General features: G+C 38.5%; 2 protein-coding genes across 3 annotated transcripts; both read right to left on the bottom strand.

The window, feature by feature from the left end:
• Nucleotides 1–16,939: 16,939 nt before the first annotated feature.
• Nucleotides 16,940–53,456, bottom strand: LOC148874196 (uncharacterized). 2 transcript variants are annotated; one of them, XM_088964554.1, is made up of 4 exons: nt 37,679–53,456; nt 35,749–35,965; nt 20,300–20,416; nt 16,940–17,506 (listed from the first exon to the last, which is right to left on the bottom strand). In XM_088964554.1, exon 1 carries the CDS (start codon nt 50,989–50,991, stop codon nt 49,867–49,869), a length of 1,125 nt encoding a protein of 374 aa, XP_088820680.1. In that variant the 5' UTR covers nt 50,992–53,456; the 3' UTR covers nt 16,940–17,506; nt 20,300–20,416; nt 35,749–35,965; nt 37,679–49,866. The 2 variants fall into 2 exon arrangements, with proteins under 2 accessions (XP_088820680.1, XP_088820678.1); XM_088964552.1 differs by having other exon boundaries at nt 16,940–17,433.
• Nucleotides 53,457–55,340: 1,884 nt separating this feature from the next.
• On the bottom strand, nt 55,341–57,424 carry LOC148874195 (DGCR14-like protein). The gene has a single exon (XM_088964551.1). The coding sequence runs from the start codon at nt 57,251–57,253 to the stop codon at nt 55,727–55,729; it is 1,527 nt and encodes a 508-aa protein (XP_088820677.1). The 5' UTR covers nt 57,254–57,424; the 3' UTR covers nt 55,341–55,726.
• Nucleotides 57,425–72,089: the final 14,665 nt, after the last annotated feature.

The following is a 72,089-nucleotide window of genomic DNA, read 5'->3' as shown; positions in this document are numbered from 1 at the left end:
AAAATCTATATTAACTTTATAGACCTCAACCAAGCCTATCCCAAAGATAGCTTTCCTTTGTCGAGAATCGACCACCTAGTTGACGCCACCACAGTGTACGAGTTGTTGAGCTTCATGGGTGCCTTCTTTGGATACAATTAAATTAGAATGCACGCTGAGGACGAGGAGAAGACCTCATTCATCATTGAGCATGGCACCTACTATTACAAGGTCATGCCCTTCAGCTTGAAGAATGCTGGTGCCACCTACAAACAACTTGTGAACAAGTTTTTCAAGAACCAGATGGGAAGAAAACGTTGAAGCCTATGTGAATGACATGGTTGCAAAGAACATGAAGGTCATCTCCAACACACCTCGGACCTAGCCGAGACCTTTGCTACGCTAAGGAAATACAACATGAAACTTAATTCCATCAAGTGTGCTTTTACATCACCTTGAACAAATTCTTTGGCTTCGTCGTCACTCAAAGGGGTATATAGGCCAACCCAGAAAAGATTCAAGCCATACTTGACATGAAGGCACCTCGGTCCATCAAGGAGACACAAAGACTCATAGGTCGAGTGGCTGCCCCCATCCAATTCATGTCAAAGAGTTAAAGAGACTTCGATGAGACATCAAAAAGCTAAAGGTCTTCTAGTGGACTGAAGAATGTCAAAGAGCCTTCGACGAGCTAAAATCTTACCCCGCCGTGCCCCCTCTACTCACACGGCCCCTTCCAGGAGAAACACTATTACTATGCCACTCAATCGGGGACAAGGCTATTAGTTTTGTTCTAGTGTGGGAGAATGAAGGAGGAGGGAAACGATCAATTTATTATGTTAGCAAGGCCCTCTGTGACGTCAAAACCTGCTACCCCAAGGTGGAGAAGTTAGCTTTCGCCCAATTAGTCTTAACCAGGAAACTTAGACCCTACTTTCAAGCCCACAACATCGCAGTGTTGACCATTGAGCCCCTCAAGTTTGTACTTTCCAAGCCGGAGACCTTGGGTCGGTTGACCAAATGGGCCATTGAATTGTTTGAGTTTGACCTACAGTACCAACCAAGGCCTGCAATAAAAGCGCAAGCCCTGGCTGATTTCTTGGTGGAGTGCAACTTTAGCAAAGCCCTCAGCCAGGATCCCGTAGAAGATGAGGGACCTCGATCGACTTGGAAGTTGTTTGTAAATGGGTATTCTAGTGCCAAAGGAAGTGGAGCAGGCCTCATACTCCTCACCCCGAATGACAACAAGGTGGAGTATGCACAATGATTTAGCTTCCTGACCTCCAACAACGAAACCGAGTACGAGGCCCTACTCACCGGATTGCGGATTGCCAAAGATCTCGTTGCCTAGTACATCGAAGTCTTTAGTGACTGTCAACTGCTAGTGAATCAAGTGAACGGTGAGTACAAGGATAGAGAACCAAACATAGCTAAGTACTTAGCCAAAGTATGGGAACTACCACACCACTTTCAAGACCTTGCCTTGTAGTAGGTCCCATGGGCTGAGAACATGAGGGCCGAAGCCCTATCTAAGTTGGCAAGCACCTTGGGTTCAAACCTCGGCCACAGTGTCCATATCGACAAACTTGTACGATCTAGCATTAAAGAAGTACAGGTGCTCCCAATGCAAGCCGAGCCCTGCTAGATAGACCCCATCCTCACCTATCTGCAGCATGAGCAACTCCCCTCTGACAAGAATGAAGCGAGGTGAGTCCAACATCAGGCAACTTACTATGCCTTGCTTGAAGGGATGCTCTATAGAAGGTATTTCACCTTACCTTACCTCTAATGCCTTCGTCAGGAGGAGGATAAGTATGTGCTCCGAGAGATCCATAAAGACATCTACGAAAACCACCTCTGAGGAAGAGCCTTGGCACAAAAAGCACTAAGGCAATGGTACTTTTGGCCGACCATACAGAAGGATGCAGCCAAGCTAATGCAGAATTGTGATCGATGCCAAAGACACCCTAACATCTCCCATCGGTTTGTTACAACTCTCTCGGCCCTCAACAATCCATGGCCCTTCTCCAAATGGGGAATGGATCTCCTCGGTCCCTTCCCTTAAGCCACTAGGAACAGGAAATACCTCATCATCGCAATTGATTACTTTACCAAGTGGGTCAAAGTCGAGCCCTTGGCAACATTCACGACCAAGATGATTCAAAACTTCTTTTAGAAGAACATCATTTGTCACTTTGGCATCCCCCACAAGCTCGTTGCTGACAACAAAAAGCAATTCAACGATGCTAGGTTTAGAGAATGGTGTGATAGGCTTGACATCAAGCAGTAGTACACCTCAGTAGGCTACCTCTAAACCAATGGCCTAGCCGAGGTCACCAACAGAACTTTCTTGGATGGGTTGAAGACAAGATTAGACAAAGCCAAAGGCCTTTGGGCCGATGAGTTATACAGTGTCTTATGGGCTTATTGGACGACACCTTGGACAGCCACAGGTGAGACCCTATTCAACTTGATCTATGGTACCAAGGTTGTCATTCCAACACAGCTCGGCCAGCCAACGCTTTGGACCGAGGTGTACAATGAGGCCAAGAATGATGAACTTAGAAATAATTTGGACCTGTTGGAAGGCATCAAAGAGCAGGCTCAATCAGGGTTGTGGCCTATCAGCAAAGGTTCGCCCGCTACTATAACTCTCGAGTGAAGGTGCAACACTTCAAAGAAGGTGACATCGTCTTCAGCAAGGTCATGGTGACTGAGCCTGGTGTTGGAAAGCTTGGCCCCAACTGGGAAGGTCCCTAGATAATCAAAAAGGTCATCGGCCTTGGAACCTTTCGGCTAAAATACTTGAGTGGAAGGCCGGTTCCTCGTACTTAGAACTTTGAAGACCTCTAGATGTACTATCAATGATGTAATCCATGTACAAAAGCTTTTCAATGAAAAGTGCAAAGCTCCTGCTCCTCCCCTCTTAGCTTTGGCTTTAGTGTAAACGTTTTGACTGCGCTCAACTGCCAGGACCCCTCGGCTGTGTGACTAGCCGGAGCACACAACCTTCACCAAGGTTATATGCTCGGACTGGATGATGGTCTAGGCACATGATTCTTAGTGAGTCATACGCCTACTTGCCTTTTTTTCTAAAGCAGAGATCCTCGGGGACCTTGGCTACAGTATCGGCTAAAGACTTTGGCCCATTACCTAGTGAACAAATACACTAAAACAGACAAATTACTTCTTAAAAACAAGCACTTTGTGATCTTGTCCGGGCATGTCCCAATGGCCTTGGTTGCCTATGGGCTCACACCCCAAGACACCAAGGAAGGATAAGCCAAGCAAACTAAGGCATGTGCCTCACCCCAAACCCTCGGTGGCACAACTTGAGCTTGGCCTAGCTACCTTAGCAGGGATGGAGAACAAGTCAGGAGAGCAAAGGCATTCGCATCCCTTTCCTCTTTGCTAAGGAAAGGGACCTTGAGACTTCGGCGAGGTAGCTCGACCTCGGCCCAACTCCCTTAATTATGTTTTCTAAGCAAGTGTTTAAGCAACAGCCACTATATTTTTCACTACTTGTGACTTCTCGGAAGGGGGCATTGGCCCCTAGAATGCCAAAAAATAAAAGATAAGAAACACGAGCATAAAAAGGCACAAGTTAGACAAAATGTTTGTTCATTGATATATTCATTCAGCTGTACAAAAAGTGGCCTTAGAAGGAGGAGGCCAAGCCCCTTACAAAATTTTGGACAAGAAAGATAAAAGGGAAGGATGGACCAAGGATGACACTTTAAGCTTCAGTCTTCCTCTTGGCCACTTCAGTTTGTGTAGGCTGCTCTCCACCAGTCCGGCCCTCAGACGGTTGCACCTCGTCAACTGGTAGGAACCCCTCGACCATTAAATTAGGCTAGAGCCCCAACTAGCTAACATCAAAACTGGGCATCAGGGCTAGCACCAGGGCCTTGGTATCTTCGATGCCCTCCAGATATGAGGAGGCACCGTAGGTAGACAACTCCTGGTAGTCTGAGGCCTCCTTCCATGCCTTTACGGCCTCCTCAGGCCTTTTCTTAGTGGCCTCACACCTCTCCTCCACCAAGAGTAGCCTCTCCACGATAGCTTTGATCTTTTCCTCAACCGACTTTAGAGAAGCCTTAATGGACCTCAACAACTCTCTCTCGGCCATGACCTTGGCCTCCAGGTCCTTCCTCCAATCGCACTCCTCCCACATTGCTTTGGCGATCGCCTCTTGACCACTCTCCACCTCAGCCACCCGGAGCTCTAATTGCTCCCTCTTCTCCTAAGAGGTCCTCAATTGTTGCAAGAGGACCTCAACTTTGTCACATAGGCCAACTACAGTAGAAGACACCCACAAAAGAAATAACAACTTACGTCGGCCAACCAATCCAAGAGGGTGTCCCGGACACCCTACACACCCATTTGAGTCCAGGCATGCCTATTGATAACTCTGCATTTTGATGCCTTAAGGGCATCATTTCAAGGGTATTTTTGGCCTTAGAATAGTCAAAGTATGCCCTCTTCCTAGTTAAATTCATTGTTGTGACCACTGAGGGTCTCTAAACAAATTCTGGAGAAAACTGGAAAGTTTTCATGGCTGAAATGCAGATTTTAGGAAGCTGGTGTGAAGTCCAGCTGAGAGAGTGGGTGTTTTTGTGAAAATCTAAAAAGCAGGAGGGCGCCTCCAAGCTGCTAAACCCAGTTTGGCGCCCCTCCAACTATATTAGCATGCTCCCCACGGCTTAGCAAACCCTAGGGCGCCTTTTGACCTATTATTTTCACTATTAACAAACCCTAGCCACCCCTAAATGCTAAATCCTCACTTTCCATCCCTTCTAACCTCCACCATCCATTCTAAGGCACTCTCTTTTTAGCATTCTAACCCTAGGAGCCACCTAACTTCTAATCTTCACCATTTAGCCTTTAGCCATTAAATCTCAGCCTTTCATAATATTGGGTGCTTTCTCCATTTCTTCTCAGCCTTAGGATCACCCTAGAACCATCCTATCCCTTCATTATAAACCCTAGGGCACCCATATTTTTGCTAAAACCCAACTGCCACCCCCCTCTTTCTCTCTTTTCCTAGTTGTGTACACCCTTCTCTATAAAAAAGGACCCCAAGGGCCCTGTAGAAGGGGTTGGTCAATTCACCCAGTTACAAGGCTAAGGTTTCTTGAGGATTTCAAGGGTTGTAGAAGGGGATGATGCCCAGTTCTTGTTAAGAGGGGTTCCTACAAGCTGTTCAACCAATCTGCAACTACCGCCACTGGTTCTGATCAACCACTCTTTTATTTTCTTCATTTTCTTTTCTGTTATTTTTATTTCTGCATTCCTTTGGATTTAATTCTTGTTCGTTTCTCAATTTTGCACATCTGATTTCGTCAGCTTCAAGGCTAAGGTGTCTCGAGGGGTTCGAGGGTTGTAGAAAGGAAGGACACCCGGTTCTTGTCCGGAGGGGTTCCTGCAAATTGTCCGGCCAATCTGCAGCTACTGCCACTAGATCCGACTTCTGGATCAACTTTGTTTATGTCTTTTATTTCTTTTGTTGATTTCCGCACTTTGTTAAATAGTGAAATCTAGTTATTGTTTTGTTTAATTATGAATCATTTAATTTCAGCAATAATAGATTTTCTTTTCTTATTTTCTACAATTCTCGATTATATTCTCTTGTCTGGATCTAAGTACATATTAATTTTTTCCCTCGCTTTCCTATGGATACGATCCGTTCTCATCCCTTCACTACGTTAGTAGTTGTTTGAGAATCGGTAAAAATTATAAATGTTTAAACTGGTGTTCCGAGGTGTTTAATGACGCGCTTCCGAACACAGCAAGTTTTTGGAGCCATTGCCGAGGAAGCACGGAGAAAAAATTTTATTTGCTTTATCTGGATCTGTTCCATTATTTTTTCTTTTTCGTTTTATTACTTGATCTGTTATCTCAGTTTAATTCTTGTTTCTCTTTGATTCTACAGGACGGAATAGCAAAAGGTGGGGTATTAGAGCGTTGCGGGACTACGGGATGGAAGAGAAGAGAAGAGAAATTGGATTGCGTTTCAGGTGTACTCGTTCCATTTTACTTTTGATTTTTTTTATTTTTATTTTTGAACTCTTTTTTTTGGTTGAAAAGTGATTTTTGAATTTTTAATTAATTTTTTTAGATCCTATTTATTTATTTTTAGTATTATTTCTCTTTCGTTTTGTTTCTAGATCTATCTTTCTTTCTTTATTTTAATTTCTTGTTCCAATTTTTGTCTTATTAGGTTTGTGTTTTTCTTTTATTTCAAAAAAAAATTGTTTATTTTATTTTATTTTATTTATTGCCGCATAATTTACTTTTGTTTATTTTAATTTTGGTTTAATGTTTAGAATAGCAATTTTCTTGTTAGAATTTATTTTGGTAGTTGTTAGTCTTTTTAGCATAATTAATTCTTTTATTTTCTATTTGTTATAATTATTTGTCGCCATATTTAATTTTTTAGTTATTTAATTGAATAATTAATCGTTAAATAGGAAATTGTGTAATTTTTTGAATTTGAGTTTAAATTTTGAATTTGAATTTAAATTTAACTTTTAATTCGAATCTGAATTTGAATTTGAATTTGAATTTTAAATTTCGAAATTTAAATTTAAAATTTTGAATTTAAAAAAAATAAATCAATCAATCAATCAAAAAAATTAATAAAAAATTAATTAATATTTTAGCACTTTTGCATTTGCATTCCAACATCTAGGATTTGATATGTTTTAGAGGATGCATCATATAGGATTATTTAATTGCTGAAATTATTTTGTTAGTTATGAATGTGGTAGGTATCTTTTTATTTTAATTGCTTCTTGTGCTTAGTTTATTTTATTCTTTTATGTTATATTGATGAATTGTATTTTAGAAATAATTGTGCATGCATTGTAATTAGTTGCATTTGTTTTATTTATTTTGTTTCTTTCCGTTAATCCATTCTAAGGGCATACAACTTAAATAAGATAAGGTGGGGATTTCATCACCCTTCCTTGGCCCAAAAATCACCACCCTTCACGTGTAGTTTATCCTGAACTCTAATTTAAAATTTGGATAACAAGATCCTTTAGGAAAGCCTCACACTTGGTTCAAAGGTGTGCTGAATTTTAGGAAAGCTTGTAATTACTTTCCATAACCGGCGGTTGGTGTTTAAGGAAAGAGGTTAAACAGCTGCGCCAAAGCGGGTTTTGTGGTTACTTAATTAAGTCATTGCGGGAGCAAGGGGAGCCTCCCACATCCCCACCTCTTACCTGGCTAACCAAAGGAAGTGGTTTAATTCCATGTGAGCCTAAGAGGATTCACATTGGTTGAACCACTAGTTTAGGAAACCCTAGGTCAGCCCCTAGGTCGTGTGGTTGATTTGCTTACATTTTTAAAAAATTTAAAAATTCAAATTTGAATTTAAATTTCAAAATCTAAATTTGAATTTAAATTTCAAACTTCAAATAAAAAACTAAAAAAAAAAAGAAGAAAAAAACTAAAAAATAAAAATTCAAATTTAAGTTTAAATTGCAGAATTTAAATTTGAAATTAAAATTCAAAATTTAAATTTCAAATTTCAAAAAAAAGGGGGGGGAGGGTTAAAACAAAATGAATTCAAAAGTCGGAGTTTCTGAAATGAAAAACTACTTCCAACCTGAGCCACAGATAGATTGGAACCATGTGTTTCGACAACTAGATAGGATTAATGGGATGACCCACAAAATTGACGAAGTCCTTGCATATCGTCAACAAAGTGGCCCATACCCAACCTTGTTAGCCTATCCATCATGTTCCATCTGTGCAAGCCAGGCCCATGTCAACCAGTTATTCCAAACCAAGTACATGCGGCCAATAGATTTTTCCAACCCAATGCTAACCCATTCTCTAGTCCATATAACCTTGGGTGGGAAAATCAGCCCAACTTCAATTATAGAGCCCAAGTCCAAGAAAACCCCCTGCCAGATATGCACTCTCAATAGTCTAAAAAGCCCAGACTCGTTGGGAGTATAATGATTACCTTGGGACTCAAACGGCTCAACCATGTCAAACCTATACACAGTCCCAACAGCAATACCACCCATCTAACTCAATGGCCCCAAATTTTCAAAGGACACAAGTACAGAGTTCATTCCAGCAGGTGTACCCTAGGAACCAACCGGTTCATCCGTATCAGCCTTACCCACAACCTCATCAAACTCATACCATCGGTGACCAATTCATGAAGCTTCAGCATCTAATCCTAAATCAATAGCAATCCATCGATAGATTAGAAAGCCGAATGGGACAGCTAGCCGAAGCCAAGAAGAGGAGAGGAGTAGGGCAATTACCAAGTCAACTGGTTGGGAGTCCTAGAAATCACCCACCAGGTCTTCCTCCACAACAAGTTCAACCACCTCCTAAGAACCTTCATTTTGAAAATACCAAAGCTATTACAACCTTAAGGAGTGAGAGGATTTTAGAGGACCTGTGTGAGAAAATGAAAATTGAAGAAGAAGAAAATGAGCAGGAAGACCCTAAGTTGGGGGGAGAAGAAGAAGGAAAGGAAACTTTAGAAGAATAACCTTTAGTGAACCAACCCGTAGTTTCCTTTCCAACTACACTCACAGTCGGGTCGGTGCGAAAGAAGAAAGAGACCCACAACGAGGAGAGTCGGGAAGTCCATATTAACTTCCCTCTCCTCGACGCGGTCCAACATATCCTGGCCTATGCCAAGTTCTTGAAAGTGATATGTACTCAAATGATGGAGCCAAGATCAGCCCCACAAAAAATGATGCTCTCGGAAGATGTTATTGTAGCTCTCCAAAATCGACTCCCTTAGAAAATGAAAGACCTTAGTACTCCTCTCATAAACTATATCATCTCTGGAATCACCTTCGGTCGGCCCTATTGGATCTTGGGGCCAGTATAAATCTACTTCTGTCCATTTATGAAAGGTTCAGGATTGGCAAGTTAAAACCTAGCCCGGTAATTCTACAACTCGCTGATTGGTTAATCAAGACTCATCGATTTGTTATTGAGGATGTCATGGTCAGGGTAAAGGGTTGTCACTTCCCATTGGATTTTATCCTAGACATGACCCCAATTGAGAAACTGAACCATATCCCGATAATTTTAAGATGTTCGTTTCTAGCAACAGCCAATACAGACATCAACTGTAAATCGGGAAAAATGGACATTTCATGTTTGGAGCATAAAGTCAAATTAAATGTTTTCAGTGCCTCTAAGTATCTAAATCTAGGGGAAAATGAGTGCAAGATAGATGTAGTTGATGATCTTTTAGATGCCCTGTTTGCCCCTTCGTTAGTCCAATCTGAGCCCTGCTTGTATGAAGATGAAAGTGAGTCGGAGAGTGTAGATGGAAGAAGTGCGTAAATGTGTCCGACTAAAGACGTTAAACTTAGAGCTGGTTGGAAGGCAACCCAACATAATTTTCAGTTACTTTTAGGATTAAAGTTTTTCTTTTCTTGATTCGAGACCAGGTGGCAGACCTTGAACCCCCCAGGAAAACCTATTAATTGTTCCCTTTGGCCCAAACCCTTTTTACATCAATCTAGTTGTCATTGAGGACAATGGCATTTAAGTTGGGGGAGAGAAAAGAGAGAGAAAAATTATATATATATATATATATATATATATATATATATATATATTGAAAAAAATTTGAAAAGCTAAGCCTTTAAATATGTAGAATTAAAATTTCACTGAAAATTTAAAAAAAAAATCCATTAAAAGAGATTCCCAAACAGAAAAAGTTGAGGAAACTAATAAAAGAATATTGAATTTTGTAGAAATTGGTAGCAAGTGATAGGAGTCAAAAATTAGTCTTATTTGAATATTGTCAAAACTGTTTAGAAATTTGAAAATACTCTCAAGTTTGCCCCTGCCAAGATAAGAAGAGAGAGATTGAGAAATTAGACAAAAAAAATTCAAAATTGTTAGAGATAGTGGACTACCCTGAACTGTGCTTCTGAAAAGATAAAGAGAGAGAGAGAGAGAGAGAGAGAGAGAGAGAGAGAATAAAAGGTTAATGGACATCCAAGACTTAGTAAATGGGTCTCTTCACCTAAGTCAAGTGTCGAGATTCGCATAAAATTGTGGAATATAACAAAGATAAGTATGCATATCAAGTTCAGGGGTAGAAATCTGCTGTCATAAATGATAAGAAGAATACATGTCCGATTTTAAAAATCAATCTCAGCATATCAAGACAGTCTGCAAATGGAGGGGTAAATAAGATTTTTAAGCCAAGTTTCTGTAAAATTTAAAGTAAGACAGTTTTACCCCTTAAGACCACTATAGAGAGTTTGAGAATGCTAGAATCAGGATGCTTGACTAATTCTTTAAGGGAGGATCTTGAAATGGAAAAAATCTCTATGATCAGTGTAATTTTAAGGCTGCATTACTAAGGGACTAGCAATGGTTAAGTTGGAGGGTGTGATAACTCTACATTTTGCATATCAAGACAGTCTGCAAATGGAGGGGTAAATAAGATTTTTAAGCCAAGTTTCTGTAAAATTTAAAGTAAGACAGTTTTACCCCTTAAGCCCACTATAGAGAGTTTGAGAATGCTAGAATCAGGATGCTTGACTAATTCTTTAAGGGAGGATCTTGAAATGGGAAAAATCTCTATGATCAGTGTAATTTTAAGGCTGCATTGCTAAGGGACTAGCAATGGTTAAGTTGGAGGGTGTGATAACTCTGCATTTTGATGCCTTAATGGCATCATTTCATGGGTATTTCCGGCCTTAGAATAGTCAAAGTACGCCTTTTTCCCAGTTAAATTCATTGTTGTGACCTCTGAGGGTCTTTGTACAAATTTTGAGGATAACTGGGAAATTTTCATGGCTGAAATGTAGATTTTGGGAAGCTAGTGTGAAGTCCAGCTGGGAGAGTGGGTGTTTTTGTGAAAACCTGAAAGCAGGAGGGTGCCTCCTAGCTGCTAAACCCAGTTTGGCGCCCCTCCCACTGTATTAGCATGCTCCGCACGCCTTAACAAACCCTATGGTGCCTTTTAGCCCATTCTTTTCACTCTTAGCAGACCCTACCGCCCCTAACTACTAAATCCTCACCTTCCATCTCTTCTAATCTCCACCATCCATTCTAAGGCACTCTCTTTTTAGCATTCTAACCCTAGGAGCCACCTAACTTCTAATCTTCACCATTTAGCCTTTAGCCATTAAATCTCAGCCTTAATAATATTGGGTGCTTTCTCCTTTTCTTCTCAGCCTTACATAATATTGGGTGCTTTCTCCTTTTCTTCTCAGCCTTAGGATTACCCTAGAACCATCCTAACCCTTCATTTTAAACCCTAGGGCACCCATATTTTTGCTAAAATCCAGCTCCCGCCCCCTCTTTCTCTCTATTCCCAGTTGTGTCCACCCTTCTCTATAAAAAGGACCCCAGGGGCCTTGTAAAAGGGGTTGGCAATTCACCCAGTTACAAGGCTAAGGTTTCTTAAGGAGTTCAAGGGTTGTAGAAGGGGAGGACGCCCAGTTCTTATCAGGAGGGGTTCCTGCAAGCTGTTCAACCGATCTGCAACTACCACCACTAGATTTAATTCTTGTTCGTTTCTCTATTTTGCAGATCTGATTTCGTCCAGTTCAAGGATAAGGTGTCTTGAGGGATTCGAGGATTGTAGAAAGGAAAGATGCCCAGTTCTTTTCAAGAGGGGTTCCTGCAAGCTATCCGGTCAATCTACAGCTACCACCACTGGATCCGAATTCTGGATCAACTTTGTTTATGTCTTTTATTTCTTTTGTTGATTTTCGCACTTTGTTAAATTCTGAATTTTAGTTATTGTTTTATTTAATTATGAATCATTTAATTTCAGCAATAATAGATTTTATTTTCTTATTTTCTACAAATTTTGATTATAATCTCTTGTCCGGATCTAAGTACATATTAATTTTTTCCCTCGCTTCCCAATGGATGCAACCCATTCTCATCCCTTTACTGCGTTAGTAGTTGTTTGAGAATCGAAAAAATTTTATAAATATTAAACTGGTGTTCCGAAGTGGTTAGCGACATACTTCCACCAACACCACCTATCCATAGATGGTAGCATCCTAGTAAGCAGGGCCCAACTGACCCTTGGGGTGCTCAAGGAATCCCCCTCTCGGACTCCCCAACCGGGGCGGAAGGTTCGCCGCATCGTCAACGGCATGTCATCGCATAGCTCGAATGAGGTATGGGGCCCTGAGTGGCGGGACCCCCCAACAACTCCCTCGGTCAGGCGCCCCCTCGGCATACACAAACCTCCATCTCCATCAGTAGGATGATCCTTCATTGCCAACCTGTTGCCCCTTGGAGGCAAGAGGGGCTCAGCTGGCCTCTTTGTGGCTGGCTCCTTGTGCTAGTCAGCCTCGACGAGCCCTTTCCCCTTCTCGGCTCTAGCACCAGTAGGCACCTTCGGCCTTGGGGTCTTCTTCGCTGGTGCCCCTCCCTTTGGCGAGTGTTTCCTTGATAGGCCCTTGCCTGGAGTCTTCTTCAAAGACTTGGCTGCCTACAACAACATCTCATTGGTGTTCCCCTATATCTCTGCAAAAGCACCACAAGGGTATTAATACGATGCAAAAAAAAAAACAAGCCAACAGTAGGAGTTCCCCTACCGAGGTGGGTGGGGCTGAGGCCAAGCCACACCATAGATTCCTCCGACACCAAGGGCTTGGCTCGAATGGTCCTTGACACTCGAATGCAGGTTACCACATTGGCCTCCTCGTCCTTGTGCTAGGGTGTTATCCTCTTAGAGGCTGACGTCTCTGCGCTTCTAAGGAGACTCCCTTTCCAAGCAAGTCAAGGCCCTCGCTTAGCTCGCCATCCAGCACCTCCTAGCGGTAATGTTGCACTCTCTTCGGCCAAAGCCGAAGTCTCCACCTAGCTCTCCATCGGACCTCGTCTTTCACGGCCTCGAGAGTGGGGGGCAAATAATATAGGTGCATGTGGCAAGGCCCAAATCGTGCCACATGGTAGGGCCAAGAAGCAATCCTAGCCGTCCTCTACTAACTAAGTCCAGCTCACCCTTGGCAAGCTCAAGTATAAATAAGTGGCATCACTCCCTAGGTAAGCTATCATGGCTTCTACTACTCTCCAGCTCCCTAGCTCCTGGGTGATCTCGTCTGAGTACTCTCTGTTAGACAATTGTATGCCCTTAGCTCCAATCAGAATGATGTACATTATGACATTTATTGTAAATGAATAAAGTACATATTTGATTCATGTTCTTGTGGTGTGTTTCTGTGTAATACCCTTAAACTGGACATTTATGAGATTCATGTTAGTTTAGAATGTTCACAGCCGTTGGATAAGTCTAGGGAGATTTATCCTGCCAAGGCTGGCACTAATGTGCCGCCAAATGTTGGGGTGACTTGTCTCAGCTGCCAGGGTGAGACTCGAGGTACATGCAGTGTAGGTTTGCTTGAAACCCTGAACCGGACCAGAATTCCAGTATTGCCCTGGACCTTGCAAATAGATGGGCAAAACTGGAATGTTACACCTAGGTTTTTATAAGACCATTGAGGGTAATACTTGATGGGCTAATCTTGCATCTGCCCACAGTCCCTGGGTTTTTATAAGGTGGCTTGGCCCAGGGACCACTTAGTGTAAGTGTTGGGCCCATTAGCAGCCCATGTGATGGGCTCAGGGGGTTCACTGTCCATAACAGTGTATTCAGCCAAGCCTTGTAACAAAGGATGGGCTGAACTCATGTGGCTGATGTGTAGATCAATGCTTGGGTCCCACGCCATACAAAGAAGCCCAAGTGGGCAGCAGTTTGGAAGCCTACTGAGCACATAGACTTATTGGGCCTAAAGCCCATTTCGAATTGGTTTAGTTAGACTAATTAAAGAAGGGCGGATATGGGATTTGATCAGTAGATAGGATAGGGTCTTACCCTATCCACTCAGAGAGTCTAGATCCAAATAAGATTTGGATCTATAAACCTCCTAATGAGATTAGGAGAGAGATTATCTAATCTGCAGATAAGATAAGGGTCTACCCTTATCACTTAAAGAGAGTCCAGATTCAAATAAGGATTTGAATCAGGAAACTCCTAATGGGATTAGGAGTTGATCTCTTTAAGTCTATAAAAGGAGGAAGGAGCAAACCATTCAGTTCATCCTCAACATCTCAAATCATCCAGCCTCAGAGATCATATCTCAGAACAACCAGAGAGAAGACAGCACCAGTGTGACTGCGCCATCTTCTCCCTGTGTTTTCCTCCTGTTGCCGCCAACTGCCAGTTCGATCTCCATACAAGAAGGAGCGATCAATAACAGTTCTTGATATCAGCCTTTGGAGAAAGGCTGATCTGAAATCGTGCTCACAGCCTCCATCGAATTCTTGTGAAGGGTTCGGTTCTTGGGAAGAACACTGTTGATTCTGCTCCACCCTACACTGTGTCATCTTCAGTGGGAGCAGTCTTTGGAGATTTTCTTTGGGTGTGAAAACCTCCATTAGGAGATACTATTTCTTCGTATCGGGTATATCCCTCTCCTACCTCTGGTTTCAAATCTAGTTCGATTTAGGGTTCAAGATTGATCCTTGAAAATGCAGATTTTCTAAAACAGGGAATGTGATTCCCAGATGAGGGGAGAGAAAATTTTTGAAATTTCGCCCAACCTTCCTGTAGGGTTCGGCCATCCATATGATGAATCTCTCATTCCTTCACTCTCTCCTTAGGCCTCATCCGACCCCTTTGTTACGTACTTACTAACTTGACCGTCAGAGACTCCACCCTTGGGATAACACCCGAGGCCTCTGATGTGCTTCCTCCTTCTCAGGTCAGACTTACAGACCCTCAATTTCATCAACCTTCGAACACATGAGCTCTTGACTAAGGAAGTAAAAGTACCTTATTGCCCTTGACCCATCCTGGCTGAAACACCATGCACAGGACATTCTAAACTCCTTGCTTTTCTCATCTACCAACAAATGTATAAAGATCCCATTCTTGAGCACACAAAAATCAATGGACCATCTCTTGGACAATTTGTGGCAAAAATTCACATTGAGTGAGATATTTTAAGTTGTTACTATCCAATTGGCCACTGTTCTTTTTGGAAAGGATATATACATCCTTGAGCTTTATGGTTTGGAATTCAAGAATGCAAAATAAGGGGCAGCTCCCAGAGATTGTTTTCACCATTAATTTTCGCTTCCTTAAGGAATCCTATAGACCTATAGTAAGATATCTACTCTTTATTCACTTCATAAGAAATAATCTGGTCTTTGTAGTAGGATAAATTTCCGAGAATATAATTATGAGACAACACAAGACTTTGATTGTTCTTTCTAAAATACTTGTCTATCGTATGTTAGAGGCATCTAAGCCTCAGAATTGTCAAGTATACATATTAGGGCATTGAGATACATATGCATACACTGATACATAAATATTTTAAAACATTTAAAACTGGATTTATGAAATCCATTCCTAAAATACTTATAGAATAAAAAATAAAATATCAATCATAATACGCACCGATACCCAATTTCAGTTCTTCTCTGTCTGCTTCGTATGAATTAAAAGCCCTGCTTTTTTTTCTGATGCTTTAATCTACTCATGTAAACCAACAGAAACAAAACAATGGATGGCTCGCATAACAGACATGGTGGGTTCCAGTTTCATGGTGAGATGTACCCATACAGATCATCAGCAAATCCCAGCTCACATAATCTAGGAAGAATAAGCCAAACCAGATATATTTAATCACATGGTAGTAGAGGAAAAAATGTGTTCAATAGATTCATCCTCTACTTCATAGAGAGGGCAAAGATTATCAATTGACATATGATGAGCATTCAAAATAGACCTGGTTGGTAGAGCCCCATGTATAGCCAACCACAAAATCACTTTCACTTTAGGAGGCAATGTTTTTGAACCATCAATGTAAATTTTTCATTGATTTTCAATGTAAATATTGGCGAGAATGGACTTTTACATCGATTCATGAGGCAATATTAACACCTCTACCAAACACCTGTAAAATCGAACTGGGTATAAAGTTTACCCCGGTTCGATTTTCCACCTCAAACAAACGTGACCTTGAGAAAAAACTCAAAATGAATTCAAAGAGAACAAGAAATCTGTTCAAGATTGACAAATTTTCAGGTGTGGTGTGAATGTTGAAAATCTCAAAAGGGACCAAGAGATCCGTCCCTTGCAACAAGAAATGAAAAGAGCTCAAAATTGAATGATAACTTCAACCCTTTTCCAGCCAAACCTCAAGAAATGAAAATACTACAGTGATGGCAAAAGATAAGATGAGGAAGCCCAATCCAAATTTAATCAATAAATGAAGTTAGAGATGGCCAAACTCATCATAACGCTGAATAGGACTTGGGTTTATCATTTCGATTAGAGAAAATGTTAGTGTTTTAAATATCTCTTCCAAAGCTTCTCTTCTTTCTTTCTCTCATTACATGCAGATCGCATTTTTATAATTGCTTTGTGTAAGATAGCCTTGTTCCTATTCTAATGAATATGGTTCTTTTTTTTACCATGTAAGTATTATAATCTTCTAGTTTTTGTTCTTGAGTTTGTTTCGTCACGAGTTCAAGTGTTCTATTGGAAATTTTATTTGTTTCTTTGTATTCTCCATTTTGGTTTTGGGTAGATATGGAAACCAATTGATATGAGCTGTGAAAAAAAGTGGTGACTTAAGACTTGTTAGGGGCATTTTTGGAATTAAAATGTATTTTAAGAGGTCACATGACTTGTTAGACGAAAATTTAAGCGGTCATTGACAGAAGTTGATTTAAGTAAACAGGTGAAACTATAAGGTGTGTCTTAGCAAATGACCATTTGATTTATTTTAAAGATGAAAGCAGACTCGGATTAACCCAAATCCGATCCCAGTCCAATGGGATCCAAATCAGAGCTAAGACACATGTATTCAATTGAATTGGATTCAAGGTTTTCAATACTTGGATTGGATTTGCATCCAATTCAAACCTTATTATAGTAGGGGTGTAAACAGTATTCAAAAATCCGAATTCGAATTAAACATAATTAAATCAAATCAAATAAAGTAGATTCAATTCGTTAAATATCCAATCAACCAATTATAAATGCAGTTTAAATATAAATTATATACAATATATGTGATATCAAGAAAAAATTGTCAACTATCAGCCTTTAGCTTTTTGGAGAAGAGAGGGATTTCTCTCAATACTCACTCCATTTTCCCTCTGTCAATGATCCCTCCCCGTTTCTTCTTTTAGGTCTGTACACTTTGAATACCTACCCTTCTATATTTGGGATGGAGGGGAGGGGTTGTCACTGCACATAACATTACCGGCTGCTGCTATTTTTTCCCTCGTGTGTTTACTCATATTCTCAGGTGAAGTGAAATCATCAATGGTCATGAAAATTCCGATCTTCAATGTCAGTTGGAGCTGCTATATTCAATGAAAAGAGGATCCTCTGTCCTAGTTTGTCATATTGGTTCTTGTCAAATGCACTTCATCTCCCTATTAATTTCAACATTGTCGTCCTTCCTGGGTGACACCACAAGTTGAGATAGCGAGGACTAAGCTTTCTCTTAACATTTGCAGGCTCCAAAGCTTTACACTAAAGAAGCATACAAATTTTGTTTAACAAAAGAAGCAAAGAGTATATCGACAAAGACACTTAAGGTAAGTTTTATTCTAGTTTGAAACTTTGAATCCCACACCCTAGTCATTATTTGTCAAATTTGAATTGAATTCAGATATTTGATGGTTTAAACTAATTCAAATTCATTTTGTCGATTTTGAACTCCATCACATATCGAATCGGATTCAAGTAGCCATTGTATTTAATCAGAATCGAATTCAAATATTCGAATTTGCTCCATTTAAACCCTAATTATAGCCCTACCATGTACGAGTTGCACCTCAACCATCAATAAGAGGATGGTCCAGGACCGAATCTACCATTATCTCCATACCAGTCTTGGCTAATCTACAAAAGGGGACTCAAATATTTATTGTTTTCTATACAAGGAGTTAAGTCTAGCAAATTTCCCCCAAGCAAACAGATTCTACAACAAACTGATCTAAAAGAAAAGATTGCTTAAAACTTTAGGATCTGCCTTGTTCAAGAACCAAAATCCAACCGGTCATTTTGATTCGAGCCACTTGGTTGAATGGAATTTCGATTCTCATTCCAGCCCCCTAGGAATGAGAATCTCATTTTCCAACTCACCACAAAAAAGGGCAAGTGACCATAAGCCCCAAGAGCGTTTCAGTTACTTTTTTTTATGATAGGTATAGATTGTCCCAGCTTTCTTGTGAATAGAAAAGTTGAGAATGATAGATTAAATGCAAATGCCCCCGTATCTGATACATTGCAAGTATGCACGCCTTTGCACGTGGCATTTTTTATGATGATTTCAAGATTTCCTATAATTTTTTTAATATTTTTATATTTATAAAAATTATTCTTATGTTTCACACTTATTTTTATTTAATATGATGAATATATGATAATAGAGATGTGCCCTAATGTTTTCTACAATTTTTATTTTGTACATTTTATACTTTTGTATTTTTATTTTTTAATGTTTATTATTAAACTATGACATCAATAATCGACACATTTTAACCCAAAAAAGTTTTTTGATAAACCCAAAAAAGTTTTTCTTCCATATAATTGAAGAAAAGGGAAAGACTGCAATTTGATTGGCATTTAGGGGAGATGAGTTTACAGCCTAGAGAGATTGAGCGGAGCTCTGGTTTCAATGTATTCAAGGTATTTTCAAAGTTACTTGTTATATTTTTTTTGGACAATTTTGTCCAAAAGAAAGAATTCGGTTTCAGTCGGGGCAAAGCCCATTCGAGCAGCTTTTACTGCCTTGCATTGAGAATATCTCCGTACTTGTATGCTTTATTTCATGAAGAGATATTCCCAATGCAAGGTTGTAAAAAGCTGTTAGAATGGTGTGGGCACAGATTTGCCCTGATAGAAGCCGATCTCCAAAAGAAATTCGTTTCCTCCCCAATCACTAAGTGTGACAAACATCACTGGTTTTGCCAATTTAACAAACTTTGTTATTTTTTCTATAAAAATTATGTATTTCTATTATCAATAAAAGTAATTATTCTTTGTCACACTTGTTTTTCTTTAATATGGGTAATTAATATAGGATTCAATGAAAGGAGAGCTAATACCCTAAATATAAGATTTAATGAATGCCAGTGGAATGAAGAGAAATGCATTAGTTCAAATTACATTTTGTGCCTCCACAATTAGAGAGGGACCAAATTTAAAAATAGTGGTATTTTAGTCAATAATAGAATTCAATGAATGGTAATATGAGTTAATACTATAAATATAAGACGTAATGAGAGGGATTTGAATGAAGAGAAAAGTGGTTGTTCAAATTACATTTCTATCCTTACAGTTAGAGAGGGACCAATTCAAAAATTGGGGTATTTTAGTCAAACAAAAGTTTCACTCCAGTTCACACTTTTAATAGTAGTATAGATTAAATTGGAATAGGTAAGTAACCAAAAGTTCTTGTTAATTAATTTTTTTAATTTATAATCATTTCTAATCTTTTATGAAAAATAACTAATATGAAATTATAGATTCAAGAACCCAGGAAATAGCATTGGATAAACATCTAGCCACATTAAATATAAAATAAAAACCTCATTTAGATTAATGAAAGACCCTAACTAAATAATGGTAATGCATAAAAAGTTGAAAGGACCTAAAAAATATGAGAAAGATGAGCAAAACTTTGGAACATCTTAGAATTAGAAACTATCCTAGTAAACAAAATTAGGAAATAATTCATGAAAAAGAAGCAAGAGGTCATTAGGGGCAATGATTTAATGATTGTAAAGAGTCAAAATTTACTAGGGAAGTGAGTTCTGCTATGCACTAATTGTTTCCATTAAAAAATTAAAATCCAAGGAAAGATTGCTCAATATAACAGTCCTGCCTATGTATCTTAGTCTGCACAATGGCTATGCTTGTCATTAACATTACAAGAACATGCCTACATAAAATGTCAGGAACTCCAATTACATCTAGGTGAAGATATTATTAGTAAACTACATAAATAGGAAAAGTTGTCAACAGCCCAAAAGACAAATATTCAAGTAAACATTGTGGATTCCTCCTGAAGAAAATGGTATTTTTAAGTATCCATTGAAAGATTGGTGGAAATAAATGCCAATTGTTATCACATCAATGAATGCCAATTAAGGACTTGCACTTAAGCTAATTAATATAGGGCAATCCCAAAAAGCTATAAATAGCATCTATACTATCCATACATGATATAGAGAATGATTCATTCAATATTTAAAACAACCAAACCTGAAGTAAAACCAAAGGTAAAAGATGAAGACAAGATAACGATTTAGGTCTAACCTGCTGTTTGGCCTAGCTATGTTTTTTCCCAGCAGATCGGAGACAAAATAAAACTTTGACTGAAGAGTACTTGAGAAAATTGTAGGTTTCCTCATCATGAGTTTGCATCAGCCCTCCCTACATTTTAAAATTTTATGAAGCAAAAGGAAAAACTAACAATGCCAATAGCAATAGAAACCAAAATGAGAAGCATTGGCACATTTAAGGATAACAAGGATATCTTATCTGCAGCCAAGGGAAATACAAGGATCGTGACTGAGGAATAAAAGAAAAAGAAAAATAGCAGAAAACATACATATAGGAAGAAAAATAGCACACAGAAAAGTCAATATCCAATGTTAGTCCTAGCCATCTGAAGTCTTGGGAGGGGTATATTGGATACAGATCTAACCTTTCCTTTCCCTTTTCTTTTTGCACAAAGTGACCCTCTCCACTATCCTAGCAGGTATAGGGGGGAAGTGTTAGAAATGCAAATGGTGTAATAAAAGCATTCTACTCACGCCCTATTGGTATTGAAGACTCTGTCAAAGATGAAGTTTGGGCACTACTACAAGGGCTGAGGTTAGAAAAGCAATTGAGGTTTCAGCAAATGGAAGCGGAAGGGGACTCAAACTTGGCCAAGTACTGAGACACCAAGAGCTTGGAGTAGTTACAGGTAGACTTTAAGGAAAATTGACACTGGTGTTTAAAAAGCGCCAAGTGCAAAAAAAAGCGTAGGGGGCCAATTTGCACCTGAGATGCAAGGCACAAAATTACAAAAAAAAAAAAGAAAAGCTAAAAAATCAATAACAATGACAGCAAAATTCAAAAAAAAAGCCAAAATTAAAAAAATGCAAAAAATTCAAAAAATTATATTAAGCATAATATTAATAAAAAATATAAACTTAAATTTTAAAATAAATATTTTAGAAAACCTATTATCTAGAATTAAAATACATAAACCTAACATGTAAAGCGTGTTCAAATAAAAATTAAAAAAAAAAAAATCAAACATATAAAACATTTTCAAGCATGTAAAACCCACAATCTCTTTTTTTCCTCAATTGTATTACTTCAAATAGCTAATGTGATGTAAAACATATTACATTCCTAATTCTACAAGCCGCCTTTGTGCCACACCCCTCAAGGAAAGATCAAACAAGTCCATGTTAGGGTCTTAAATTCGTAATTCTCATAACAGTGATTTTATAAGTTTAATTGCCTTTTAAGAAGATATTTTATTAAAATGAATGAATGAACAGCATTAGCAAATACGGGGTTCTCGGAGCATCGGTGTGCTTCGCATGTGCTCCCAGGCACGCCACGCCTTTTAAATTACTAATTGACGCAATTGCAAAAGAAGTGAAAACCACGTTTGGATGCATTAGAAGAACAACAATGGACTAGCAGATTGCTTGGCTAAGCAAGGGGTAAATAGAAAACATCTGTTTTGGGCTAAATTGTAAAAAGGAATTGTAATTCTAAAAAGGGTGGCTGGGGATCTTCCTTGCCTGCTGTACTATACTTTTTTAATTAATGAATGAATTTAGAATTGCTGATCAAAAAAATTTAAAAAAAAAAAAAAAACCCTTAGCTGAAAGCCTCCACTGCTAGTCTCCTTGTCCTCTCCCTTCAGCCCCTCACAATCCAGCTTAATACTTTTATACTTTCTCACTACCCCCTCCTTACACACACCCAAACCCTCTCACCAATGAGACCTATTCTCCTCCCCTCAGAGTCCTCTTCCTAATCTTCACCCCTTTCACCCAATGACTTCTTCCTAAGTTTCTCCTCCTTTCTTCTCTTATCTAGTTGCTCATGCTCTCCTTGCGAAGTCCTCACCACCCACATAAAATAAGCAGAGAGACTTGGACACCTCCACCTATTTGCCAACAATTGTGTTAAGTAACCTGTAGTTTCAACTCCCCCCACACTTCCTACCAACTCCACTTTTTTTTCATCAATCTACCAACTCTACTTCTTTCCCCTCTCTTCCACTCCACACTCTTCTTCCCCCTCCTCTGTCCCAGCAGTGTTATCACCAGCCCCTACAGCTTGGTTTACCTCCTCTTTCTATTATATATTCTAGCAACTCGGTCACCCCTGGCAAGCTCACTTACAAACTTTCTCTTCGCTCAAACCTCCGTTCTCTTGCCTCCCACTTCTCTATTTTCTTCACCACTAGCTTCCTCAGATGCCACCTCATTCCCTAATCCCGGAGTTACATAGTACATATCTCCTTTGTGGTCACTCCCTCTTCACCACCACCTACACAATCATTCACCCCCACCTGTGTCAATCTGTGCACCTTTTCTCAGCTCAACCTCTATCCTCACATGCATCCTATTTAAGCTTCCATCAACCAACCCGGTTGCATCAACTTCATTAATCTGAGACATCGATGCATGGATAGCAACTGATTTGGGGTCACTATTCAAGTTGAAGAGATCCAACGAATGATTCTCTATTCTGGTCTCTTTTGATTTAACACTTTCCCTGTTCTATCTTCCTTCTCACATATTTTGTTGCAAGAAATGATTAGTACTTGCAGAAGCAACAGAATCCTTCAGCCCAGCCTCCGTTCCTTAACTCTCATATCTAGTTTTCACCCAAATCCAGTCTCCCTTCTCTTGAAACTTCTGAAAGACTCTTCTTTTCCTCTTCAAAACCTTTGTCTTTGGATTGCTTTCTTTCTTACCACCAAAACCTTTTCCCCTCCCTTCTTCATATGGGATGAATGATGCAAAAGTCCAATGGAGATTCAAATAACCAGTACACAGCATCATTGTCGTATTAGATATGGGTCTCAAGGCAGGTAAGTTGCCTGATGAAAACAAGAAAGGTCAAGTCTTCCTTTGGTTGTTAAGAGGGATATGATTCCTTCAGTCAACCCAAGCAGGCATGGGGTTAACACAGTTTTATTGGTTCCAAATAGTTTGTTGGAGAGGCTAATGATAGAATATTATGTTAAGTAGTTGAAATTCATTAACATATTTCATCATTGCTATCCGGTGACACAAGAGAGAATATAAGTTCAATTATAACTATCTAGGATTGAGTATTGGATTGCATTACAAGATTATTGAATACAAGTTGGAAGAGATCACAATGGAGAGCAAATTAACTTGGAAGGTGAGGTTCAGCATTGCCTTTGAATTATGCAAGGAAAATAGAAAAAAGAATGAGAGATTTCTTGTGACTAGGTTGGAAAGGATTCATCAAAATACCACCTGGTGAACTGGGAAGAGATATGCAAACCTCTTTCCCATGGAGGTTTGGGAATTAGAAAGGTGAAATTGTTCAATCTAGCATTGTTGGAAAGGTGGTTTTGGAAGTTTTCTTCAGAATTGAATGAGTTATGGAGGACAATAAAAGCTGAAAAATATGGCTTTAATGCTAATGGATGGGATGCTGCTGTCTCATATTCTCATATGGTTGTGGAGTTTGGGAAGGCATTTACAAAGCTTATCCCCACTTAATAAAATAATTAAAATATAAACCTAGTAATGGAAGCAGGTTGCAGTTTTGGCTGGACCCTTGGTGTGGGAACACTATTCTAATAGAAGGCTTCCCTTTCTTGTTCAATACAGTTGAGAATAAACAGGCTTTGGTGTGGGAGCACATTTGATCCCCTGTTTTCAGGAGAAAAATCAATGACTAGGAGTTGGAGCAGGTGATAGAATGTTAGGTACTGCCTAACTCAGGGACTCTTTCGAGGGAGCCTGCCTCCTGAATGAGAGAGAGAGAGAGAGAGATAGAGATAGAAAGAAAGAGAGATTGTATTCCCCAAATCCATAATCCCCTCCTAACCTCCTTTCCTTATTTATATACTGCTGAGACACAAATAAAGGGAATACAAGTGTACAAGAAAAGGCCACGTCAGCCTTTAAAGAATGTAACTAACAGCCAACCACTAGAACAAACTAAATAAGAAACTAAACAAGTGGGGAGGCTTGTATAACAGAATTGTAACAGCAGTATATAAATAAGGAAAGGAGGTTAGGAGGGGATTATGGATTTGGGGAATACTCTCTCTCTCTCTCTCTCTCTCTCTCTTGCTCTCTCATTCAGGAGGCAGGCTCCCTCGAAAGAGTCCCTGAGTTAGGCAGTACCTAACAAGTTGGTATCAGAGCCAAGATGCCTAGCACAAGGTCATCAGCAATGGAGAACAGAGTCGACAACATGGAAGGAGAAATGCAAAGGATATCAGCTGATGTCAAAGAAATCAAAGAAAGCTTTGCATCCTTGCTGGAACGACTAGCACAGGCACCACCTGCACAGCAGCTAATGGAACACGATCAGGTCCTTGTGTATCATGATAATCGAAGTATCTTTCTGTTCGCAGAGCCAGGAAGTAGGATCTCCCCCTGCGAAGATGGGAAACTCAATTCTTGCTGTTCTTGATCCACTTCGATGACTGGTGTCACTGCACCTGCGCCAGTCGTTCTAGCAAGGATGCAAAGCTTTCTTTCATTTCTTTGACATCAGCTGATATTCTTTGCATTTCTCCTTCCATGTTGTCGACTCTGTTCTCCATTGCTGATGACCTTGTGCTTGGCATCTTGGCTCTGATACCAACTTGTTAGGTACTACCTAACTCAGGGACTCTTTTGAGGGAGCCTGCCTCCTGAATGAGAGAGAGAGAGAGAGAGAGAGAGAGAGAGAGAGAGAGAGATAGAAAGAAAGAGAGAGAGATTGTATTCCCCAAATCCATAATCCCCTCCTAACCTCCTTTCCTTATTTATATACTGTTGTTACAATTCTGTTATACTAGCCTCCCCACTTGTCCAGTCCACTTGTCTAGTTTGTTATTTAGTTTGTTCTAGTGGTTGGTTGTTAGTTACATTCTTTAAAGGCTGACATGGCCTTTTCTTGTACACTTGTATTCCCTTTATTTGTGTCTCAACAGTCCCTCCCTTGAAAGCGACCTTGCCCTCAAGGTCTAGATGTGGAAATCTATTCTGTAAATCCAAGTAATGTTCCCAAGTTGCATCCTCAATTGGGAGGCCTGACCATACCACCGATGCCTCTGGTTCGATGTGATTCCCTTTGCGTATCCACCTGAAATCTGTTCCTTAGGTTCTTGGAAGATCACTAAGAACTTCTGAAGTAGCTGCTGTAGTTGTGTACGGCCTTCTTCAGATTTGCTTCCTTGGGCTAGAATGGAGCCATTCCTGTGGGAGTCTATCTGCATTAAAACGATGTGGGTTGGGTCTGCTGCTTGTTTCCTTAGGGAGGCGAGGTTAATAGGTCCTGGACCCTTGGACAACTGCCCTTGAATATGCACCTATGAGCTGCCCACTTGAAAATCCATGGTGAGACGGGCCCAATCACATATCGTCGGCCCTAGTTGCCTTAACCATTGGACTCCGAGAACTACATCTGCTCCACTGGTTTCCACGGGGTGCAGATCTACCTCGAACTCATGTCCTTGTATCTTCATCTTTAATTCTGTGCACGTACTGTCACACACCAGGTTGCTCCCATTAGCTACGTGCACCCGAAAGGTTGCACATGGTTGGACCGGAATCCCTAGTTGTTTGACCAATGTTTGGGTAATGAAATTGAGGGTGCTGCCACTGTCTATCAGAACCGACACATGGCGCCCTTGTACCAGTCCGGTTACTCTCATAGTTTGAGAAGAAGCAAGACCGATCAAGGCTTGCAGGGATACTTCCGGGTATTCCTTTGTCCATTGCCCCCATTCTTGGTTGTCCATTGGCTCTTCAATGTCTATTGATTGCTTGACATATTCGGTTTTAGGTTGAAGGAAGAAAACTTGAGGGATCTTACAATGATGGTCCGGCCCGAATTTGTCTCCACATGCATAACAAAGGCCCTTTTCCCGTCAGGCTTGCATCTCAGCCTAGGTTAACCTATTGGCTGAGTCAGGGCCTGAGCCAGAATTGGTGTCCTTGCCTGTGATTCCTACTCCTGGTCTGGGCTCCGGTTTACCCAAGATACCTGGTTCTTGGTTCGGTATACCTGGTCTGATCGTAGCTCCCAAAGGTCAATTAATCCTTCTCAGTTTGTCTTTATGTAGTCGAGCTAATGCTGCTGCTTCAAGAACGGTGGTGGGATGCATGGCTTTTACCTCCAGCCGCAATTCTTCCCCGAGTCCACCAACAAAAGTGCCAACAAGCGCGTTTTCTGGCCAGCCTTGCACGCGCACAGCCAATCTTTCGAACGCCATCTGATAATCTTGGACGGAGCCGGTCTGTCGTAGCTTAGCGAGGCTTTCATCATAGTTCTCAAGAGTTGAGACTCCAAATCGCATGGTTAAGGCGTCGGTGAAGTCTGCCCATGTGGCCCTTGGGTGCCGTCGCCGGTACCACTGGTACCAGACGATCACCTCTCCTTCCAGGTGTGCAACAGCTAATGGAACACGATCAGGTCCTTGTGTGTCGTGATAATCGAAGTATCTTTCTGTTTGCAGAAGCCAGGAAGTAGGATCTCCCCCTGCAAAGATGGGAAACTCAATTCTTGCTGTTCTTGATCCACTTCGATGACTGGTGTCACTGCGCTCTTCCTGATTTGGCACAGGTGGTGTCGGTGCCAGTCGTTCCAGCAAGAATGCAATGCTTTCTTTGATTTCTTTGACATCAGCTGATATTCTTTGCATTTCTCCTTCCATGTTGTCGACTTTGTTCTCCATTGCTGATGACCTTGTGCTTGGCATCTTGACTCTGATACCAACTTGTTAGGTACTGCCTAACTCAGGGAGAGGGAGCCTGCCTCCTGAATGAGAGAGAGAGAGAGAAAGAAAGAGAGATTGTATTCCCCAAATCCATAATCCCCTCCTAACCTCCTTTCCTTATTTATATACTGTTGTTACAATTCTGTTATACCAGCCTCCCCACTTGTCCAGTCCACTTGTCTAGTTTGTTATTTAGTTTGTTCTAGTGGTTGGCTGTTAGTTACATTCTTCAAAGGATGACGTGGCCTTTTCTTGTACACTTGTATTCCCTTTATTTGTGTCTCAACATAGAACTCCTCTCTTTAATCCAAAACCAGCAAATTTTGCTTTCTGACTCAAAAAGATGGAAATGGGCACAATCAAGCATATTTTCAGTCAAAACTTTTTACAAAGGCATACTTTTTGAACTTAGGCAGCTTTTTTTTTTTTGATCAATAACAAACATTTCCATGAAGAAAAAAGATTAAGATGGAGCCAAACTTTCTTAACTCCCCAAGGTGGCCAAAAGCCATCTAAAGGAAATAAATTGCAGTTACAACTAAGCCCAAAAAACATAATCCCTACTTACCCGTTGTCTAGCTAGCCCATCAGCAAATGAATTTGCACTTCTCTATCCTTTGTCAGCCACTTGAACTTTCTCTTTTCATTGTTGTACTTCCAGAGATCATTGTTGTCTTTCTTTAACCAGCCCACTACTAGCTCAGAATCTCCTTATATGATCAGCTTACTAATCTTCAAGTCTTTAGCGCTTTTTACCCCTTCCAAAGCTGCCAGGATCTTAGCCCTAAGAGAGTCAACTACTCTAATTGGGCCTAAGAACAGAGCTATTACATTCCCATGCTCATTCTTTAATACTACCCCAATTCCAGGACTTGGAAGTCTTCTTAGCTGGGACTGAGCTCGCAATCTCTTTCCAATTTTTAGCATATCATCCACCGAGAAGTATATGAACAAATCTAGAGTTTTTAGCTAGTGTACAACCCTTATGTGGATCACTTCTAGCACATTTTCTGAGCTTCTCTCCTTGACTGAAAAAAATTCTTGTGTTTCTTTCTTCCCAAATAATCTAGAAAACAACAGCCCTTGCACATCTCCAAAAGATCCTTCCTCTTTTCGTTGGCTAGTTGAAAGAACAAGAAGCAAACAAGCTTTGCACATTCAGTCGAGGGTTCCACCTACACCCAAAGCATCTATTAGGTCTCTTTCTTTTAAGCAAATAATTTGTGTTGATTCTTTCCAGGAAAGCTTCCCAACAAGAACTCCCAACATTTGGTTGGATAGGTTGACACCAAACCTCTTTAACAGAGAAAGACAAGCCATAGTTTTCGAGGCGCCAAGACAAGGCTGAGGCACCTTGTTGCCTAGTTGCCTAGGCGACGCCTAGGCAATGGATTTTTTCAAGTAAAAAACATAGATCCTATGGTCCTTCCCTAGGTATCATAACCATATTTCCTTAATAACTATTCATAATTTTCATAAAAAAAGTACAAAGTTCATGTTAAAGTATAGAAAATCAACATATTCATGAGAAGAAAAAGAAGAAAGAAAAGAAGTTAGAAAAACTATAGGGGCTGAACCCTTATTTTTGTTATAGGAACAGAGAACAGAAAAATCAAGTTCTTCCTTACTTATTGGTTCAGGTTTTGAAGTCTTTGATGGTTCAACAAAGCTTTTAGATATGTTTGTGTTGATTAAACCCTAAGAAATAAGAACATAATAAAAAGAAATAGTATATAACACAAAATGAATATTTTAGTTTAATAATGTCTATTTTATAATTATAATCTCAAAAAATAAAGAATAAAAAAATATTTTATAATAGAAAGTACAAAACTGCTTGGAAATTAGGTGAGGCAAGCCTCCAAGAGTGCCTTGTCGCCTCAGGGGGCGCCTTGACAACTATAAGACAAGCCATAAGGAGCAACCGGTTGAATTAGGGCTTTAAAAAAGGTGGCACAAGTGAAAGAACCCAAAGGAAAGGGATCCAAATTCTGTTGTTTTGGCTTTGTGGGGTCCAAGAAGAGCCCTTCAAAATGCCCAAAAGAGACAAGCTACTTTCTACTTCTGTATCTTTGATGGCTCTTTTCATACCCAAGTTCCAACCAAACCCAGAAATCAAGTTAGAGGGTACAAGGAAAGTGGAGATGGATTCATTTTTAAGGATTGAGATAGCAAAGAGAGCTGGAAATTAATCTTTCAAAGGACATTCCCCAACCCAAACCTATCCCCATAACTTAATGAGATTGGATAAGTGCAAACCATACCTGATCCATGGGGAAAATAAAGGCAAAATAACTTGGATTGCTTTCCAAGGGGATGCCCTTGTAGTCCTGGCCAAAACCAAACATCCATACATTATCCGCAAGCCCATGAATACTAGCAACTATAGCCCACAACTTTTCTTTTTCTAAAGGGAATCTCCATAGTCACTTTCCTAACAAAGCCAAGTTTCTCTTCCTTATATTCTCAATGCCCAAGCCTCCAAACTTCTTATTTCTGCTCACCATCTCCCACCCAACCCCATGGTCCATTTTCTCCTCCCTTGGATCCCAAAGAAAGTTTTTCATTAGTTTTTCCCATTTACTGGCCACCCATCATAGTTTTAAAGACACAAAGGCGAACTTAGGCGACAAGGGAGCACTTGGTTGCCTAGTCACCTAGTATCTCAAAACTAAACATATTTTTCATACTGTTTCTAGGCCTGTGTCTCAAATATAAACCTTTTCTTCTGTAAATATCTCAGAAATAACCATTTTCTTCCTACTGCTTCAAGGATGGTGTCTTGGAAATAACCATTGCCTAGTAAAAGAAGAGGCTGCTCTGTTTTAGTCATAGAAAAAGAAGGAAAAATCAACAAATAAGGAAAAAAGGACGGAGCCCCTGTTTTTTTTTTGTCTCAAAAAAAGGAGAGAAAACAATAAATGAAGGAGAAGGGGTGAAGCCCCTATAATCGTTTTAAAAAAATGCAAGAAAAAACTTGAAAATGATGACCATTTCAAAAAAAAAATCAAATGGAGAACAAAAATTTTAAGGGGCAGAGCCCCTGTTTTTGTTCCAAAAAGGAAAGGAAAAGAATCAGAAATTTAAGGAGAGAGTTCTTTCTTATCCCGGAAAAAGAAGGTGCTGATCTCTATTTCTGTTCTGGAGAAGAAGAAGAAGAAGAAGAAGAAGAAGAAGAAGAAGATGCCGAACATACCTGTGTTCGACTGGTGTTATTTGTTGCTTTAAGTCTTCACTCTTTTAAGCCTTTGAAGTCTTCAAAATCTTCTAAGTCTTTGAACTTCAGTTCTTTATCGCTTGAAAAATCTTGAAGTCTTCAAACTCCATTGAACTTCAGTTTTTTATTTCTTTTTTTGGTAGAGCTTTGTATCATTCGAACCCTAATATAAAAAACTCACAAATGCATATTGATTTATGAAGTAATAAAAATGATATTATGGCGTAGCATGGACTATGCTAATATTATGAGATAAAAATATAAAAATATAAAAATATTGTAATATAGTGTAAGGTTTGATGTAAAATTTATTGGCATTTAGGTGAGGCAAGCAATAAAAAGCACCTACGCCTAGGTTCAGATCTTGAATATCAACAAGTAATAAACAAGCAAGTTAGCTAAAATAGACCTAACTAGGGTGATTCCTTCTCCAAAAGATAAATAAATTTTCTTCCATGAAGCAAGTTTCTTTTCAAATCTCCCTATGATTGGACTCCATAAGCTGTCTTGTTGAGGATTGTCTCCTAGCGCAGACCTAAGTAATTTAGAGGCCAATTAGACACTAAGCATTCCAAAATGTCTACAAATTCAAAAATTTCCTCTTCCTCCACATTGACTCCCACTATGCAATTTTTCTCAAAATTCGCTTTTAGATTCAACATTTGCTCAAATAGTTGTATTACAAGTTTCAGATTCCTAATCCAGTTCAAATCTCCTCCTTCATAAAAAAGTATTGTGTCATCTACAAACTGCAAGTGAGTAGGTGGCATGTTCTCCCTGCATTCTCCATCCTCTTACTAAGCTTCTAGAATTTGCTCTAGAGATCAAGTTCCCCAAAACTTCTGCAACTAGGGTAAAAAAGAAAGGAGAGAGGGGGTCACATTGTCTTATTCCCCTCAATGCCGAGAAGAAATCCACCACTATCCCATTTATCGAGATAGATTAATGGCAAGTCCTAACACACCCCATCACCCATTTGCACCATCTATCTTCAAGCCCAAAATTAATCATCACCTCCAGCAAAAAGGACCAATCTACTAGATCATGAGCTTTTTTCTAGATCCAACTTTCATACCACTCCCTTTTCCCCTAATTTATTGAAATCCTCCACGCTCTCATTTGCTATTAGAATTTGATCTGCTATCCATCTTCCCCTCACAAAAGCTCCTTGGTTATGTGCTATAAGGGTGGAGAACACTTGTCTGATGATCCTATTCAACAACACCTTTGCAATAATGTTGTATACACTGCTCACCAAACGAATTGATCTATAGTCTCCTAGATGGGTAGCTTCTCTCTTATGGGGAGTCAAAACAATAAAGGTGGAATTCAGCCCCCGGTTAACTACTCCTCTTCTATGAAACTCATCAAAAACGAATATTTGATCCTCCTTCAATATCTCCCAACAATGCTGATAGAATGCCATTGTGAATCCATCTAGACCCAGTGCTTTTGATCTATCCATAGAAAATACAGCTTCCTTTACTTCTTCCAACTCAAATTTTCTCTCTAAACATCCAATCCTAACCTCGAGCACTCCATCCCCTCTAACCATAACGATGGGGATCGGTCCAAGAATTATAAGACATATTCTCGCAAGAAGGCCTACAAACAGGTTCTGATTTGTCATGGGAAGACTCTTTGGACTTGGACTGAGCTGGTCAGGGGTATTTCCGTCATTTTAACTAGTCCTATGTGGGCCTGGGTCATAACATCTTGTTCCACTGGTTTAGTAGGCCTTATCTTTCAATTTTTAGTTTATTTACATTAGTAGATAGAAAATTATTGTGTTTCTTGATGTGCAAGACAAGGAGTGGCATTTTTGTAATTATAGTGAACAGTATTCCGAGCCACACAAATCACTCTATAAATAGATGTATTCTATTCCTTTTTGAAGCTAATGAATGAATGAAGATTTCTTTTGAGCCACACAAATCCTTAGGATCTCATAGTTTGTTTCAGCCCTACTGCATCAGTTTTGGTATTAGAGCATCAGGTTTCAAATGGCTCATTACATGGTAGAAACATGAGAGGAAGATTAGGTGAACAAGCTAAAGAAGAGTTGTTGCTTGCACTTATTCGGAAAACCCTAGAAGCTCAAGGCAAAGTATTGATGGAAGAAAAACAACACCGGTGTTCACATGGAGGAGCTGAAGCAGAGGGTTCTAACACCAATAACCCTGTTGGTCCACATGTGAACCACCCACTAAGGACTGCCATCAAGCCTCTAAGGTCTCGAACTCTACAAACTCAATGTACTTTAAATGATTTATATGATGAGTTGGTAGAGCTTTCTAAGACTAATAGAGACGACTATTAGGATGATATTACTAGTAAAGTAAAAATATGTTGGAAGGGTTAGGATCCATATATGGATGGCTGAACCATGCTAGATGGCTGGGCGAAATTTCAAAAATTGTTAGGGTCTTTCAGAAATAAAAGACATAAATCATCTGGAAGCAGCAATTCCCTTGCTAAGTCAAAGTCTGAGGTGAGAAAAAAGTTGGGGTCTTTTCCTAAAGCTCAAACTGAAGATACTTTGCAGAGAGAAGAGGAAAGACTGTGAAAAGATGATGATTCAAGGGAAGGCAAGGAAAAGGAGGAAGTTCTAAAGGAAGAAAATTCTGAAGAGGAGCAGGAAGGTAAAGGAAAAATTGTTGATAGAGTTAGAAAGGTAGAGGGCAAAGTGGTTTTGGACAATGTAGTGGAAACCAGGGTCCAAGTACGGAAAGCTTTAGGAATTTTGGTTTTAGGAGGGGAAGATACGATGAGAAAATTGTTCTGGGATTTGGAAAAGAGATATCCGCTGAACAAAGAAAGTTCCGAAAGGTAGTCCTGATTGGTGTTTTTTGCAAACTTATGTAATGAGTTGAGGACTTTTAGGGGAATTAGTGGTTTTATTTTTGGTGTTGTGTATGGGAGCTGAATTTTGGTACTGTTTTTTCATTTTCTTGTATTTCATGAGAAAAGATTCTTGTAATTAAAAGGGGTGAAGGGTCATATTGTTGTGGGTCTTGGCTGGTCATTATGGGGGATGATATCTTGTCACCAATTTCTATTCTCTACTTCTTTAATAAATTTTTCTTTTTCATTTATTGCCAAAAAATAATATATGAAGGGTACATTCTTGCTTCATATATACATGAGCAAACCAGCATGGTTCAAGTAAAACAACAGAATGTACTTATTTGTCATGTGTCCAGACATATCACCCTTTGAATGGTACGCTTGTAATGATTCTTTTGAAGATAATAGATAGTTAGAAACAGCTCAGATGGAAACAGTTCCACTTCTATTCTCATGTGTCCAGACATATCACCCTTTGAATGGTACGCTTGTAATGATTCTTTTGAAGATAATAGATAGTTAGAAACAGCTCAGATGGAAACAGTTCCACTTCTATTCTCATTTCCATATTCAATCCTTACAAACATCCATTCTCAAACACTTCTGCACCAGGAGATGACCATTTCAGTGAGATTGGACAACAGATCTTAAAAACTGATTTTCAGAGGTCAGATCTTGAGCCTTTATAGTTTTACTTCAGAACACATGCCCCATTTGATCATGAAGGAGGTCGGTTATCCATATCTTTTAAGTGTTTTTTCTTTAATTTATTCAACTTCATGAAACTAGTCCTGCAGCTCTCTAGAATTCCATGTATGTCAACTCAATATGGTTATGTCATTAGGGTGTGCTTTATTCCCTAGCTTGTTGATGATTCTATCATTCTTTTTGGTCTATATTCTAGAATACAAGTTCAGAGTCATACATGCATATAACTATTGTTATAGTGCTTTTTATTGCTATTTTTATTTTTTGGCCTTTTGTTTTGATGTGATGTTCAAATTATGTATTGTTGTTCAGTGATCATAGTTTTCAAGGCGCCAAGGGGAGGCTAGGCGACAGGGGGGCGCCTAGTCGCCTAGGCAGGTGCATAGGCGATGGATTTTTTTCAAGTAAAAACATGTATCCTAGGGTAATTCCCTAGGTTCCATAATCATATTTCCTTAATAAATATCCACAATTTTCATACGAAAAGTATAAACTTAAACTTCATGTTGAAGTATAGAAAATCAACATATTTCAACATATTCATGAGAAGAAAAAGAAGAATAGAAAATGACGTAGGCTAGTTTGGCCCAGCCCATTTCGGGCTGAGGCGTCCAGCCCACATGCGCCAAACGGGGCTCGATCCAATGTAGATGGGGCTACCCTGCACCAGCTTCACGGAACCAATCACAGGACACCGTGCGGCCTCGCGGGACCCCCGCGCCCTGCCCTCGTATGGCTTCCATCTGGGCCATCCGAGCCCAACTACTCCTAGGCAGCTCCAACTATAAATGGAAGGCACCTCCCACAGGGTAAAGGATCTAGAACCTCCAAGACTTAGCATTCTTCTTACCGAAGACTGGGTGTTTAAAAGTAACATCGCCTGTGTGCCTCGACATCAAACCTTCTACTTGTGCGGACACTAACTTGACCATTAGAGTCCTCACCTCGGGTCTTCATCCGAGGCCTCCAACACTTCTTTCCTTGCAGAGCAAACTCGTAGGGCCCACTTCAGACCCCTCGTATGCCCAGCCAAGCATCCAGACTTCGTCACCAACCCTTTTGAGATCATCCACCTCGGCCCCTAGGCCTCGGTATCCTCAACACCCAAGGTGGTCTGCCTCGGCCTCTAGCCTCGACCTCGACATACCCCTAACGATCATCTACACGCCCTCGGTCAGGACACCAATTCTTAGGAGTAAAATTACCGTTTGCCCTCAGCCAATCCGAGCGACAACAGAAAATTCAAAAAATATAGGGGCTGAACCCCTATTTCTGTTAATAGGAAAAGAAGAAAAGAAAAGGTGGAAGAAGAAGAAGAAATTAGTATATAAAAACACAAAATTAGTAAAGAAAAAGAAGAAAATGTGTTGATTGGACAAAATTTTATGTTCTTTCTTACTTATTGGTTCAGGTTTTGAAGTGTTTAAGGGTATAATAAAGCATTTAGCAATGCTTTTGTTGATTAAACCCTAACAAATAAGAAAATAACAAAAAGAAATTAGTATGTAAACACACTAAATGAGTATTTTAGTTTAAAATTTTCTATTTTATAATTATAACCTCAACAAATTAAGAATATAAAAGTTTGTTATAACACGCTATAGAAAACTGCTTGGCGATTAGGCGAGATGAGACTCCAAGGGCGCCTTCTCGCCTAGGCGCCACCTTGACAACTATGCCAGTGATAGCCATTGTTACTTGCTCTACTGGGCTGCATTATAGAAATATTATTTTACATTTTAAGGTAATAACCTTGACAAATTTTCTTCAAAGAATTTGCCTTATTTCCCCTGCCCCCCACTCCCTATTTACCAGCTTTGTCTTTGTTAACTCTTTAATTTCTTGCACGATCACAAGGGTAGGATCTCCCAATGGATGACCCTTGCCTCAATTGAATAGGGCTGTAAAGTATTTGAAATGTCAAATATAAAATTTCCAGAGAAACCAGAAAGAGCACTCAATTATAATACAAATAAAGTGGGAGAAGTAAAGCCTGCTTACAAGGTGGTGAAACATGCAGTGAGCACTTGTTGTAAGTATGCCATGTATCAGAACCAAGGAGGCAACCTGCTCGAGATCATGCCTGGGCTTTTACTAATGCCTGCAAACACCTTAACTGCTATGTCATCCCCTTTCTAACATTGTGGCCCCTTACTGGTGCCTGAAGCTTTACAAGCCTCTTCAATGCCCGGAAACCCCCCAAAAGTGGTGGACACCACTGAAAAATTAGAAAATCAGTATATTAGAAAGCAGGAATAGAATAATTCCAGTCCCTAGGTAACCAATCATTTCATTTAAATCAAGCATACCTGAGCAGAGCCCAAGACATGACAAAGTAGAACTTGTAAAATATGATCCAATTTTTAGAATATAACTGCATAATTTGATGACAAGATACAAAACTACTTTCATAAACATATTACATATGTTGGGAATACATTGAAAACACCAGCTTTATTTGAAGCCACAAAAACTTATTACCAATACCACACATGTTCATCGCAATTCACAAATATTAGCAACTTTCAGATAGAAACCTAACTTCTAATATCCTAAACAAAGCCACGAAAGAAATATGGAAAATATCATTGAAGAAAAAAGTTGAAAGTGGTTCATCTTATTATTTGCAATCTTCCACTTGTTGAAAATTATAAGTACTTTAATCATTTTTTTACAAGAAACTTGCAAATCCAAATGAGAGGTACCGATACCATTAATGGTGTAAAGCATCTAGTACAAAAGCAGGTCTGTTCCAAACATTAAGGTCTTGGTCTTTAACTTCAGTATGGTTAGAAGGTATTAAAAAGTTATTGTAATGATTCAAGAGGGAAAAAAATGCAGAAAAGTGATCAATTTATAGAAGGTTATATTAAACCAGGTTGGAATCTAAATGGCTCCTTCCAGGGGGGTTCAGGTTCCAATATACCCACTTCTCAGGTTATTGCGCCCCACATATGTAAGGCAAGAAATAGGTCATTTAGACACTTAAGATAACCTTACCTAGCTGTCTACCATATCTACACTTTTAATTCACAACTCTTTTGTTTGCATCTGTTATGTTTTCACCATCTTTGGTGTTTAATCCTGCTAGTTTCATTCTTCTTAGATCTGACGCTTGGCATCAAAATACCTGAATTTGATGCTTTAGACTTCCTACAGTGATGACTGGATTCCTCTATTTTACCTTTAAGTTTTGTTCTTTTTTTATGCTATAAGAACAAACAACTCTTCTTGTTCAACTTTCTGCTCCTGTTGTTTTTTTTTTTTTCATTTTCTTACTAATTTCTCTGCAACATTCTCTGGAACTAAATTTTTAATGGTATGGACTGGGGCAGTAACAGTTTTAAAAGGATTCTTTTAGGATGGGTTCAGTATTGCCTTAAATATTTGATGGGGTGAGTTGATTAGTCTCAAACAACAATAGGGTTTGTGTTAAGATAACACTGAGAAAAACAAATCAAAAGAGACTCTCAGAAATACAAAATTGTAATTCAATTACATCCCAGAAATTAGCCCCTGAACCTAAGAAGCAAACTTAAGCGAACTCCGGGGGGAAAAACACCCAATCTGCCACATACTCAAAGATCACCACAGACTTTCCTATCTTCTAATGCTTGTCTTTGAGCGCTATCCTGATCCTCACTTCCAGATTGTCAGATTGTCCAATAGATGTCAAACGGGATGCAGCTCCACACCACCTAATTGAAGCCGGAAGACTCTTACAACCCCCCCCCCACAATTTTTTCTCTTTTCATGATTTTAGCTCATGATTCATGATCTATCATGCTTATTTTAATTCATGATTTATAATCTATCATTGAAACATAAGGTATATATTCTAACAGCTGGTATCCAAGAAATTTTAAAATATCATGTTACATCATACATTTAAAATGTAAGAGGTGACCAGATTTCCTAGTCCAATGCATACCTGCTTTCTGAATATAGGTTCATGCATAAGCATTGTCAGCTTTAGTACTTCCTTGTCATAACCCAAATGTCCATCTGTAGTGGGTCTTGTCAAGAAATTATTGGTGCTGCCCACTTCTCAAAGAACTAAAAGGGGTAACTGAAAAGTGCGAGGTGAGGCACTAGGGCCTAAAGATGAGTGAGGTTTCCAGCCTCATGAGACTTCTTTTCTTCCAAGAAAAACAAAACAAAATGTGATGAAGTACAGGAATATGCATAAGAAATGACTACATATTATGTGGTGAGAATATATGAATGGAATAATCATAACAGAAGCATATTTTTGACTATTTTTCTTTTTTGATAATTAACAAAGACATGTGCATTAATTGCCATAAAACCAGTGACTCTAACCAGTCCAGGCTAGATAGCAGGAACTATACAATGGATAGCCTTGAAATGACCAAACACTAAATAAAAAACAAATTTGTATATTACAGATCAACCTCCATCTGCATTTTCTTCACAGCTCCATCAACTGAAGAAGGAAACTGAATTCATAGGTATGATTTTGTAAGCTAAACTATGATCATGGACCCAATAAAAAAGTATGATAAGTTTGATTCTTTAGTTGGAACCACCAAAATGCAATATGGAAAAGAATGGAGGTGGCCTCCAAGAAGAACCACCAAAGAGCAATATGGAAAAGAATAAGAGTAGTCTTTTAGTGCAAGAAGACTAAAAGAATGTGTTTTCAGTATCCACAACCATGGCATATATCTAATCAAAGAAAATTAACAACAAACAAAGATGAAGAGAAAGAAAAGCACAGTAGTGAAGGCAAAGTTATTACAAAACTAATAAGGTTACACATGGTAATAGCATATAGGTTTTAATGGTTGCTGAGGCCTAAGGATCAAAGAAAGAATGGATTCATGAATCTCTTCCTGAATGAATTCATCAAAAAAATAAAAAAAGAAACTCTTTCTGCATGACATAACATAATCTACAGAACTTGGGGGAAGGTAAAGTGCAAAAGCTATGGCATTGTCATTGATACCAGATATGGAAGTAATTTTATCTCCAAATAGTTTACCACTATGTTGTGGCTGAAGGCCTAGCTTGTTCCTAAACCTTATCTAGTGGGATGGTTAGGAGGGAAATGCACTAAAAGTTCAATTATAAATGTTTAATTTAATTTTTAATTAGATGAAATGACAAAATTTGGTCTGATGTTCTTCTATTAGAAGTATGTGATATTTTGTCAGGGCACCCATGGAAATTTGATAGAGCTATTTCTCGAACATGTAGGAAAAATACCTATAAAATAAACAAACATGAAAGAAAGATCAATTTGGTTCCAAGTTCCAACTAAGGGTAAGGACAAGGATATGATGCTTAAGTAACCACAGATGTTTTGTATGAGATAGAATAGCAGCCTTCACTTAAACATGAGAATAAACATAAGAAGCAACAAATCAAGAAATCCTCAGTACCAAAGGGCACAAAATCATGCTATGATACATAACAGTACTAAAACTCAAGTTTGAGCTTTTCTCCAACCTGAGGGCACTAATGGAGCCATGTAGCCAATGGTCTGAAAAGAAAACAAAAAAGAGAGTGTCTTATTCTGCAACCTCAGTCAATGGGAAAAAAATCAGGAAACAATACCCAAGAAAAGGTCTAGTAAAGCATGGAAATCTGTGGGATTGAAGGATTAAGGAGTCAAAAGCTTAATTTACAAGGAAGTTGTATAACTTGAAAGGTTCAATACATTGCTCTATTAAGATCATTTCAATGTAAGAAATAAGGCAAGTATCCTTAAGTCTTTCGGGGACTTAAAAATGTATTCAAATTCTGGGAGAATTGGTAACAGCAAGTCATTAAGGTCAAGAATATTCTTTTTTCATTGAAATAAGGTTAGAAAAAGAGAAAGATGGAAGAGTTATAAGAGAGAGAGTTAGGGCAAAGTTACTCCTACATGTCTCTCTCAAATGAGAAAGTTGTTTTATATTAAAACTAGAATATTAAAACTAGAAATGCCCAAGTTACAAAACAGACCCCAATAGGGCACATACTACAATCCCTCATTTCTCATACGCATTACATTCTGAATATTCAACACCTCTGTAGCTTCATTGAAGGGTTATTTGGCATTTAAGGAACTGGTTTTATAAGTCTTTGTTCCTGGTTTTGCTTCAGGCAGTAGTCTATAGTTTATATTATTGTGTGGCTTTTTCCTTTTTATGTGAAAAAAATTATTAAAATATGGATAATAACAGATACAAGTATCTCATGGAGAGGCACGAGCTGCTACCTCTCCAGACAAGCTAAATCAAAAATAGACTACAAAGATGCCCAATACAATTGTTCCCTATTTGCCCCTTGCTTGGCTAGACTATCAGATATAGCATTAGCTGACTCCCCACCAATTGTATTCTGACACAGATTTCTTGTCAGCCACCTGCATTTCTTAAGTTCATTATTAAAATACCATATCACAGTTTCTGGGTTCTAAGCCACCCCACAACCACCTTGGAGTCACCTTCTATTATTAGCTTTTCCACTCCTATCTGTGCTGCAAACTGCACCCCTTGAAGGGCAGCTAGTAGTTCCACCCTAGTGGAGTCCCCGGCGCCTAATGGGCCTGATATAAGAGAGTCACATTTCCACTTTCATTGCTTAGAACCTCTCCCATCCTAGATGGACCTGGATTACCTTGACTGCTGCCATCAAAATTCAGTTTCAAGAAACCTTCAGGAGGTGGTGCCCAACTCAAACGCACCTTCTTCACAGGGGAGCAGCTTGTCACTACTGCCCAATTCCTCCAGAGATCATTAAATGAAAATTAAAGAAATAAGTCCAGGACTTTCAGCCACAAGATAGCCCTATACAAAATACACCCCTTCATCTCTTGCTATCTTGGAAAATCCTGGCATTCCTTTCTTCCCACACTTTCCATAAAAAAGCTGCCCTTGCACACCTCTACATAATACTTCCTCTTCGATGACGCCAAGTAAAGAAAAAAGGATCAAAGAGAATGCTTACCTCTGCTGGCCTATTCCACCTACACCCAAAGATCAAAAAGAGCCAATATCACAACTCTACTGTCACAGAACAGGAGATTAGTAAATGGTAACAATCCTCACCATGAGACCTGCAAAGAGTACACCAATTAGGTGAGATGCAAAGTATAGATCTTCTCTTTTGTAGATTATCCAAGGTGTTAACTTTCCCATAGATCACTTACTAACAGAATGCCAACACCTTAGGGGGAACAGGCCTACACCAAACTTCCTTAAAGGGGAAAACTTATTGGAATGAAGAACGACAAAGGGCCTTAAAGAAGGAAGCACAAGAGAAATGACCAAAGGGTAGAGATGTCCAAATCCTTTTGTCTAGCTCAGAGGGGTCCAAATAGACGTTTTTCAAGAAGACTTAGAAGGTTGGTTAGACTCTCAATCTCCCCATCCCTAAAGCCTCTATAGAACCCAAAGTCCCAAATTGATGCCAAAGGAGATGCTAGAGGGTTAAGAATTTTGACACAGGCTCTTTTTTATATCAAGAGACAATTAATAAGAACATAAAGAGGTCATTCAAAGGAGCCTCTCTGTTGAGGGCCCGAGAATAGGATCTCGTCACGAGTCGGTCCACGGGGAAAATCTCTTGTTTTCCCTTCTTCCTTCCTGCTCTTGATGAACCTATCTTGGCGCCTTGGTGATTTGTTCAAGAGATCACCAACTCTCCTAACTCACTTCTTTTAACTGAATATTCAATATCTTTATTCAATACTGGTATCTCCTTAAATAGAAAATTACAAGAGTCCTAATCTTAGGGAGTCTCCTTGCTGAATAGGGAGACTTCCAATTCTATCTTGCTAAGGATAAGATAAGTTAATCCTAATCTGATAATCTACTAACAAGATAAGATAAGAGCAATAGAATAAGATAAGAACAATAAGATAAGAACAAGCAAGATGATTCAATCTAATCTGGATGAGACTGTTGTTGCCGAACTGGGTAGGATGAGAATCATTGAATCACTGTTGTTGCTGACGGTGGGTCAGGTTCCTGTTGCTTCCAGCGGCGATGGCACGTCTTCCCGAGGAATGTGTCCATAACACTCTCCAACCCAAATGTCTTCCCAAAAAGTGACTAAATTACCATCACACACATCATACCTAAGAAAGTTGCGAAATTACGGAAGAATACTGTGAATTGCCTTCCAAGTTGTTGCCAAAGTTGCTTAACAAGATATCCCAGCATCCCACCCGTTCTCTAAATGTCTAAATGACCATGAATACTTCCTACCACCTCATGCCAGTCTCTCTCTCTCTCTCTCTCTCTCTCTCTCTCTCTCTCTCTCTCTCTCTCTCTAAATTCCACCTCCACAACCACTTTCCCAATAAAGTTGTATTCTTTTGCAATACATTCCCTATTCCCAACCCTCCCTCCTCTTTGCTTCTACACACCACCTCCCACTTTAACAGATTATCTTTCCTACTTTGCCCCTATTCCCAAAGGAAGTACCACACCAATTTTTCAAGTTTCTTGGCTTCCCTAAAAGGAATCCTAAAGATAGGTGAAAAATAGGTTGGTAAGTTAGCAAGGGTGGCTCTAATCAATATGATTCTTCCCCCCAAGGAGATGCAATTCTTCTTCCACAATGCCAATCTCTTTTCTAACTTCTCTACAGCCGGAGCTTACATCAAACTAGGGGGGTGCAACCATGCAACTTGGTTACCCAATTTGAAGATTTTCCACTACATTGGCTAGGACCCTTTCAAAATTAACAAATTCTCAACCTAAGCCTGCCCAAATTGCACCCTTGCAGCAAACTCACCATGGAATTGTAAGTTATTTCTTGGTAACATTGAGCTTTATTGATATGAATAAAAAGAATAATTAGTGTTAGAGAATGAAAACCTATTCAGGGACCTTACCAAACAGCTTAAGCTTTTAGGTTGAATGGTTCTTTGATATGGTATCAGAGCCTGTTTGACCAAGTGGTCTAGTCTAGTGTTCAATCCTCATTGCCCCCATATAATTAATTAAAATTCAGTACAAGGTATGGGTGGGTTTGTGTTTGTCCACACTTCAAGCCCGATAGGCTTTCACATGAAGGGGTGTGTTAGAGAATAAAAACCTATTCAGGGACCTCATCAAACAGCTTAAGCTTTTAGGTTGAACAGTTCTTTGATAATTACAAAGAAAATTCAGGCTAGCAATACTGCCTAACTTGTGGACATGACTTAGTGCAGTTACTTACATCAAGAGGGTCCCACTGCATAGTTTTCAAAGTGTCACCTAGGTGACTAGGGTGCCTCACCAAATGCCTTGGCTTATAGCAAGTAGGTGCCCATCTAGGGGACTAGGCACCCACTTAGGCGAAAAGCACCTGCCTAGGCAACAAAAAAGACAAGGCAGGCACATTATCATAATATCATTTATATTGATGCATCTTATTAATATGTGTTTGAATACATTCTATTATATACTATATATCATTCATACTTTGTTTTAGTGTTTTATTATTGAAATTTAAAAGATCAAAGGGTTTTGAGGAAAGAAAGAATAAAAGTATAAAGAGATTTCTTTTTTCCTGCCTAGGCAACAAAAATGACATGGCAGGCACATTATCATAATATCATTTATATTGATGTATCTTATTAATATGTGTGTTACATTCTATTATATACTATATATCATTCATACTTTGTTTTAGTGTTTTATTATTGAAATTTAAAAGATCAAAGGGTTTTGAGGAAAGAAAGAATATAAGTATAAAGAGATTTCTTTTTTTGTACTCTCCCTCTCTTCAATTAAATAAAGCAGCAACTGCATCCTTTTTTTGTATTTTACATTCCATCTTGAATTTTTATCATATAAAGCTAATAACCTTCTTTAATTGCTAATTGATATGAAATTGTTCTATTAAATACTTATTATAGTAGTATTATTTTGAAAATAATGAAATTAATATATTTAAAAGATTTTTGTCTTTTAGATATGATGATTTGACACATTTCTAGAGGAAATTTAATGTTTTTCTAATAAAGAGAGTTGCTATTTTTTCAATTGATATGCATGCTGAATGGTATATAAAACTAGGAATCTAGCCAAAAGTCAATTCTTTATATTCAAAGATTCTTATCGCCTAGGCAACTATGTGACTAGGTGCACCAGTGTCACCCAGAATCGCCTAGACACCCTGACAACTATGCCCTACCGGCCACCAAAAGAAGTGCACTCCATTAACCCCCTGTATTTCCATAGCATTGACAGATCTGTGCACCCATTTGGCCCCTGATGTTTACACCCCTGCATATTGATTTGATTTCTTTCATCACATCCCTGTACTGCCACAGAACCGAACCCATTTGTCCTAGCTATTTGATAACTAATTTAGAATCACCTTTTCTTTTTGATTGGATAATTTAGAATCACCTTCTACTTCCAAGTTTCTGTAATTGAAAGATCCTGCCAATTCCACTCCTTGAAGAGCTACTGCAAGTTCAGCCTCAATGAGCTGCAAGTTCAGACTAGAAATCCAGCTCCTAATGAGACCCACTGCAATATTGATTACTGCCTCCTCTGAAATAAACTTGTTATAAAAAATTCTTCCATTCCTTTCCTGCCATAGGGCCCACAAGACCAGGGGCACAACAGCCCAGCATGTTGTCCCTTTCTTAGACATACCCTTGATCCGCCAGCCAGCTAAAAGATACCTTACTGAACCTGGGCAAGACCAAAAAACAGAAATTGCCTTGAACAAGTGTTGCAAGACTCTGCAAGAATAGTCACAGAACAGAAATAGGTGATTTAGAGATTATGTTCCTCTGTTACAAAGAGGGCAGAAAAAATGTAGCAAGCTTACTCCCTTTCTAACCAGCATCCAACAAAATTAAGCTCGATTGTGTTCAAATCAGGGGGCTCATAAAATATGCCAATAGTTTAGTGGCTGAAGAAGAATTTACAACCCATTACCATCCATCGTGATATCATCCATGGTAAAGTGGTGAAAAAATTATGTCTCAAAAAACCCAAAAGTAACCCTTTGACCATTGTACTCTCCTCTCTTAGATTCGTTTTTGCCGTATTTATAGCAAGCTACTGCAAAGTTCTTAGTTGTTTGCAGATTCTATTTAGAAAAGGACAAATATGTGCAGCCCTGTGACAACATCACAGGCACAATATTGGAATTTTATGTTGCTTCTGCTGTTGAAATTAGGGAAAATCTCTTAAACTAACCCTAAGTTTTAGGAAATGGACTAAAACTTCCCCTACTGTTTGCAAAGTCCCTTAAAGTACCCCTAGCTCACATATTGGGAACAACCCACTTGATATTTCCACCACCAGTGTAGTACCACACCATTGCAGGATTCAAGAAGAGATGTACAATGTCAATCTGTGGCCCATCCAGTACTTGTACGCAAACATGATGACACAAAACTCACAAACTTCAAATTTGGGACCAAATTCCATGTTGTGCACATTCCTCTTTCCTCACCCCTCAAGCTTTCACCACACCATTGCAGGATTCAAGAAGAGATGTACAATGTCAATCTGTGGCCCATCCAGTACTTGTACGCAAACATGATGACACAAAACTCACAAACTTCAAATTTGGGACCAAATTCCATGTTGTGCACATTCCTCTTTCCTCACCCCTCAAGCTTTCACATTGTATTTAAGTATTTTAACTTTCTAGATCACTGTAGTTTAGTTCATGATTTGAAAAACTGTCTAGGAGGTGCTGTTATTGGATTTTAGCTCAAAATAAATTTTACCGGCTTACTTCCAAAAAAAAAAAAATACAAAGATTTACAATATGCTCCAAATCTGTTAAGCAATCAGTATGTGCTTAACCCCATAAGAAAAGCATCTATGTTCCATTAAATTATATAATCCTCCAAAATAACTGCTTACTTATTACTGCTTGTTTGCTCTTTTTTTATCAGCAAAAATTCATTCATTCATTAATCAAAAAAGAGAAAGATCACAACAAGAAATTGTGAAAAAACTGTCAAACCCAATACAAGACAGACCCAGCCAACTGTGTTACAGCCTATCTTACAACTGAGCCCATTATATATGTTGTTTTTTAACCCCTTGTTTGGCTAATCCATCTACTAAACTATTAGTAGATCTCCTAACCAACTTGATTTGAATTGTCATATCTTTTGATAGCCATTTGAAGCGCCTGAATTCACTTCTAAGTTTCCAAATCACCCCTTCACCTTTCTTTAACCACCCGACTACCAGCTTCGAATTACCTTTTTTTTATCAATAACTCACAGATTTTATTAAAATTAGAGAGAAAAAGCACAGGTACAAGAAGAGGGAGATAAACACTCTTATCTCACCTAATCAAAACAACAAAACAAGAGAACAATTACAAGATAGCCCAGAACAAAGAGTCCCCTATATACCCCTTGTTTAGCTAACCCATCAGCAAAGGAGTTAGCACTTCTTTTAACCCAACTCAACTTCACCTCAATGTTCTTGGTTAACCAATTAAATTTCCTCTTCTCATTGTTGTAGCTCCAAAAGTTAGCAGTATCAATTCTCAGCCAATCCACTACCAGTTTAGAATTGCCTTCTATGACCAAATTGGTGATGTTCAGTTCAATTGCCCTTTGAGTTCCTTCGATAACAGCTGAAATCTCAGCATTAAGAGAATCACCCAATCCGATTGGCCCCGAAAAGAGAGAAATTATCATTCCCTCCTCATTTCTTAAGACACTCCCAATACCTGATGGACCCGGATTACCCATGCTACTTCCATCAAAATTAAGTTTAACAAAACCACTAGGAGGAGGAGCCCAAGAGGGTAAGGATGTGTCTTTGACAGGAGTTGAACTTGCAATTTCCTTCCAATTTCTGAGCAGATCATCCTCTGAAAAGTCTTTAAAAAGAGCCAAAGACTTCAACCAATGAAACACTCTGATCTGAATCAGCTCCAGAATTTCTGGCAGTATTCTTTCCCTATCTGAGCAAATTCTCCGGTTTCTTTCTTCAAAAATAGTCCAGCAAACAGCAGCCCTGAGACATCTCCACATAACTCTTTCTCTTTTTTTCGACTAGCTAAACAAGGATGGAGCAAAGAGTCTTTGTACATCTGGTGGAGGAGACCAACTGTGTTCAAACAAAGATGAACACCACTCCCAAATGTGATTCATAACAAAGCAGGAAATCAGTAAATGGCAATCAGTCACACCTTCAACCTTGCATAGAACACACCAGTGGGGAGATAAACAACTCGTAAGCCTCTTTCTCTGAAGGAGACCACAATTGTTAACTCTATCCAGGATTGCTTCCCAACAGAAACTCCCAACCTTCGGAGGAATCGGTTTGCACCAGACTTCCTTTACCGGAAAAGGCTGCCCTAACTGACCCAATGGATGAACTAAGGCTTTGAAATAAGAAGCACAAGAAAAAATTCTAGAGGCTGTTTAAGTCCAGACCCTTCTATCTGATTTAGAGGGATCTAAGAAAATACCTTCTAGAATATTAAGAAGAGACAAAGGACTTTAAGCCCATAAGCCTAATTGGGAGTATGTATAAGGTAATATCAAAGGTCTTGGCAGAAAGAATCAAAAAAGGTACTACCTTCCTTGATTTCTCCGAACCAAGGGGCATTTGTGTTAGGAAGACAAATTATTGATCAAATCCTTATTGCCAATGAATGTGTGGATTACAGAAAAAGACAAGGAGAAAAGGGTCTGATTTGCAAACTGGATTTGGAGAAGGCCTATGATTTGGTGGACTGCGACTTTTTACTGGAAGTATTGAGCATCAGAGGATTTGGAGAAAGGTAGTGCATGTGGGTTAAGGGTTGTATCTCTTCATGTCACTACTCCATTCTAGTAAATGGGGTAGTCAAGGATTTCTTCCCGACAAAGAGAGGATTAAGACAAGGGGACCCTCTTTCTCCTTTCCTTTTCACCCTGATACTTGATGTGTTGAGTGTCCAGACTACTAGAGCTGATGCTAGAAATTTGATTAGAGGGTGGAGAGTAGGGAGGGAGGAAATAGTTGTAACCCACCTTCAATTTTCCGATGACTTGATTCTCTTTTGTGAAGGAGATCTGGAGAAGTTGGAAAATTTAAAGGTCTTGGTAGAACATTTTGAAAAGGTCTCCAACTTGAGAGTAAATTGGAATAAAAGTGTGTAGCTAGAATTAATAAACAATAAGGTCAGGTGGCATCGTTGGCTAGATCTCTAGGTTGTGAGGTAAGTGAATGGCCCCTTAAGTATTTAGGCTTACCTTTGGGAGGAAATCCGAGGTCTATTAGCTTTTGGTACCCAGTCTTGGAAAGATTCTCAAAAAGACTAGCGGGTTGGAAAAGGAACTACATCTCTTTGGGGGGTAGAATCACTCTAATTAAGTCAAACACTAGCAAATTTGCCAATGTATTTTTTGTCTACCTTCAAATTGCCTGTTAAGATTGCAAACCAGATTGAAAAAATAATGAGAGATTTTCTATGGGAGCCTGGAGATACCAAAAAGGATCATAGGGTAAAATGGGAAGTGGTGTCTAGAAAGAAAGACAAAGGGAGTTTAGGGGTTGGAAATATTAAAATAAGAAATGCAGCTTTGTTAGGCAAATGGCTATGGAGGTTTCCTGAGGAGCAAGAAAGTCTATGGCATAAGGTGATAAGAAGTATTCATGGAACGGCAGCAAATGGATGGGACGTTGGACTCAACCCAAGAGCTTCGCGTTTTTCCCCGTGGAAAGATATTGTCGGTATCTTGCCTTTCTTCTCTCCTTTCATCAAGTATGATACTTGTGTGGGTAATAAGATTCTTTTTTGGGAGGACTTGTGGATTGGGGAATCTCCTCTTAAGGATAGATTCCCAAACCTTTATTCCCTTTCTTTGAAAAAATCTCAATTTATCTCTTCTTTTCTTACTTATGGGGATTCTTGGGATCTGAGACTAAGGAGAGGTTTAAGGGACTCAAAAGTGGATTCAACAAATGATATTTTTTCTCTTCTAAGTTCAGTTTTTCTAGACCACTCCTCTCCGAACAGTAACATTTGGGCCGAAACTTCTACAGGTAGTTTTTCTTGTTCTTCGTTTTTCAATGCTTTGGTCCTTCCTTCTAACCAGGTTTCCTCTTTTCCTATTAAAGAAGTTTGGAGCGCTCCAGTCCCCCCAAAAGTAAGGGCTTTTTGTTGGGAAGTGATTCTCCAAAAAATCAATACCTTGGAGATGCTTCAAAGAAAGAGACCAAATTGGTGCTTGTCACCTCATGTCTATAGCCTTTGCTTGAGGAATGGTGAGACGGCGAATCACCTATTAATTTCTTGTCCTTTTAGTGCTCTAATTTGGGATTGGTTCTCCTCTCTCTTTGATTGTAGGTGGAATCCTCCCACACGTATAACGGATTTATTTGACCCTAGCTTTTTCTAGCAACCAAAGAAGAAAGGAAGGGTGATGTGGAGAACAACGAGGGCAGCTATCTTGTGGGCAGTATGGGAAGAGAGAAACAATAGGATTTTCCATGGGAAAGAAAAATCAGCTCCTAAAGTTATTGAAGGGACCACCATCAAGGCAGTACATTGGCTGAAAACTCTTGACTTGTTCAAGGATGTCTCTACAGATGATTTGATTAGAGGCTAGAGTATTTTAGCAAGATCTTCTACTTCATCACCTACCATACAAGCAGTTTGGTCCCCTCCTTTGCAGTGTCATGTCAAACTGAACTTTGATGGCAGCTCTATTGGGAACCCCGGACCTTCTGGAATAGGGGGTGTGTTTAGAGATGCAGAAGGACAAATCCTAGGTTTGTATTTTAGTCCAATAGGTGTGGGGGACTCGCTTAGAGCTGAAGTTTTGGCGCTCCTCCAAGGGCTCAGATGGGCCAAGCAATTGGGTTTTCAAAAGTTGGAAGTGGAGGGGGGTTCAAAATTAGTAGTAGGTTGGCTGCAATCAATTAGTTTGGGAACGTGGTCCCTTAGACAACAAGCAAGGGAATTATTGAGCCTCATAAGGGAGCTGGATGCAAAAGTGTATTGGTCTAGGAGGTCAGCAAATGCTTTAGCTGACAACCTAGCAAAACAAGGGGTGAATCGGGAGTTTTTGTTTTGTGCAGTGTTGTAAGATTTTTGTTATTCAGGGGTCACCTTTTCCTTTGAAAGGTGATAGTTGCTTCTTATGGTTTTATCTAATGAAAGTTACCGTTTCCTATCAAAAAAAACACATTAAGAGACAGTACTATTCAGTTCTGACTCACTAACTACTCTTCTAAGACCCAAATTCCACCTAAACCCTGAGGAAGCTTGTGATGGCACCAAGAAACTAGATATAGGCTTATTTTTCAGATTAGATAAGGCAAACAAAGAAGGGAACTGATCCTTCAAAGGAGAATCCCCAATCAAGACTTCTTCCCAAAATTTAATGAGGTTACCGAAATGCAAATCGTACCATGTCCATGAAGTGAAGAGAGGCAAGGAAGCTTGAATAGATTTCCATGTAGAAGCTCTTGTAGTCCTAGTCGAAATTCCAGCATCCCATCCATTACTTGCAAACCCATGAATACTCTCCACAATCTTTACCGACAACCTCTCTTTCTCTAGGGGAAACCTCCATAACCACTTACCCAACAAAGCCACATTCCTCTTCTGAATATTCCCTAACCCTAGTCCTCCACATTCTTTGCTTCTGCTCACCAGATGCCACCTAACCCTATGATCTTTTTTCTCCTCACCTGGGTCCCATAGAAAATCCCTCATTAATTTTTCCAACCTTCTGGAAATCCTCTCTGGCATTTTAAAAACTAACAAAAAATATATTGGAAGGTTGGCAAGGGTAGATTTTATCAGTGTGGCTCTCCCTACCAAGGACAAGTAATTCCTCTTCCAAGAGGCTAGCCGCTTCTCAAATCTCTCTACCACCAAATCCCAGAACTTTTGTCTCATTGGATTATCCCCAAGAGGCAACCCCAAGTACGTCACTGGCCAATTGGACACCACACACCCTAAAATGTCTACACACTCTTCCACCTCTCTCTCCTCAAGATTTATCCCTACTATACAACATTTGTCAAGGTTCACTTTTAGATTAGACATTTGCTCAAACAGTTGTATGCTAAGTTTCAAATTCCTAAACCATCTACAATCACCTGCTTCACAAAAGAGGATTGTATCATCCGCAAATTGCAAATGAGTAGGTACCCCATCCTTACCAACTCTCCAACCTTTTATTAGGTTCCTCGAGTCTACCCCAGAGCCAGCCTTCCCAAGACATCTACTATTAAAGTAAACAAAAACGAAGATAGGGGATCTCGTTGCCTTCAAGAACCAATCTATTCTCATGTCTCTAGCCATCTTTACCCCAAATATTGGCAGCAAAGAATTGTGCACTTATAGAATCACCTTGCTCAACTGGACCTGAATACAAAGCACGTATAATGCGACCCTCATCTCTTACCACCCCTCCAATTCCTGAAGGACCTGGATTGCCCAGACTACAACCATCAAAGTTCAATTTCAACCACCCACCCATTGTGGGAGATCACACCTCTAGGGATTTTTATTTCCTGGAGGAGGATCCAGCAATTGTCCCCCCAACTCCTAAAGAAATCTTCTACCTTAAAGTCAACAAACAACTTCAAAGTCTTCACCCAAAAAGCTACTTAGTGTTATATCAATGCCTCCTTGCACCTCTCCTCAAAAATTCTTGAGTTCCTTTCTTCCCATAATGTCCAAATCACCGCTGCCCGAGTGTACCTCCATAGAATCCTGCCTCTCCTAGATATGCATATCAACACAAAAGGGCTAAACAACCTTTCCAAGATTGCCAAAGGATTCCACCTAAAACCACAAAGAGAAAAAAATATAAATAAATAAAAAAACATTCCCAAATATAGCAAACAAATGGACAAGAGATTAAGAGATGAACAGCAGTCTCACCATGCAACTTACATAATTAACACCAATTGGGGGATAAGGACTAGTTTGGTCTTTTCTTCTACTATAGATCATAATTGTTAATGCTACCATGGAAGACTTTTCAACAAAGAGCACTGACCTTAGGGGGAATTTTTTTTTTGAAGAATAAAATATAAATTCATTAGAAAAAGGAAAAAAGAATACAATAGGAAGGTGATAAGACATCACCCGAAGAGGAAACAAACCCAAAGAACCCAACAAAGATCTGAAGAGTCCCATACTATAACCCAAAAAACCAAAACTGACAAAACTTTAAGATTCTCTTAAAACAATCTCAAGCAAAAGCCAAGGAAACAACCCAGAAAATCCCCTTGAGAGTCAGCATCAAACTTTAAGATTCTCTTAAAACAATTCTCTTAAGATTCACCTTCTCTTCCCTTTTCCTTCTTTCAACCACCTCAAAGGCCTTTCTAGCAAGCTCCTCACCACCTCAGAAAAACAAACCCAAACTCTTTCCAATCGTGACCTCTCTACCCAACAAATTCTAGAGAGTCCCACACCATGTCCTATTATCAACTCCATCGTTGTTTTGCATTGTCTCGCTCTTACCAGAAGTAGAGTCAGCATTATTCAATTTGTTCTTTTGTTGCTCCTTCCCTGAATGGGAGGTCGCTGGCTGGATTTACACCGTTCTCCCCCTATTGTCAATGCCAGATGTCCTACTGCCTCTTAATCTTTTCCTCTTATAAACCCATTTGTAGTTTTTCATAGGTCCTGCTACCGCCAAACCAAGTTTTAGCTAGAGAATATCTTCGTCACATGCACTGCGTTATGATTTTTCAAGCTATGTGATTTTTTGTTGATCGCCTCGCTTATCAAGTTCTCTTCCTTCTCATCAAGCTTGCTCCTTCGGCCTAGATCAACACCTAGTCTTCCTGCCTTCACCTCCTCAAGTTGAAAACAATCCACATCGTAGCTCTCCCCCAAACTCCCCATGCCTTCGCCATCACCTGTTTCCCCTTTCCCCTTATTCTCACATTCTCTCTCATGCTCATCACCTACAAAAAAAGGAAGAGGGGGAATAGGAAACACCAAATTTCTTTTATAGGGAATGAGGGATGAGAAGCAGTGGCAATAAGAGCCTTGAAAAATGATTTACAAGAAAACACCCCAACATTATTTAGGGCCCAAGCTCGATTATTAAAATCCTCTACATCCATAACAATAGAATCCAGAAGGTGCAACAAACTGGACGTAGAGGAGATTTTTTTTTGAAGAATAACGTAGAGGAGATTTTTGACTCCCTAAGATTCCTTAGTAAGACCCATATTACAATTCAACCCAGTATGTGAGGGATGAGAGAAGAAAATCAAACAAAGACTTTTATTTGAGGTTGGAAAGAACAAACAAAGAGGGATAAGCAACTATCAAAAGAGACCCCCCAACCCAAACATCTCCCCAAAACCTTATCTTCAAACCCAAAGCCAAACCATACCTCACACGATTAAGGAAGAGAAGGAAACCATAAATAGCTTTCCAAGGTGCAGCAAGAGTAGCTCTGTGCAAACAAGCAGCACTCCATCCGTTGCTTGATAGCCCATGGGTACTTGCCACAACCTTATGTCACAACCTCTCATTTTCCACAAGAAATTGAGACAACCACTTAGAGAGCCAAATTTTTCAAACTCACATTACCAATTCCCAATTCCTCTTCTTCCTTCCTTTTAGTCACCTTTTCTAAATGGTCTTTTTTCCTTCCCCCAACTCCCATAGAAAGTCCCTCATTAACTTATCAATCCGTTTCTCCTTGTTTATTTAAGAAAAAAAAAACCTAATATACAAAATAAATTCGACTTTCTATTATAACATAATTTTGGATAACCAGGATAAACTTTTTAGATAATTTTGCAATCTTCTGTATGCATAAGATAACAGAATCTCACAGTTACAAGGTGGAATGGGAATATTAATTTTGTAAGCAATATTAAATTTCAGTGCATTTTTCTCTTAGTAACCTTCTCCAACTGTTCTTCTTAATGGAAAGTTTTAGGTGGAATGGGAATATGATGGAATCTTCATTTGGATCATGCAAGGTAATGATCCAGGTCCTGTAGAATTAAACAATTAGTAGGATGTTGAAAAGTCATAATCTCAGTTTAATGGGTGACCTAAGAAAGAATGCCAAGAGAGCTATGGTTTGAACAGCTGATGATTTACTGAGCTGGAAGGATTTCCTCAAAGGCCTCAGGATAATTCTCCTTGATGAACACTTTTTTTGCAGCTGAGACAAAATTGAAGCTCAAAGAAATGGACTATATTGGTTAGCCACATAAATTTCCCCTTCATTCTTAGTTTTAGGTTCACAATTTATTTCTCCTAAACTAAAACTTGGCCGGGTTTTTGCTTGTTTTTCATGTTTCAGCTAATTCTGTTTTAGTATGTTTGATACTTGTCTTCATCCTTATAGTCATCTCACAACACCCCCATTACTCTAAATTTTTACTATTTGATTATTCATAGAGAACATGGCTTTGGATTTTAGTTGGTGCATGCATTCTAATAATAGATAGAGATGGTGCAAACTTGGGCAGGAGCTTTTTTGAAAAGCTCAAAGGATCAATAATTAAGCTTGTAGCCTCACCAAAATAATAAGAGGCAGTTTATGGCTTTACCCTTCTTAATTAAGGATTCAAAAGCCTTCTTTTTATCAGCAACTCAAGAAATTTTTATTAAGATTAAAGAACAAAAAGGTACAACAAGAAGTTGTTAGGGCAAAGACCCTTTACAGAAAAGATCCCCCTACAGAATTAACATTGAGCCCAAAACAAATGCTGCCTATGAATTCCTTGCTTAGCTAATCCATCCGCCAACAAGAAGTTGTTAGTCAGTCATGGTTTTTTTCTTTTTCATTTTTCTCCATTGTAACCATGGTTTAAAATGTCCTAATTTCCCTAATATTTCCATGACAGATTTCCATATCCATGGGTAGTGACACGAAAATTTACCAAAATCAACATATTACCCAATGAACACTGCCAGCACTATGTGGAGCACAAAAGATAATTTCCACGACATGTTTCCATTTCCACTTCCATGGGTAGCAACATGAAATTTTACTGGAATCGGCATATTCCCCAATGAATACTACCAGCATGATGTAGAATACACGAGATAGTATTATAACATAATTTGGTGAAACTATTGTAGACATGTGGAGTGACAATGTTATTGTCCGCCTAACTTACATGATTACCACTTTGAGCTAGCTCATATTCATTTCAAACATGAAGTATTAGTTTTTAGTTTTTATAATAGATTATTTGGTTGATCTATTACAACCATTTGCATTTTCTATGAGTTTAAATTTTGCTTTAACTTATTCTATCATGAAGCTCAACATATTCTTTTGTCACCTTGGCTCCTTAACTTTGTGTAATGATTTGGAACAAGATAATAATTTAAAAAGGTTTGCCTATGCTTCTTTTATTATTTCATAAAATATCATTCTTATGTCTATAATTTTCACAACATTTCGACATTTCTAAATTCCAACATGTTTCTTATATTTAGACAACCAACATTTGTTTACTGTTTCCAGTTTCTGGATTTTGCAATGAGAGTGAAACTTTGACATCAATTGCAAACAAACTGATAACTTCCATGTAGCAATAGTATAGGTTGCAATGAGAGTGGAGCTCTGACAGTAATTGAAAACAAACCGATGGCTCCCATGTGGCATAGTAGCAATACTAGAGAAAAAAATAAAAAAAAAAAAAAGACAGAAGTTTGATTGCAACCAAGTCCAAGCATTGTACCAATAAACTCAGCATAACAGATCATTTGGACTAATTCATCAAAAAAAAACAGATCATTTGGACTATACACAATGTTATAAAGGCACAGGCTCGATTTGAACGATAAGAGTTTATGAACGATGACCACTACCCAGTAAGTGACCAAGTTCAACATCACAGAAATTGATGAAGTTAGAACTTCAGGTGAAAATATTGAATTTCTTGGTACATGTTAAACAAAAAAGAAAAAAAGTAAAAGAAAAGAAAAAAGAAAGATAGAGAAGTTAACTCCAAAGCTATATACATAGTCATAAAAGCATTGTTCAACATTGCAAACCAAACCCATCTTGATGGGTGCAGTAGGAAATAAGTTTACATTACCAAGGAGGATTAGAACCCTCCCTTACTGATGGTGACCTTGACCCAAAGCTCCCATCTCTTCCAAACCTTGTCAAGCTCCTTCCCGCTTTTGGAGTCCCTACGCTGGGGCTCACACCCCGATAGCTGGCACGAAGAGTTTCATCCACAGAACGTGAAGATTTTGCAATAGCATTCCGAACAAACTTCTGAGCAGCAGGAGAAAGTGTCCTAACACTTGGACTTGCACTCCCACCTCTAACTGGTGAAGGCAATGGTGGTTTCTGAAACATGTTCGACCTCTCTCTCAATTTTCGAGCAGCCTCCCTTGACAATGAGTGGGCCTTAACATCTCGTGAAGGTGGATTTGGGATTCTAAAATGCGGACCATCACTACTACCCCCAATACCTACCGGTGTTTCCTCTGGTTCCAATCTCAAAGGCGTCCCTTCAATCTCCCCCCATGTGATGAAAGGCGACTCATCAACACCTGGTGCAGGAGAAGGTGTTTTAACAAAGCTATATCCATTTTCAGCTCTCTTGCCTGATTCAACATAAAATCGGTTAGGAGTCCTTCTTAAGTCTTCCAGATCATACTTCTTTGACTTCTCTGCTTCTCTATCTGACAAGGGTAGAGGGACCGGGGTCGCTCCAGCAACAGGCGTATAAAGTACTGCAACTGTGTCCTCCTCTTTCGGCTTAGAATCCAACACTTTGCCATGGAAACGGGTATTTACACGATTAATTTCCTTAGTCAGGCCCTTAATCCTCTCTGCCCTCTCCGCCTCTGTCAATGGGGCTTCACCCCTATCCGCTGGGTTATACATTAAGAGGTTTTTTGCAGCATATTTCCAACCTTCTAACGTACTCGGAGGCTGATCAGATGTTCCATAGCCATCAGTAATCCGATCCTTCTTCTCAGTTTCCAGCGTTTTAAGTTGTTCCTTCTCTCCTTCAGTCAAATACCCAAACCTCTCTTTCCTCTTTCGATTAACCTTCTCCATTATCTTCGAGAAACTATCATTGTCTTCACTCGTATAGCGCCGGAAAAATTCATCCAGCGTCAACGAAACATCAACCGAATCATCACCAGATTCTCCTACGGCGACCGGCAAATCTCGCGGCAATTGAGCAGGGGTCTTATCGAATTCAAACGGAGTGGACGTCGAAAAGAAACTTGATCCGGGTGTTCGCAAATTAGAACCAGGAGTTTGAGTTCGAGTCCTACTTTCTGCGTCAGAATTGGAAACCTTGCCAGCCCGCCGCTCCAAGATCTTTAACTGGGCATCGCGCATTTGGACAGGATCACCGCTCCGAACGGCTTCCAACCAGTCGAGACGGTCCCTGAGCTTTGGAATGTCGGGGAAGAAATCACGCTCGATGATCTTCTCAATCGCTTCGACGTATGTGTCTTCATCGAGAACTGCGGGATCCTTTTTAGGGTTTCTAGCAGGGATTAGGTCATTAGGAGTTTGAAGGGATTTCTCAGAGAGAGATGGAGAAGGAGAGGAGATGCGCCGAGGAGAATGACCCGGAGAAAAAAGCATGGTTCTCGAACAACAACGGAAGAATCGTTAAGATTAGGGTTAAGAGTTGCAGAAGCTTAAACCGTAGACGCAGGGGAAGGAAAAACAGAGATCGCGTATATAGATTATGCCAGACTGCCAGTTTGGAAGATAGAAGCGTAACGACTCACGACTTTCCAAAGTGGGCTCCACGGGGAGGACTCCCAACATTGTCATTATAGGTCACTTCAGCCGTATATCGGGAGCATCTCCTTTTGTCTTCTAAGAAGAAATATTCCTGATGTACGACTGTGATGCTTTATAGGGACACGGAGCGATTATTGGGAGAAGATCCGAACTCGGACCCACACGGACAGCATATTTACAGCTATATTTGGTGAATGAACATTTAATAACCGTTTCGGGGGAGAGTCGGTTGAAACGCAGCGCCTTCTGGCGTTTATTGTTAATTACATTTTTCATATTATATGTTCTATTTTATTTTATTTATTTTAGTTTATTAATGATCAAATGTTATAATTTTTGAAAACTTAAGCATTAATAAATATATAAAATTAGGTTATAGTCATAATTAAATTAATCTATAATTAATATTTTAGTAATAATTAAATTAATGTAAGTTCAAACTCAAAGTTCAAGACTTTGGATTAGGCTTGGATTGATTTTATCATGACCCAGCCCACCCAAATTGGATGCATCGTGACATTTATAATTGGATTGAACCAAATCAAGTGCAACCCATGCATCTATTATTTTTTGGTTTTTTTAACTATTTTTACGTAATATTGAAGCCAAAGCAGCTATGAGGATGGACTACCCCCATTGTGTGCCCACTGAACCAAATTTTGATGGTATATTAACAATTTTTAAGGTTGCTTGGCCTAGTCCAACCCACACCTCAAGTGTAATAATATTTGTCCGAGCCTACGACATGGACAGGCTTGCCTGTATTAATTATAAAAATATGATTTTTTACAAATTAAAATTGTTATTTAATTTTAGTCTATTTAAAAAATATATAACATATATATACATACCATATGATAACATATATATATATATATATATATATGTTAATATTAAATTTGTTATCTATATGCATATAACTTCCAAGTTGAGCTTCGGGTTGCTTAGCTTGGCTTGTTGGGCCCTATCTGCTAAGGCTATCATTAGACTCCGAAAGTTCAATACCTAATTGGACTTTGAATCCGATTTAGATTTGAATGTTACAACTTAAATCTAATTACAATTCGATTGGATGTGGATTTAACCCCATCCAATTTGATTAAAATCCATGTCTAATAAAAATTATTATTATTATTATTATTATTATTATTATTATTATTATATATAGTATAATTATGTATACATATAGATATTATCTGTAATTATATAGAATTTATAATTAATAAATTTAGTATTTTATATTTATATGCATTTATTATACATATATACTTTAAAATTCAAATTGAACATAATAATAATCAAATGTTGATGCATATCTATAAATTTCATAATCGGATGTCGATGTGGATATAGTTGGATATGAATTGAGTATGATTTGTTTACAACCCTATTGCCACATTATGTGTGGGTTTGGTGCAAATTTGAGCTAAACTTAGCTCAAAAAAAAAAAAAAAAGTTGCTTGAGCCTAAAAATATATAGGTCAAGTCAGGTTGGGCTAAGTTATAAATGATTTGGTACTGTTTATTATTAATTTTAATTACCCTATCAATACTAAGTCTAGTTAGTTTCTAGATAAATTTGCTAAAACTTAATATTTGTTATTAACTAAGTTATAAATGACCATCTCTAAGTAGAAGGATTCTTATGGCATTTTTAATTGGGTCATTATTAGATTTATTATTTTTTTATAACATATGCAATGCAAATAATTTATTTTATTATTTTTCATAACTATTTTACATTTTATTATTAATTTTAATTATCATATTAATATTAATTATCTTTAAATAAAAGCACACGCACACACACACTAATAGGACCAAGCAAGATCTTTTATTTTTTTTTATTCATTGGGCTACACAATGGGGGTATGCCATCCCCCATAGTTTGGATTGAATGTTATCTAAAAATAGTTATAAAACCCAAAAATAACGCATGCATGGGGTATACTTTGTTTGGTTTAGTCCAACTATGAATGTTGATAATTGAATTAGACCTACTTGGATACGATTTGAGTTTGATCCATTTATGGTTCCACTACCCACATTATATATGGGCTTGGTACAAATCTGAACTATACCTAGCTCAAAAGAAAATAGTTGCTTAGGCCTTAAAATATATAGGTCTAGCAAAGTTGGGTGAAGTTATAAATGATTTGTTACTTTTTATTATTTATTTCAATTTTCCTATCAATACTAATTTTTATTAATTTTTAAATTTTAATAGTTTCTAGACAAAACTTATTAAAATATAATATTTTTTATTAATTTTATATCCCTATTGTCGACATTATGTGTGGGCATGGTGTAGATTTGAACTTAACCTAGCTTAGAAGAAAATAGTTGCTTGAGCCCAAAAATTTGTAGGTTTAGATAGGACAGGCTAAGTTATAAATTATCATCCCTAAATAAGAGTCTTATGACATTTCTAATTTGGTCATTATTAGTTTTATTATTTTAATTAATATTTATAATTTTTATATGGAATGCAAATGGTTTATTTTATTATTTTTATAATTTGTTTACTTTTTATTCTTAATTTTAACTATCCTATTAATATTAAGTATCTTTAAATAAAATTAAATTGTATTTTAGTTTTTTAATTTGTAAGCTACTAATTTTTATTAGTTTTAGTAATTTTTTATTAATTATAGTTCTTAGGTTTCAAATTATATATAGATTACTATTACTATTATTTTTGTATGTGTTAAAGTATGTTTTATTGTGTATCACACATTATGAGCTTCTAAATGTATCAGAACCATTTTCAATAATGGGTCAATACAAACTCATTTATCTTGTCTTCTTCACATGAGTGATAAACATGCTCTATAATTTAAATTTTCATTAATTTTTTTATTTTTATATCATTTTTAATGGATCCTCTGTTTTATATAAGTCTCTTATGTAGCATGTACACTATGCACAGTAAAAGTCTCAATTCATAAAATGTATTAATTTTAACAATATTATTAATTAGGTAATTAAAATGTATTAATACAAAGTTATCTAATAAAGCAAAACACGGTATTAGTATTAGAACACAGGTTCCATGTGCAATATATAGAAGCCATGTTTAAATCATAATATTATTAAAACTATCAATTAATATGCTTTGTATTTAAATTTCTTATTTTTATTTGTGTTTATTAAGTTTGATTTTTAAGTGGAATTAAAATGTTTCTAATCAACTTTTTAAGGAAACCAAAGATAAATGTATTTTAATTTTTAGGTCTTGTCAATAGTTATTATTTTTAAATAAGAGCTTAGTGCATTTTTAAATTAATAATTTTTTAAAATATTTTTTTCACTTTGTTGTTTTATGTTTGATTGTTTAACCTTAACCTATTTAAATTATTTAATTTATTAATATTCTACTTTATTATGTTGTATTACTTGCTAAGAAAAAAATTATGTTGTATTGCTATCCTCATTCTCATTCTCTATCTTTCTTATATGTAATAATAACATGCATTGAAATAAGAGTATTCTTATCAAGCAAACTTTAGTAAGGTTTTGCCACATGTCTAGCAAGACCCTCTAGGGATAGAGTTTCCTTTTCCTGAGGATTCTCACATAACACGTATCAGCTACACCCTTTTATCATTTCATTGGTTCTCTCGTAGCCACATGTTGAGACTTGTGTTTGAATGTCTTTGTAAGTCGTCTTTAAAGCGTTTCACCATGGGTTTGTGTTATCATGTTATGCTTATCGCAAGTCTTTGATGGCTTTTTGTGCTCATCGTAGGTCTTAGATAGTGCTTTGCGCTCATTACAGGTGTGTAAGTCTCCTATTGCCTTAGTAGGGTATTGTCATACCATTGCAAAGGTATTTTGGCTACCCTGGTACCTGATGTGTTTATTTATCGTCTTACCCAGCTTGACCACGGTATTCTTTCTCATTTGAGATTTCCTTATGCAGATCTTATAGTATCAGTGATGATGAATTACATGTACTTATCCCCCTACTTATTAATAAGAGTATTCTTGTCAATAAGCATCCTATGTGATTTTCTTTGCTCGTATAGTGTCATGTAACTGTGATTAGGTGATTGAGAATGAGGAGTTGATTGATTTGTTACAGATTGGGGCTTAATGGGTGCAAAAGGAAAATAAACTTGGTGATTTTATACTCTATTGGAATGAGGGGCATGGTTGGGCCTACTTATTAAAATTGGACTTGACTTTGTTGTTTTGCCGACTTGCAGTTGTTTTCTGAGTTGTTTGAGTCATGTACAAAGTGTTGAAGGTGTAAGTGTTGCAGTTAAAATGCCTCCTCAAACGTTAAGTTTTTAACTGCAAAAATGAGATAAGTCCTTGAAATAAGGAATGCCAAATGCAGCCTTAGTCCAATCTGAATGGAATAGTCTAATAAATGTCCAAAAACACATTACTCATTCATTTGGGCATTTTAACAAAACACCTAGTGGTGCAGGAGGGGTTCCATAACGGCCCATTGGCATTTTCTTTTAAACTCAAACCTCCTAATTCACAAGTTTGAACCCAATTCACAACTCTAGGAGAGATGATGTCTCAAGACTGTCCTAATAGTAATTTTTCTTTGCATATAAATTTGGAGCATGACATACCAGGTTTTTATTTACTCCTCTCTCTCTCTCTCTCTCTCAAAACAGAAAAGTCCTCTTGACCACATATTAATAATTTGGTGTTGAGGTTAGGTGTGTTGACATGACATTGGCTAAGGAAGAAACCATTTATAGCATGGTATTCTCATGTGGGGTTGACCCAAAACATGGCATTGTAAAGTGCAATTCATTTGCCTCAACAACCATCAGGTGTAGAACCTTTGACTTAGCCTGGCCAGAACATTTTCAACCCAAACTAGTCTAGATTAAAACCGATTTAAGATATTTAACTAGAGAAAGTACAACCAGTGTACAAAAAAAGAAAGAAACAAAAAAATGAGAAAAAAATATTAAGGAATTTAATAGAAGTTGTTAAGAACTTTGCCCTCAACTTTATGTTTCTCTGTTATTTTTCTATGGAACCAAAATATCCTAAAATAAATTAATGGATGCTAAGATGACAAACTATAGAGAACACCATATTTAGAGCAATAATAAATGGGCCAAAGAAAAATTAGTTGAAATTTAGCAAGATGAGGGGTGGGGGTGGGGAGAATGACCAATTCTTAACAAATACATTAGAGTACTCTGGTAGTTTGGCGAAGTGAAAGTCTTTTAACTTCCAACTATTTGAAGACTATCAATGTGATAAGTACCAAGAAGCAAGCAAGAAAAAGGTACCCATCATATTTTCAATAGGAAGACTTACCATCTTCTATCAATTTGAATCACTCTGTAGTCTGGAAGGTTGTTAGCTGTATGGAAATGCTTATTTCATTTTTTATTATGAGTTATTAGTCAATCATTTTAATATCAATAAAACTCAAATTTCTTCACATGTTCTTTGAATCTGTATTGCTCAAAGGCGATGAACTCACTCTAATTACTGTAAAAAAAATTAGGGAAATTTTCATTTAAAGGGTGGTGATCCATCAAATTCAGATTTCAACAGTGGCTTCTTTGTCTTTCACCAAGGATGTTCATCACTTTAACTGATTAAATTGATTTTCCCTTACTTACCTTAACTGACTATCAACAGACTACTAAGTTGTTGATGTTCTAGGCATAGAATCCTAGCCTGAATCACTGTTAAATCCTTGTCCTGATCCTACTCTGATATCATGTCAGAACTGAACAAAATGTATGCTGAAACCCGAGAAGAGACATGTCAGATATCAAGTTGATACTAAACTAAACTAAACAAGAATGAACAACCCATGATCATTAATTAATTTTCATTTGAAATTTTGCAAGTAAAAAATAAAACAGAAATCCATTAGGAAATATTAGAAAATTTATATAATATTGTTTATGCTGATGTGGCAGGTATTCTTGTTAAACAAAACCTTACACATTGGCAAGCACCCCCCCTAAAGATTTCTGCATGTTGAAGAGTTTCAGCCTTAAAACCCCATTCTGGTCAAATCAAATTGCACTATAACCCTATGTGAACCCTCCTTTTCATAGTGGGAGAAGACACTGCAACATATTGGTGTTATTGGCCTTAGATAGGTACTTATTCTTTATTCTCAGCTAGTCTTTTCCAATAATTCTCTAAAAGTAAACTTTCCCTTCTTTCATGCCAAAGATGTTTCTTTTATCAAAGGTTTGGCATATTGGATAAAACAAATATTAATGGAGAAGAGTTTTTATAGACATGAAAAAGACCCCTAGCCTAATGCTTTACAATATACCACCTTCCAAACCCAGAAGATAGTACTATCTATCTTCAATTTAGAACTTAAACACTTCAGGAGCAAGTGTCCAGACATTTAATAAAAAACCACAAAGATATGATAAATGTCTATGAGACTTTTTGAGAACTCTTCTATTTTTCTCCTTCCAAACAGCCCAACATATGCATAAGGAACCAAAGACCATAGAAAAGCACCCCCTAGGTCCCATAGAGCCAGAAGGCCAAGACTTAATTGCTTCCCACATTGTGAAGGATGAGATCACAATATCTAAAGATAGAGCTAAAGAGCTTCTAAAGGATATGGATCCATGATAAAGGGAGAGGAATAGTGATTAGGTGCGCACATGGATTGAACTGAGGTAAGTTTAAGCTTGACTGGTTTATATTATAAGGCAGCAATGTTAGGCCCAAGTCTAGGTCAAAACCAGGTAACTATGGTGGGATTTCCTTATTGGCAACTAACTATGTTGGGTTTATCTTGTTATCATTGACAACTGAAAGTCCAAATTCCATCCTCTTGTATACTAGACCTAAGTCCTTGACTTAATCATGTCTGGGCATGGATCCAGTTAGTCCTATCCAGCATTTAAGGCTATTATCCAATGTTGGTCCCAACTATCCAGGGAATTCGGAGAGTGGGCTGGATATGGACATAAAATTTGGCATTTTCTTGCATGAATTGACCATTCTCATACTTTGTCTTGTGTTCTCATGAAGTGGTGCTACCCATCATATGTGCATTTCAAAATGTGAGAACCAGTTAGGTTTGAGTCTACACGAGGTTTACCAATGTGATATTGGTCTGTAGAATGGCAACATGTTGAGGCCCTTTATCTGCAAATCCTGCTACTGCACTGCCAGAAATTATGGTCAATGGCCTACAAAATATCCCCAAAACTTCAAGCTGATTTGACTTGGTGCAAGCAACCTCAGTGCATGTCTGCCATGTGTATGTTTGTGCCATTGGTTGTCAATTCTTGAGGTCCATTGCTTCCTTCATCCAAATTCAGTGTTCTCTTCAAATTGGAAGGTGGAAATGGTCCTTTCAAGTATCAAATTTATAATAATATTGAAAATATGTAAATAAGATGTAAATTGTGTTCACAGATCAGTACCGATAATTAGGAAAAGATGAAAAAGGTATATATGAATGGATAAGATACATTTGGCATTACTATATTCTTTCTTAGTTCTAATTTGTTCTATTAAATGAAATGATTGCTTATCATGTGCACTAGCACGACCTCATTTTATTTTATTTTTGTTTTTTTTTTGAATTCTTTTGCTTTTAATATCAAAGTTACACCTACTAATGTTTATGATTTATCTGTAGTCAGTAAATGTGCTAGGGTCTTTGATCACCATCTTCAGCCCATTGATTGTTATTGGCAACATAAATCCTCCATTTTTAATAAAGAATAGGATTCTCTTTAATGTCAACAGATCTCCATCTTCTTTATACTTACTTTCTTTACTCTTTGTCAGACTATCTATCGACGGTTTTCTTCATATGAGGACTCTGAAGATTTTAAGGAAGATGTGAGGTAATTTAGTATTTCATATGATGAAGATATTGGGGAAGTTTTTCTCTTATTTCTAGTTTCTATAGATAAGGCTGTCAATGGGTTGGATCATGATCAGAATCCAATCAAGTCAAATTCTAAATAACCAGCTTGCACCAGCCTTCTCTACCCTGTCAATGCCAGGCGGCCAGGCCAATGAATGGTGAACATTAATTAATTGTGTGCTGAAAACAACATTCCATTAGCACAAATAGCTGCGGGTTTGAAAATTTTTTATAAGAAAAATACTATATAATTCCAAATATCATCTTTTGCTCTCTCTACACAAAATATCATCTTTTTTGGTAATGAGCTACACAACCCAGGTAATGAGCTACTAATCCTTAGACACTCCAACCCAGGTGAAGTCAGGGTTCAATTTTAGGTCTCTACTACAATTCCGTTCTGTGAGATAGAACAGTTGCACATCTATACTTACTATATATATAATCCAAGGTTGTCCACATCATATACCCTCCCTTGCTTCCATTCTCCCTTTCCCATATTCTCCTTAAAGTGTCTCTCCTTGCTTCCATTATCTTGGTTATTTCATTAACTCTCTCTCTCTCTCTTTCCTTTCCCTTACCTAAGCCTCCCATCAAGTCACGTGGCAAGCCCTCCAATGAAGTCAAATTCATGTTAGAGAGGGAAATTTCCCCAAACAGCTACATATAGACAGAAAACTTCCCCAATATATGATTTCTGTTTGCTGGAATACAGTTGTTGAAGGAGAAGAGAAGAAGTAGAAGAGGAAGATTTGAGAATGGCGGCAATAAAAATCTCTCAGCCAACCCTACTCTATTATAAATAAGTGTATTACATAATGTTAAATAAATAGACTAGAATGCCCTTGATTAGTGATGGGACACCTAGACAAATAAAACACTAAATAAGATTAGGCCCAACAACTAATGCCCAACAACTAATGACTTAAAACCCAACAAAGATAAGCATACATATTAAGACAATCGAACCAACACTCGCCCTCAAGCTAAGCATGGATATCAATCATGTTTAGCTTGCCAAGTAAGTCCAAGAATTTTATTGAAGCTAGCCCTTTAGTTAAAACATCTGCGACTTGCATCTCGGAGGGAGTATAAGGAATGCAGAGTTCTCCTGAGACTATTCTTACTCTGACAAAGTGGCGGTCTATCTCAATATGTTTCGTTCTATCATGTTGCATTGGGTTATTTGCAATGTTGATGGCAGCCTTGTTGTCACAGTACAACCTGAGAGGGTATTTGATCTTTGTTCCAAGTTCACCAAGAAGGATCTTAAGCCATAGAAGTTTAGCAACACTATGAGTCATAGCTCGATATTCAGCCTCTGCACTTGATCTAGCAACCACATTTTGTTTTTTACTCCTCCATGTAACTAGATTTCCTCCAAAAAAGGTGCAGTACCCGGAAGTGGACTTCCTGCCCCCAACAGAACCAGCCCAATCTGCATCAGTATATGCTTCAACTTCAATTTTATTGTGTTTTCTGAATAGAATCCCTTTCGTCGGGCAAGTCTTCAAATATCTGAGAATCCTTTCCACAACTCTCATGTGAGGGATTTTAGGAGAGTGCATGAACTGACTGACAACATGTACAGCATAAGTAATATCAGGGCGAGTGAGGGACAGATAAATCAACTTCCCCACTAGCTTTTGGTATCTCTCTTTATCAAGGTAGTCCTCTCCTACTGATTCCTGTAGACCATGGTTCTGCTCTATTGGAGTATCTGCTGGCCTACACCCCATCATACCTGTCTCTTGTAGAAGATCAATGACATATTTCCGCTGACATATATAGATGTCCTCTTTTGACCTAGCAACTTTAATCCCAAGGAAGTATCTCAACTGGCCCAGGTCTTTGATCTCAAATTCAGCAGCCAAGAACTCCTTTAGTCTTTTAATCTCTTCCTGACCATCCGCTGTAATCACCATATCATCCACATAGACAATAAGTATTGTAAGTTTGCCATTTTTCTTCCTTATGAACAAGGTATGATCTGCCCCACTTTGAGTGTAACCCCCTTTCTTCATGGCCCCACAAAGCTTCTCAAACAAAGCTTGAGGAGACTGCTTAAGACCATATAATGCTTTTCTCAGTCTACACAACTTCCTGCCAAATCCATAACTTGGTGGAGGATCCATGAATACCTCTTCATGTAGATCGCCATTTAGGAAAGCATTCTTCACATCCAACTGATGTAGCTCCCATGAGAAGTTTGCAGCCAATGACAATAGAACTCGGATTGTATTGAGTTTTGCTACTGAAGCAAATGTTTCTTTGTAGTCAATCACTTCTTTTTGAGTAAACCCTTTTGCTACAAGTCTAGCCTTGTACCTTTCAATGGACCCGTCCTCCCTATGCTTTACAGTGAACACCCACTTGCATCCAACAGTGCTTTTCCCTTTCGGTAGATCCACTAATTCCCAAGTCCTTGCTTTCATTAAGGCTTTCATTTTTTCGTTCATAGCCTCTTTCCATCTTGGGTCGGACATTGCCTCTGAATACCTAGTAGGGACATGTACAGAAAAAAGAGCAGACACAAAAGAACAATAACGAGGAGACAAATGTGAGTAAGACACAAAATCAACAACGGGGTGTCGGATAGTACAAGAATAGGTAGGCTTACAAAGGGCAATAGGAAAATCCAAGTCAGAGGGATGTGTGATAAGATTACCTGGAGTTGCTGAGACAGGTTGATCCGAGTCCAATTGGTTGTTGTCATGAGTTAGAGGACCCTTTTTCCTTCTGTTGTAGGTGATTCTTATATCTTTTTGTTGCTTGCTGGAGTCTTCTGTAACATCTGCAACATCACGAGTAGTAGCTGGTACAATGGAAGCCTCACTAGATTCACCCGGGATACCACAACTAGGAGGATCAGGAGGAGAAGATGGAAGATCCGAGGCTGAAAGAGGCACAAAGAATGAGGGAACAGAAGAATCTTCTTCCATCCCGCTAGTCTCCCCCTGAAGAGGATTCTGGGAAGAATGAAAATAGGATTGAGACTCAAAAAATACCACATCTTTTGTGACATATTTTTTCTTGGTGAATAGATCATAACACTTGTAACCCTTCTGTGTAGGAGAGTACCCCAAAAAGATTCCTTTCGTAGTCTTAGGATCTAGTTTGGTCTTCTTTGGATCCTTTACATGTATAAAACATACACAACCGAAGACTCTCGGTGGAAGAAAAAAGTCTGGAAGATGAGGGCAAAGGACAGAGAAAGGAGTTTTAATCCCCAATACATTGGATGACATTCGATTTATCAGATATGATGTAGTAAGGACTGCTTGAGACCAATAGTGTTTGGGAACCTTGTGCTGACATAGTAAGCCTCGAGCAGTCTCCAATAGGTGTCTCTATTCTTGCGCTCAGCAACCCCATTCTGTTGGGTGGTACTAGCACAAGATGACTGATGGATCATTCCAGCATCCTCCATAAACAGGTTCAAGGATCTTTCAAAATATTCAACAGCATTATCTGACCTGAATTGTTTAATTTTCTTGCCAAATTGTGTTTCAATCATTTTGTAAAATGCTATGGTTACCCGTGGCACTTCATCGCGTCTTTTTAACAAGTAGATCCATGTGCATTGAGAGTAGTGATCAATAAAACTGATAAAGTACCGAAAGCCATCAACAGAAATAAGGGGTGAAGGGCCCCAAACATCAGAGTGGACTAACTCAAAAGGAGCTTGAATTTCATTACTAGAAATTGGATAAACAGTTCTACATTATTTGATAGCTGACAGACTTCACAAACTAAATTTTGACTTGAAACACCTTTGAATAATTCCGGAAACAACACTTCTAATGATGAAAAAGGTAAATGACCTAGCCTAGCATGCCACAGATGTAACCTAGCTATTGACTCCACATTGGACTGACTATTAGTAGTAGATGTTTGTAAGGCCGAGCTGATGTCTGCATTAAGGTAGTAGAGACCTCCACACTCATGACCGCTCCCAATTGTTCTCTTCGTCAATTTGTCCTGAAAGACACAATGAGTAGGAAAAAAGGTTATGCTACAATTCAAATTCTTGGTAAACTTTGAAACAGATAAGAAATTTGAAGAAAGATTGGGAACATGCAAAATAGATTTAAGTGAGAAGTCCTTGCTTAGGTCATCCACCCCTTTCCCAGAGATGGTAGAGAGAGAACCATCAGCAACCCTCATCTTATCTTGGCCAGACAATAAATGATAGGAAGAAAATAGAGAAGACATATGTGTCATGTGGTTAGTTGCACTAAAAGCAGAGACAATACCTAATCTAGCAAGGGAGGTGGAAGCAAGAGAATTGGTTCTTAGACGGGCTAGTGCCCGACTAAGTACCTTTACCTCAGTAGTAGTGAAACCCAAGGACCCGTGTCCGGAGGAATTAGCAATCTATCCCATGGGAGAAGAAGTAACTGTGGATGAGTGTTTTGAGCTATCATCACTGTGACTAGCAACCAGATTCCACTTGCAGCTTGACCCTTCTGATGCTTCTTATCTTTCCTCAAAGCAGTTGGTTTCAGATGCGGATAGAGAACCCAACAAGTCTCTTTCACATGCCTTTCTCCTCCAAAGTGGGTGCACTTCAGATGCCTCTTGTCCGAATACTTATTCCTCTTTTGATTTGTAGAAATTAGGGCTGAATGTTCAACAGGTTGTTCAGCTGGCTTAATTTGAGTATCAACTTGCATTTCTTTTCTTCTAACCTCTTCATTCCTCACGTGGTAATAGACATGATGTAAGTCTGGCATTTCATCCCTTCCCAGAATTTGGGACCTTATGCCCTCATATATTGGATCTAAGCCAGCCAAAAATTTAAATGCCCTGCCCTCTTCAATTTGTTTGTCATGCCTTTCCTTGTCTCTGGCATTCTCCCAATCAAGAATAAGGTGATGATCTAGCTCTTCTCATAGTCCTTCTAAGGTAGCAAAATATGTTGCAATAGTCATATCCCCTTGCCTCAAGGCAGCAATGTCTTGATTCAGTCTATAAATTCTGGCATTATTTTTTCTCTGCCCATAAGTTTCAGACACTTTCTCCCATATCTTGGCAGCAATGGAGAAATGTTGAACAGTCCTAGCTACCCTTGGAGTCATTGAAGCAAGTAGCCAGAACAAAATAGTAGCATTCTCCTTACGCCAAACTGCATATTCCACACTACCCACTTCAGGTTCCTTCTTCAGCTCGTCCAAATAACCAGTGAGTTCCCGCGGTGTGATGAAGAGCATGGCTGAAACAGACCATTCTCTAAAGTTGTACTCATCCAATAACACATTAGTGATCTGTAGGCTGTGCAGATTTGGATTCTCCAGATTAGGAGACCTCACACCAGTCTTAACATCTCTAGAAGACACTTCCCCAGATATAGAAGACATCTTCTCCTACTTGCAAAGATCAAAGCTGTGAACACAATATACAGAAAGCTGCTTCAGACTTACGGAACTTGTTGCACTGCAAACTCAGTCCTGAGAACCCGTAACAAAGCTGAAACCACGAGCACCACACGGCTGCACTGTGCTCTAACCACTGCTGTCGCAGGCTGTAATCTATTGTGTTGACTTCTGCTGTGTTCTAATCACTGCTGTCGCAGACTGTAATCTCCCCTACGACCAGTTCTAGGACTGCCGCAATCAGTCCTCCCACCTAGATTTGTTCAACACAGATCTCTCTTAGCCGAATGGCTACAATCTGCTGTATTGAGTCTAGTGGGGCATCAACTTCTGGGACTAACTCCCCTTGGGCCCTACAACCAAGGAAAAACCTAGATGTAGGTCCTACTGTGTTCTACGACCAACCCTGGGGTTTCTTTGCAGCCACCAAGATAGAAAAGAAAAAAAAGAGAGTTAGAAGAGGAGCGGCGGCTCTAACCAGGTGAAAGATTAGAGCTCTGATACCATGTTTGCTGGAATACAGTTGCCGAAGGAGAAGAGAAGAAGAAGAAGAAGAGGAAGATTTGAGAATGGCGGCAATAAAAATCTCTCAGCCAACCCTACTCTATTATAAATAAGTGTATTACATAATGTTACATAAATAGACTAGAATGCCCCTGATTAGTGATGGGACACCTAGACAAATAAAACACTAAATAAGATTAGGCCCAATAACTAAGGCCCAACAACTAATGACTTAAGACCCAACAAAGATAAGCATACATATTAAGACAGTCGAACCAACAATTTCCTTCTTCCCTTCCCTTCCCTATAGGGAAATTGGAGAACCGAGACTCTTCCCTTGTTTTAGAGAGATCCAAATTGGGTACTCAGCTAATATTCAACATTTTTTGTCTAAGACGTTGCAAAGATGTTAATTACAAAAAGCAATAATTTTTGCCGTCACTTAGAACTGAAAAACAAATACAGGAATAAGAGTGTAACCCATCTCCCCACCAGGTATGTCCTTTTTTATACATTAAAATACATCTGCTTCTACGCATTGAAAAGAGTTAAAAATTCAAACATTCCCTTTTGAACACGGTGGCCTATAAGCAGCCCTAGTGATAAGAGTTTCAGAACTTTCATCTTAGCATTGGGTTCTAAAGTTTGTTTTTTTTTTTTTTCAAAGCCTGGGTTGATTATACACATTAAAAAAAGACTTCCAATGAATTCACCATTTGAGAACATCAAATACATTTGTAGAGGCAAACAAATAAAATAAAAACAAAAACAAAAACAAATATATATATAAATATATATATATATATATATATATATATATATGTAACATTATGGAACAAACAGAAAAACAAATAAAAATTGAATGCACTCACTATTGAATGATTAGGTATTCAGACTTTTTTGGGAGAGCTAAATACTTGAAAACATACTTTGCTGTGCCATT

This window comes from Nelumbo lutea, chromosome 1 (genome assembly GCF_056320005.1).
Source record: "Nelumbo lutea isolate HS-2025 chromosome 1, American lotus-T2T, whole genome shotgun sequence".
Lineage (NCBI taxonomy): Eukaryota > Viridiplantae > Streptophyta > Magnoliopsida > Proteales > Nelumbonaceae > Nelumbo > Nelumbo lutea.
Note: the sequence above shows the minus strand (reverse complement) of the source record. Positions and strands in the feature narration are given on the sequence as shown.

Bases quoted from the DNA above. Each gene is read 5' to 3' on its own strand.
- LOC148874195 (XM_088964551.1), bottom strand. From the start codon at position 57,253: ATGCTTTTTTCTCCGGGTCATTCTCCTCGGCGCATCTCCTCTCCTTCT.
- LOC148874196 (XM_088964554.1), bottom strand. From the start codon at position 50,991: ATGGCTAGAGACATGAGAATAGATTGGTTCTTGAAGGCAACGAGATCC.